General features: G+C 35.5%; 1 long non-coding RNA gene and 1 other non-coding gene across 4 annotated transcripts; both read left to right on the top strand.

Moving 5' to 3' along the window:
• Positions 1-12138: 12138 nt before the first annotated feature.
• Positions 12139-44038, top strand: LOC112784824 (uncharacterized). 3 transcript variants are annotated; one of them, XR_003194065.2, is made up of 15 exons: positions 12139-12318; positions 12431-12629; positions 39673-39714; positions 39833-40089; positions 40218-40709; positions 40791-41148; positions 41238-41303; positions 41381-41452; positions 41533-41614; positions 41689-41742; positions 41827-41916; positions 42389-42433; positions 42970-43052; positions 43156-43217; positions 43299-44038. It is a non-coding gene; the product is annotated as an uncharacterized lncRNA (long non-coding RNA). The 3 variants fall into 3 exon arrangements; XR_011878932.1 differs by having other exon boundaries at positions 41521-41614; XR_003194066.3 differs by having other exon boundaries at positions 43316-43456.
• Positions 27298-27405, top strand: LOC112787447 (small nucleolar RNA R71). Its single transcript, XR_003194861.1, has one exon. It is a non-coding gene; the product is annotated as a small nucleolar RNA R71 (small nucleolar RNA).
• Positions 44039-72089: the final 28051 nt, after the last annotated feature.

Here is a 72089-nt window from a genome sequence, read left to right as displayed (position 1 = left end):
TTACAGTTATTAATGAGGTCTGATCATCAATTTAGAAAACTGTTTGTGATGCTATTGATATCTATAGTGTTAACAAATCAAATCGTATTTAAAATGCAACTTAGACGTTATTGGCTGACAGGATACTATATATGAAGAGAAAGATATTGAAAAACTAAGGTATTTCACTATGTGGTAAAGTATTATCACATGTAGGACTTTACTTGCCAAAATCAGTGTTCACTAATGGCTAACTTTACATTGCTTTGTCAAGAGTTAAGAATCGCACTGGTCTGAACATTTTAATTCTAGATGAAGACAACAATCTAAACTCATCAACAACAAATGTCGTGTTCAACGAAGTTTTTAATTATATATATTTAGATAAGAAAATAGTATTTTCATTTTAGTAACATGTTATGATTTACACTTTTGTACAAATATTTATCGTAGATATAACTAATTTATTAACTATACTTTCAGACTTGAAATAAAATGTATATCATGAAACACAACATTATATGCCAATTGTTTTTCTAATGAGGTTAGTAAAATACTAGATTGTCTATAAATTTTTATTAGCCTTATAATATAAAGTTTAGTGTAAAATTGACATGCTACTATTACAGTTATATATGTTCTAATTTTTTTAGGTCTCTTTCTTTATGGCTCAAGAATATTATAGTCTTTAAACTGTTTCATTTATATTTTACTTTGAATAAAGATAAAATAACATATTAAGTACGTTTATTATATAATGACGATGATAGTGTTATACTAAACTTGAGAAATTTATAATTATTAAATATTATTTTTGATTTTCCATGTCAAATTAAAATGTAAAATTCGTACTCGCACGAGTTCAATACTAATATTTTTAAATATGAAGATGAAGTACTTTGATATATATTATTCAACGAGGAATTAATCCCTGTTTTGAACAACCATAATAATTTTGTTGAAAGTACATTAACTTTGATTTAAGCATTTTTGACAAAATAAAATATTTGAACAAAAATAAAATTAAAATAATATTTTATTATATAAAAAAATAGTACTAAAACAAGGGCGGCAATGACGTCAATGGGCCATTGATTTAAATAGCAAATTCATAGGCCTTAGATCTAACTATGGTTGCAAACAAAGTTATACATGCAAGCTTTGTTCAAATTTCATATCTAAATCATAACGGCAAATACAACATCTAAGGATGAGAAATATTTTTATACGGTCATGATAGGTACGTAGATAAAAAAAAATTATCGAAATTTGTCTTATTTAATATTTATTAATTATTGTTAAATAAGTTAAATTCGGATTAATTGTAGATAATTTTTTTAATTATTAAATATTTTTTATTTTTAAATATAAATTTTTTTGTGACATTTTAAATATGATTAAAGATAGAGTACTTTGATATTATTGAATAAGGAATTAATTCTCGTTTTAAACTACAGGTAATCTTCTTGAAAAATACAAAAATTTAATTTAATTTTATCAAACCATAATAAAAATATATTAGGATAAAGTATTATTTAGGGTAAATTATATTTTGATCTCTAATATTTTAATCGTCATATTTTATTCCGAAACGTTTAAAATGGCATCAATCTTATCTTATCGTCAAATCCTTCATTAATACTTAACGAAATTGATGTATTATTAATAATGTTTTTGTTAAAGCTACGTTTGTTAGTTGCGGGAGTAGTACTCCTCATCTAGCGCCCCATGAGTTCGTCCATGCTCTGCTAGGGTTTCACTGCGCTGCCTCCATGGTTACACCTTTCTTTGTCTTTTCTTCGTCAAAGTCTTTTCCATCTTATTCTACTTTCTTCTCTTAATTTCTTTCCCACTTAGTTCCCTAATTTTCGTTTCCTCTCCCAATTCATTCCTCTTTTAATTCATTCCGTTTTCTAATTCACTCATGCCATATATCTTATTTCTCTCTGGAATCATTAAATACCAATTCTGACTTTTTTACACCATGAGCAACAAATTTAAGACTCAAAACCCTCATATAATTGATAGTGATCAGGAGGATGATTTGATCGTTTTAGCTTATGAAGATGTTTCCGAAGGAATTTAAGCCTGTACATTGAACCTGTCCGAAAGGATGTTCTCAGATCGGATCTTTTTCATAGGTACCATATAAGGAGCTCTCTATGCAATATAGAATAAACCAGAAGGATTCAGAGTAGTAAAAAAATTCAGGAACCAGTTTTAATTTTTCTTTGAGAATAACTCTGATGTGACTCGAATTGAGAGGGGTTCGCCTTGGTTATTCCAAGAGTTTTGTTATTCATGTTCGCGGATGGAAGCAGTCAATAAACATGGAGGATAATCACATCTCTTCTTTTCCTGTATGGGCACAATTTTGGGGATTGCCTGAACAATACAAAACGCTTGAGGTTGGCCCAAAATTGGGTGGGAGACTTAGTCAAATTGAAGATATTGCTCTATTTGAAGTTAGAGGCAAAGATATACGCATAGTGAAGGTTAAAGTAAAACTGAACGGTGATAAAAGAGTGAGGGATACACTGAAATTGCTTGATCCTAATAAGAAAATATTGGAAATTGGAGTATGCTATGAAAGTATAGGTGTGTTCTGTACTTATTGTGCAAAATTGGGGCATGAATCTAAGAACTACCAATTTTTATTGATGATTCTGCCCAAAATAATATAAAAAAAGATAGAGTTGGTGAATGGCTTAAGGCAGATCAAATCGGTAGGTGTTTAATTGAAAAGAGAGCTTCCTTCAATCCTAACCAACCTTGGAATGGTACTATTCTAGTTCAACTGAAGAAAAAATCTCCACCTGCTTGGCTTTTTGATAGTTTTCCAAAATTGAGTGTGCAAGATGATCGGAAAAAATAGAATAATGAAAAAATTGCTGCTAATTCGAGTTCTAGAGCAAGAAATGAGGGTGAATCAGAAAACACAGGTACGACTGTTGATACTAATTCTTCTTCTAATGCTTTATTGGAGATATCCTATCCCATAAATAATGCCAACACAATAACAACGTCATATCCAAGCTTAGAAAGGAGAACAAAAAGCCAAACCTGAAACAACTTGCCAGAAAGTCTGTGATAGGTTTCAAACGGAGGAGTGGAGGTAATGGTACTGAAGATATTTCAAAGAAAATTTGTCTCAATAATATTGTCTCTGATGCCATGACGGTGGAGGGTGACAGCCTTCAAGTGGCACCCAAAGAAATATGAAACTGCTCTCGTGAAATTGTCGGGGTTTGGGGAGACCCCTGACAATCCACAATCTTAAAGGGATTTGCAAATCCTACTCCCCCGAGGTTGGTTTCATCTGTGAAACAAAAAATCAATCTCGATAAGTTGAAGGAAAACTAAGATCTTGTGGTTTCAAGGAATGGTTTATTATGGATTCGGATGGATTTTCAGGGGGTTTGGCAATGGCATGGAGGGATGGTTGCACTGTTCAGATTTTACAGCATGGTAGATTCTTCATTGCGGCATCAGTTCTGACAGCTGATTCTAATGATCCCTATAGTGTTCTAGGTGTTTATCTCAATTCAAATGATCAACATAGAATAACTCAGTTTACTGAATTAACTTCAGTCACTCAACAGTTCGATGGTAAGGTTGTGTTAATAAGTGATTTTAATGCTATTTCTAATCAATTGGAGAAAGCAGGCGGGGGTGCTAAATCTTCTTCTATTGAAACCTTTAACAATTTTATTGATGATAATTCCCTGATTGATATTGGTATGGTCGGAAGACCATTTACTTGGTCGAATAGATGGAATGGTGATGAGTTGATACAGGAAAGACTGGATCGATTCCTGGTAAGAGTTGATTGGCAGCAACTCTATCCCAATACAACGGTTCTTAGACTGTCAGAATCAGGGTCGGACCACTCCCCTCTTCTCTTAGACTCTAATATGAGAACTGAGAGATCTAAACGGCGATTCAAATTCCAAGATGGTGTTTCAATGATGAAATAAGGCAGATTGTTAGAGAGGTTTGGCACGAACAGATTGATAGTTCAGCCATGTATATCCTAGCTCAAAAAATAAAGCATTGTCGGCATAAGATTGTCAGATGGCAGCAAGAACACAGATCTAATTTGAAGGTGGAGATTGATTTACTACAGTCTAAATTAGAGGAACTTCGTTTAAGAGGAATTCATGGAGGCGACATCATTTCAGAAATAGAGGACAAACTTGAAAAAGCATTGCAAAATGAGGAATCTTATTGGAAAGATAAGTCTAGAGTCAAATGGCTCAAATCCGGCGATCAGAATACAGCTTTCTTCCATCATAAATTTAGAAATCGAACCCGAAGGAATAAAATTTGGCAACTAACTGGCAGTGATGGTGAAGTAGCTAGTTCAAATGCTGGTATTGCTTCTGTGGCTGAATCTTATTTCAAGAACATATTTTCCTCCACTTGTCATGAGAACACTGAACCTCTGTTTACTGATTTTGAACCTAAGGCTACAACTCATATGAACCGTAGGCTTCAAAGACCAGTGACTATGGAGGAAGTGAAATGTGCAACATTTAGCATTCATCCTCAAAGTGCTCCAGGAGATGATGGTATGACAACAAAATTTTTTCAAAGCTTTTGGAACATACTCAGTGGTGATGTGTTTTGAGGAGTTAAGAGCTTCTTTTCAGGGGGCAGAATTTTGAAGGGTTTTAACCATACTCAGATCTGTCTTATTCCTAAGATTTCTGATGCTAAAGATATGACTCAGGTAAGACCAATAAGCCTATCCTCAGTCTTTTACAAGATTATCTCTAATGTATTTGTACATAGACTTCAGGGTATAATGAATAGACTAATTAGCCCTACGCAGAGTACTTTTATTAAAGGCAGATTAATCTCTGATAATATCCTAATTGCTCACGAGTGTATGCATTACTTGAAGAACAAAAAATGGGGACTCGAAAATTAAATGGCGCTAAAATTAGATATGAGTAAGGCATATGACAGGATGGAATGACACTTTCTTTGGTTTATATTGGAGAAGTTTGGTTTTGACTTCCGGTGGATCATGTGGATTCGAGAATTAGTGACAACTGTTTCTTATTCTGTTATTGTGGAAGGACAACCCTATGGTTTCTTCAAACCAAATAGAGGTATTCGACAAGGAGATCTTCTATCTCGCAATCTTTTTCTTTTCTGTGCAGAAGGTCTCTCTTTCTCGCTACATAAGGCAGAACAAAACAGACTAATTCAGGGTCTTCAAATACATAGGCGATGTCCCAAGGTCAACCACATCCTCTTTGCTGATGATTCCATCTTATTTTGTAAGGCTAATCCTGAAGCATGTTTAAACATCCTGTATTTATTAAATTCTTATGAAAGCATCAGTGGCCAGAGGGTAAATCTTAATAAATATGCCGTATTCTTTAGCCACAACACTCCCTCCACTACTCGTACACTACTGGCTAACTCTATGAATATTAATCATATTGGGGCTCAGGATAAATACCTTGGTTTGCCTTCTACAGTGTCTAAATCAAAAAAGGCTTCTTTTAGTATGATTAAAGAGAAGGTTCGGAAAAGAATCTAAGGGTGGAAGTGCAATCTTCTATCGTCAGGTGGTAGACATGTATTGCTTAAGGTAGTAGGAGAAGCTATTCCTATTTATACATTGTCTTACTTCAAGTTGCCTGATGGTTTAATTTCGAAAATTCACTCTCTACTTTCTCAGTTCTAGTGGGGACAAAAAGGTTCTGAAAGGTGGATGGCTTGGATTAGCTGGGACACTATGACTCGCCCACGAAGAGAATGAGGCCTTGGATTTAAAGATCTCATAATCCAAAATCTAGCGCTTTTAGGCAAACAGTTTTGGCGACTCGTAACACAACCTACTTCTCTATTATCCAAAATCCTAAGAGGTAAATACTTTAGCAATGGCAATTCTATAATGGCAGAATTTGGAGTCTTACCTTCTTGGAGATGGAGGAGCATACCGAAAGGCCGAAAGATTGTTAAAAAAGGTTTTAATTGGGCTGTGGGTACTGCAGAGAATATCTGAACCTTTGAGAATCCTTGGCTGCCTCCTCCGTATCCTTTAATGATTTCTGACATGCCAAATAGACAGACTATTTCTGAGTTGGTTCCAAGAGTTAAAGATCTAATTATTGAAGATAGGAATTGGAATCAGAATCTCATTCAAGAATTATTTTTCCAAGACGTTGCAAACAGAATTTTGTCAGTTAAAATTCAACAGAGTAGGGACAAATTGCAATGGGATTTGAACAAATCGAAGCAATATGATACAGCTTCAGGTTACAGAATTAGCTATTTATTTTACCATCCGCCTCTGGAACTTTGCTCTAATTATATGCAGCAGAAAAAGCCATGGATTGATCTATAGAAGTTGAACTTGCCTCATAAAATTAAGCTATTTATCTGGAAAGCTCTCTATGGTCGGCTTCTGGTGCTTGCTCAGATTCATCACCGCATCCTATCTATATCACCAATATGCCCCTGCTGTCATGAAGCAACAGAAACAGTCACTCATTGTTTGATCGATTGCTCTAGAATTAAAGATGTATGGTCTCAGAGTTATCTTCGTGACTGTCTTTCCCTCAGAGTCCTAACGACTTTTGGACATGGTGGACTGCATCAACAGAGATGCTTAACCCATTGAAGAATGCTAACCGTAATCTTCAATTTCTTGCCATCATTTGCTGGAACTGCTGGAAAGCTCGCAACCAATTGATTTTTGAAGGTTCTACTTCAATGCCGTCTGCCATCTAGCAAGCTCTGTCAAGTTGCTCCGTGAAATCCAAAGAGCTTCCAGTTTAGGCCAAAAACTTGGTGTGAAATTTATAACCCACAAACTAACCGGCAAGTGCACCGGGTCGTACCAAGTAGTACCTCAGGTGAATGAGGGTCGATCCCACGAGAATTGATGGACTAAGCAACAAAGGTTAAGTGATTTACTTAGTCAGACAAACAGAAAATGGTGTTTGGGTCTCAATTGCATTACCAGTAAATTCAAAATATCAGAAAACAAGCTGTAAATAAGTTGTGAATAATATATGGAGAAACAGTTAAGGCTTCAGAGAAATATATTTTCTGGATTGACTTTTCTTACTAACTATTTTAATCATGCAAGATTTAATTCATGGCAAACTATATGTGACTAAACCCTAATTTCTTAGACCTTTTTAGTCTCCTCTAAAATTCATTAGCCGCCAATTCCTTGGTCACTTAATTCCAATTAGAGGGTGAAGTTCAATTCTAGTTTATATGCCACAAAAACCCTAATCACCCAAATATAAGAGAATTATATGTCACGTATCCCGTTAAGTCCAGATAATTAGTGATTTAGGAGAATATGTTCTCAAGCTGTTGTTCAAATAAAGAGCTTTTCCAAGTTATACAAGAACTCATCAATTAGAACAAGGGTCATACTTCCGTTCCACCCAAATTCATAAGATAAAAAACAAAAACAATTCTTGAAATATAAATTAGTACATGAATTAAAATAGAAAAATAATAGTATCAATTCATACAATAGACAGAGCTCTTAACCTTAACAGTGGAGATTTAGTTGCTCATGGTTCAGAGAGAAAACTAGGATTCTGTAAAACTGTAAAGTGCGGAATGAGGTCTGAGAAGAGATTCTAGCCCGAAGGGCTGATTCCTTTCCCTTTTATATCTAATACTAATTAATGTAAAATATATTTCCTAAAACTAAAATAATATCTTTTACTAATTATAAATAAAATTAAAGTTTAACTAAAATAAATTAATTGATTCTCGTAACCTTTGGAACGCATTGGGGACCACTCCTTCATTAAGGTCCACACTGAACTTGAGAATTCCCAAGTTCAGCGTGGAGGAGGCAGTGGCTAAACTCGTGCTTTTTCTTGAGTCCACGCTGAACTTGGATTAACCTAAGTTCAGCGTGGAGTGATGCGCACAAACTTTCTTTGGAGCTTTTGATATGGCACTGAACTTGGAGTTCCTCAAGTTCAGCATGGGGTTGTACGTACGAAATGTCAGAAAAGGGTATACTATTATATATCGTTGGAAAGCTCTTGAAGTTAGCTTTTCAATGCTGCTAGAATCACGTCAATTGGATCTCTGTAGCTCAAGTTATTCTTATTTGAGTGCAAGGAGGTTGGAGTTGACAACATCATTCGCTTTCTTCCTTTTCTGCTACAAAATTCCATCAAATCCATCCGAATGCTACCTGAAATAAACAGAAATTGAAAACAACTCAACAATTTGAATGCAAATTCACTAGGAAAAGATAGAAAGGATGCTCACGCATCAGTCGTCTTCTCCATGAGGCAAACTCTTAGTTTCATTCAATTTAATTTATCATTCTTTCTTCTTTAAGATTTTTCTTCGTTTTTCGACCACGCACCGTTGGATGAATACCTTCAGTGTAGTATTTTTGGGAAATCGCCACCTTTTATTATGCTGTCCTACTTTTAGACATCTTTGTATTTTATTTTTCAATAATTAATGAAATATAACCTACTATCTTTGGGGAAAAAAAGCTACGTTTCAACGCCTCTCTCCCACCTTCACCCTCTCGGCAAGTCCAAATCCTATTCTCCTACTCCTTTCTTCATTCTCCTCAAACTCTTCTTGGAGAATTAATAGTGTAAAAGAAAATAGGAGAATGAGATTTAGATTTGTTGAGAGGGTGAAAGTAGGAGAAGAAATAGTACATCAATTCCATTAATTGTTATTGACAGCGGGATAATATTAATACCATTTTAAATGTTTTGGAATAAAAATAGGACCATTAAAACGTTAAAAACCAAATAAAATTCACTCCAAACGGTAGAGACCAAAACATTACTTTATCCAATGTATTATTTTACATTCAACAAACAAATATCTCTAACCTGTCTAATAATACCTTATAAATAAAGTTGAGTTCATTTGTTTTTGTTCAGTTCTATAAATAATAAAGTAAAATGAAGGTGATCCTTTGTTTTTATTTCTGGTTAAACTATTATTCTATTAAATATTTTATTACATTTATTTATAGAATAAATACAGCATTACGTTTTTTCATATATTATATGTACATACATATATAATAACCATAACGATAATAATAATCTAAATTCCTTATAAGTTATAACCCAAATGAGACCTTTCTTAACCTTTCTTTACAACAATAAATAATAATAATAATAATAATAATAATAATAATAATAATAATAATAATAAGAGATAACTTCTAAAATACAAGAAAGAAACAAAAAACCTAAAAGAGAATAACATAGGTTTTAGGAAACAAATAGATGTGGCCACCAATGATTATCCAATGGAAAATTGGAAGAAGAGAGAAGTTGGAAAAAGAGAAACAGGGTGGATGATGAAACCTTTCACCTGAACAAAAAAACTTTTCACATGCTTCATCCTTTCTTCTCTTATTAATTATTAGCTTTTACTTTTGAACCAAATTTGATGAGTTGGTCAGACACATAAATACCCTAAATTTCTCACAACTACCCAAACTATTATTGCTCAAGTGATCTAGTATTTGTTTATGTAAACTTAGTTTGGATCAAATTACTTTTTTTTAAACCTTTTCCATTATAAATATAAAACGGTAATAAGTTAAATTTTTTTTAGCGACGGTGTTCCATGTATACTAAAATTAGCCACTAAAATTAGTCAATAGTATAAAATATATATTAAAATATAAATATATATTAAAAATAAATTAAACCACACATGTATTTATATACAAATATATTGATGACTGATTTTAGTGGCTAATTTTAGTTTACAAATAGCATTTTTACTTTTTTTAGTATGTATTATTGGTACAATTTATATGTTCAAACCTAAGTTATTTTTTACCTTTCAGTAGCAGATTTTATATAGAAAAATATTTAAGTATGACAGAATTTATTATTTTTGACAAATATTTATAATTAATTTAGTCTAATAATCTAACAACATATTTTTGTTTATACTCTTAAATTTTGTTAGTTAATTACTGATTTAAAATGATAAATTCTATTAGTTCTTTAGCATTGCTTTTTTATATCTTCAGTAAATATGTGTTTTTTCCTTCCGTTTATTTTCTCAAAGTATTTGTCTATTTTAATATGTATCTTTTCGTCAAAAAAGTATTTATTTTTTAAGGGTTTTCAAAATTTTTAAAAGTAACTAGTGTTTTAGGGTTTATTCTTAAGCGTTTTTTATTAAATAAAGAGTATTACATACACTCCTTATAAATTAGACAAATGTTAAATGTTCATTTTGTTATGTTTATATAAATGGTTCAAATCTAAAATGGGATGAAAAATGCTTATAGTTGCATCTTGCATGTAACATGATGATTTCGCTACTCCTTGGTGCAAAATGCAATTTAATTTTGCAAGGTAATATTTTATTGTGTACGTCTAGAAATAATTATTTTTTAAATTTGTTTAAATAAAAAATCCAAAATCTATTAGTTTAGATTGTAGATCTTATTTCTAATAAGAGTTTTTTTTAGTGAGCTGTGCGCTCCGCTCTTTTTTTTGGGAGCAAATTAACATACTCATTTAATTAATATTTAAATAAAAAATATTATATAATTACTGTATCATATATATATTAAACAGCTTTTAATTGATGTGTCATGCATGTATCAACCGAGAAAATGATTTAAGAATTAAACTACTGGAATTAAGAATTAAACTTCACATACACGTGACCAACAATAATTCTCCGTGACACCATGAGCATTATAATGTTGAGTGCAAATCCAGCGTTCCAAACATGTCCAACTTGACATTCAAATTGTTCGAGACAAAATGAACAAGAGGTTGTCACATGTAGTTCACATTGTAGTTTGAAGGAGTGTGTGAAGGATCAAGAAAACCAAGATTGATTTGTTGTTTTAGCTAGACAGTTATGTTAGTACAAATATATCTAATGGTGCAGTTCATACACACATCTCAGATTAATTCAATTAGTCTTCTTTATCAATAGCAGTGGCAAACAGAAAAGTTCGTTCTGCTCCATCTAGTGAGGTGGACTTGAATTTTTCTTCTGTTCTATCTATCAGCGGGTTAGCGAGTTGGCAGAACAAGTCCGCCAAATCATTTTTTTTAATAAACCATTAAATATTAAATAATATATATAATTATTTTTTTATTAAATCAATATATATAATTATTTCACAATCATTTCAATAAATTTATAATTTTATAGACATAAAAAAATTATAATTTCTAAATTCACAAACATTAAAGTCCTTATAATTATAAATATATAATAAACATAATCATAAATTAAGTTTTTTTAAATAAAATAATAAAACCAACATTATCCAAAGCAAAACTAATATTGTCCAAAATATATAATTAAACATCTTCAAGTTTATAATCAATCAAACATAAAACATAAAACATAATTCAAAATATAACTTAGAACATCTTCAATTATTATTTTCATCTTCTTGTAGATCAATAACATCATAGAAATTTGTAAAAAAATATAATGGTTCTGAACAAAAAAACACCTGGCCCTCCGAAGAAGTCCACTCTGCCTTGCTGAAGTCCACCAAAACCCACAAATTAGACGGTGCAGATTAAACGGACTTTTTAAATTTGGTGATTTCAAATTTTTAGTTCAACCCGTCTTTTTTGACGGATTATGCGGACCGATCCGACATATTTCAACCTGTTTGCCACCCCTATTCATCAATGCCTGTTCTTTTTTCAATTCTCTGTTCCTAAGCTTGCTTTTCTAAAACCTGTCAGTTTTCTTACTGCACAAGTAAAGATTCTTTCATACCTAATAATGTTCAATCTTTTATTAGGTAAATTTATTGGATCATTTTGTATACACTTTGAAGTTTCAAAAGTAACAGTAATCAAAGCTATAACTAACCCTAATAAGCGAACAAATTCTCACACCTTTGAAGGCTGATATATGCCTAAATTAACTAAAGTTGATAATTAAGCACTATAAAAAATCTGACCGATAGATAGTGGCGATTCTGAAACTAGATAGATATACTATATTGTAAGACCGAGACTTAAACACACATTTAAAATGTTTTTTAAACGTCTTTAAATAAAGGCGTTTGATCTCGCCCATTAAATAGATTTTTTTTAAAATCAAAGACAGGTAATTTTATTTCCAATAGAAAAAAAGGTTGGTCCAATACATGGACAACAATACATCAAAAGTGGGTTTTCCCAAATGCATAATCAAACATAGAATAGTCTAGAAAAAAAGCCTTCAAGGTTCAGAGGAAAAAAATTGAGTAGTTGAACGTAATGTTCAAAGAAAAGGAAGATCATCTTGGCAGAGAAGATAACATAGCAAACTCCATTGCAACATTTTCCGCCTGAGATAGAATTTTCTCAGGTGAAATTCTTTTCTCTTCAAATATCAGCAGATTTCTTGTCCTCTATATGCCCCAAAGTGTGGACATGAACTATAAAATTAGTTGTTTATTGTGGCTCTTTAATTGAATTAGGTTCAGACTCTCTTCCATCCATTGCCATGGAGCTTGGTGTTGGTGCTCTAACGAAACCAGATTCTGGCCTAGCTTGGACCAAACATCAGCTGAGACTGGCATGCAAATAAGCAATGGAATGCACTCTCCTCTTGACGATCGCACCAAGGACAAATTGGAGATATGTGAGACAATCTAGAGTCGATCTTTGACATGGTAGGTAAGCCATCATGACCTATCTTCCATAGAAAATACTCTAAGTTTTGGTTGGCATTTAATATTTCAAATTGCATTCCATAGCTTTGAAGCTCTGAATCTGTGATCTAACTGCTGCTCATGGCGATGGTAAAAGTAGAAAGCTAAGTCATACCCTGTAGACACTGAGTAGATGTCGTTCTTTTCCTTACTCCAAATTAACTTATCTATCTCATGTCCTTTGGGATACGGTAGATAATTTGAGCTTCTGATTGGTTGACATTGTTGTTGATACATTGCCGATTCTAGTTTCCATCCTCTATCAATAACTGTTTCACCCAAATTAGAGCTGGGTCTAGGTTATTGTCATGAGATACTCTAAATGGTGGTGCGTCACAGAACCAGGGCTCCTCCCTAATTTGAATAAGCGCCCCAGACCCAATCTGCCATTTAAGACTTTTTTCCAGAATCTTTCTTCCCTTTATGAGACTTCTCCAAGCCCAAAAAGGGTTGGAACCAATTTCTGCCTTTATAAAGGAGGAGAATTTGAAATATCTACCCTTGTATATCTTAAACATTAGTGAATGTTCTCTGGTGATCAAGCGCCACCCTTGCTTAGCAAGCATGGCAAAATTAAATGCTTTCAAATCTTTGAAACACATTCCACCTAATATTTTTGGCCTACACATCACATCCCAATCTATCCAGTGCTTCGTCTTTTATTGTTTCGTTGTCCCCACCGAAACCGCATCATAAGTCGATGAAGCTCATCAATCAACGTATTCGGAAGCTTGAAACAACCAAGAGTGTACATCGGAATCGCTGTACCAACAGCTTTAATAAGAATTTCTCGCCCGTTTGCCGACAATAGGGAACGTTTACAATGTTCTAACTTTTTAGAAACTTTTGCCTTAATATAGTCAAAGTTTTGTTTCTTTGATCTGTTGATGACTGTCGGCATCCCTAGGTATTTATTCTGTGCACCCACATGAGAAATACCCAATGTCTCTGCTAGTTGGTATTGAATTAATAAAGGAGTGTTTTTGCTGAAAAAAATTGAGAACTTGTTTAGATTCACTTGTTGGCCACTGACATTTTCGTAGTCTAATAATAGTCAGAGTAGGTTGTCACAACTAAGAGGATTAGTCTTACTGAATAAAATTGAATCATCAGCAAAGAGTAAATGGCTGATTGAGAGGCATCTAAAATTCAGCTTTAGACCATGAAACATGTTACTCTGTTTTTTCTTGTGGAGCAGATGGAAAAACCCTTCTGTACAAATGAGGAATATGTAGGGTGAAAGACAATCTCCTTGTCGGAGTCCTCTGTCGGGTCTAAAGAAATCCATTAATTAGCCTTCCACAATAACAGAATACGAAAATGTTGTTACACACTCCTAAATCCACTTTATTCATCTTCTTCCAAAGCCTAATCTCTCCAATATAAATCACAAGTAACTCCATTCCACTCGATCGTAGGCCTTACTCATATCAAGCTTCATTTCCATTTCAGAATCCCCAGTTTTGTTATTCTTTAGAAAGTGCATGCATTCATGAGCAACCAGCACATTGTCACTTGAGTCTTCTCCTGATAAAAGCACTTTGATTCTCACTTATAATTCTTATTGTAAAAGGTTGCATTCTATGCACAAGAATTTTTTAGATTATTTTGTAGAATGTAGTTCTTAAAGATATCAGTCTAATTTGTTGCATAGAGGAAGCATTGTTCACCTTTGGAATTAAGCAAATTTGGGTATGGTTGAAGCCTTTTAGAAGTCTTCCTCCTGAAAAGAAACTCTTAACTGCAGATTTCACATCCTGACCAATAATACCCCGAAAATGTTAAAAGAATTTAGCCGATAACCCATCATCCCCTGGGGCTGCTTTAGTAGAGATAGAGAAAACTGCCCTCTTGATTTCTAGATTAGTTAATGGCCCGTGGAGATTTCTATTTATACTAGCAGTGACTTTAGGCATCAAATCTTCCAAAAACATGTCAGGATTATTCAGATTACTTGAGGTAAAAAGGTTTTGGTAAAACTATTGTGCCTGTTCACCAATTTCCTGATCTTTATAAAGCCATCCTCTATGTCCATCTTCCAATCTTCGTATTTTATTATGTCGGTTTCTTATCTTAAATTTTGCATGAAAAAATAGTGTATTTTGGACTCCCATTGCAGCCAGTTAATCCTAGATTTTTCACGCCAGTATCTCTCTTCCTCTTCTACCGCATGAGCTAGTTGTTCTTCCAACTGTACTTTTTCTTCCTTGTTGTCCTCTGCAACAAATTATTTTTTTCTATGAGTTTTAGAGAAATCTCCTCTGTGAGCTTTCTGGAATTTGTGATTTTAATTTTCTAGCATTCTACTAGTCTGTGCCTACTTTAGCTTCTGAAACAGAATATACATAGCGAAACTTGTAATAGCTTCTTTCCAAACCTCATCAACAATATATTTATCTCAAAATTACTGCACCACTACTCCTAGAATCGGAACCTGCATTTATTTTTCACACTTTCAGAATCGGTTGAAAGCAAAATAGGTCGATGGTCCGACCCTATATCCTCCAAGTGAGTTATGGATGCCAGAGGAAACTCCATTCAGAATCTGTTTGATAAAAAACCTCTATCCAATCTCTCTCTTATTGCTCGAGTGCCATCACTTCGGTTCCACCAAGTGAATTTGTGGCAGTATAACCCATGTCACAAAGTTCAGCCACATTGATAAATTCCTAAAACTGTTGAATAGATGCTGGTGCTTTATCTCTTCCCTTTCCTTCTCAAGGTTTGACACAATAGCATTGAAATCTGCCATGACTACATATCTTTCATTTTTCCGTGGAAATATGTTGCATTATTGCCTCAAATTATTGCTATTGGGTTGACTCTTGGCTATGCAAATGAACCATAAAGGTATGTAATGGAATTGGGTCATTTGCATCTTCCGTGGTGAAATAGATAAAAAAACTCAGCATGTGTTTTGACAGTCAGCTTGACTCCCTCCTTCCACCAAACTGCCAAACCTCTCGCACTTCCATTTGGAGCCACACAAAATCCAAACTCATAGCCACATTTTCTTCTTTGCATCTCTACAAATAAAGTGATATTCTTAGTTTCACAAATGAAAATCACTTCAGGAGAATGAGATTTTTATTAAATAGATTGTTATGGGCTTTTTTACCTATATACGCAGGAAAAAAATATTTATTTCCAAAATACGCATCCATGGAAAGAGTTCTCAAATTACGCAGCTCCATTTCAACTGAGGCACCTACGAAATGGTTTAACCCACCATTTCCATCCTGCTCCATGCGAAATGGGGAGAAGCGGACTTGTGCATGTTAGAGGCTGTATATCAAGCCAGGCAATCACGAAATAGAGCACCTCAGACGGGGCACCCACGAAATGGCCCAATCCGTCCCTGACACCTGCGAAATGCAAACCTCCGAGGAACCAGCCACGAAATGGCCCAACAAGTGACTGGCTTCGTTCTTTTCCTTCTTCACAATTTGCTATACAAGATGGCAAAAATATTTTATCATTAAACAAGAGTGCTCAATGAGACAAGTTATGAAATATAGAAGAAGGATAAACAAAAAAGGTTAATTACCAACATAGTTCTAAGTTCTAAGTTCTAACATAGGAGAAAATATTCTTAGTGAATCTTTGCATAACTTTAGTGGGTGTATAGTTAATCAATACTTTTTCTTTGCATATTCTAACTGATTTAGGGTGTGTTTGTGAAATATATTGGAGAGGATAAAAGTGCAGTTAAGTGCTTTGAACGCTGTTCTTTGATGTTTGACAACTTTTCTTTTCTGAACACTAACGTAATGTTGCTAGTTATTATTTGTTTTTCATAATTTTTTCTAAATAAAAAATATTGAGAGTATTAAAATAATTATTCTAATTTTTGTGCACTGTTTACTATTTTAATTTTTGATAATATGTATTATTGTTCATATTAAAAATGATAAATTAAATAAAAAATTAATTATAAATAATAATAAAAATATAACAAATAAAAAATTAGAACCTAAAATAATAATAAAAATAAGATTATTAAGAGTACTTAAAAAAGTATTAAAATATGTTATTTTATATATTATTTTTAATTTAATAAATAAATATTAATTTTTAATAAATACTTAAAAAATTATCAATTTTTATATGTTATTTTTAATTTTATAAATAAATATTAATTTTATTATAATAATAAAAAATTATAATATACTAAAAAATAGAGTACTATAAAAAAATACTATATAAAAATACTAAAAAATATAAAAAAAGATTAAATATACTTAAAAAATAATATTATAATTTAATATTATATTTTTTAGTAATTAATTAATTATTTATCTAGGACTGATTTTAACTAATATTATTTAAACAATATTTATTTTATCAAAATCAATTTTGGTAAATATTGCCAAACATAAATTATGTTGGCACAAACTCACTTCTATCTAAAATCAATTCTACAAAATCACTTTTATTCAAACTCCAGTTTGACCAAACGTGAATCCAAACACACACTTGGTCTGTCTATTTCGCGTCTGTCGTCCCTGATTTGGTCTATCCATTTCGTTACTGCCATCCATGAAATGGGATCTCCATTTCGTGCCTACTGTACCTGACATGGTGCTCCCATTTCGTGGGCACCTAACCTGAAATGGTGTTGAAATCCATTTCGTGGCCGCCATATATGAAATAGAGCTGCCCATTTTGAGAATAGTTTTCACCTATGCACATTTTGGGAATAAATAAATTTTTCATGCGTATATGGGTAAAAAAGCCGATTGTTATGTATTAGATTTTTGACATGTTACATAAATTAAAAGTATTATCTTTATTAAAAAGTATTTCTATATCTTAAAATTGATAATTTGACTTTGATACCAATTTTTTAATTTGTTTAAAATTTGAATTTTGAACAAAAATTTTATTAGAGGATTGTTTTATTTTTTTATAAATTTTATAATATTATTTTTTATTTTTATTTTATTATTATTTTGATACTTTTTCTTATTTTACAAATTTAATAATTCTTTACGAGTTGAGTTTTTATTTATATTTTTATAATTATTTTACTAATTTTTTTCTAACTTTTAAAGATCTATATTTTAATCTACTAATTTTTATTGCTAATTGTTCTATTTTTAATCTAATAATTCTTATTTATTTTTGAATTTTTTGAATAAAACTTACCGTAAATTTGAGATTTTAAAAAATTAATTTGTATTTTATTTAAGAAGTGACGTTTGAATTAACATTAATTAGAATCATTAATATAATTGTGTTCTTTTAGATCTTTAATTTTATTCATAATTTATATTTTTATAGGTTTAGCTAACTGTGTCCTAGTTAAGGTTGCAAGTAGTGACGGATTCAAAAAATTTTAATAGTGGGAGCAAAATATATATAATATGACAATAATTTTTATAAAAAATATTATGTGTATATACAAAATAAATTAGCTACCAAATCATTTATTATGTATTCGTGTATAAATATATATGTTATTTAACTCATTTTTAATGTATATTTTCTATTTCAATATGTATTCTTACGAATAGTTATTTTTTATATAAACATAGCATAACTACTACTATTATAAAATATGATTAATCTTTAAAATGTCTAATTGTCAAATTAAAATACTAAAATCTAATTTAAATAATAACATATAATTTAAAATTTTATTTTTTTAAAGTTTTATATTTTAGAAAGATTATTGAATAATTTTTTCTTAACAATACAATTGAAATATCTCTTTTTCTATATATGTCACTAATTAATCATTTAAAAATTCACATCCCATACAATTAGCTCTTAATGATATTCATAGTTTATAAAGTTTTTTTAATTAATGCAGTTGTTACCTTAGTTGTCAAAACCGAACTGATGATCGAACTGGTCAGGTTATTGATTTATTGGTTCAACCGATGAGTTACTGGTTTAACCGGTAAAATCGCTCTCACATAAATAAAAAATAAAAAATAGTCAAAAACCTAAAAAATTTGAAATATATATTTTTACTAATATTTTAAGAACAATTAAGTCGAATTCTATAAATAACTAATACAAAGATAGACATATAATTAGTTCATACTACTATATAGTATCTTAATTAGACACAATAAGAATAACAATCTATGAATTATATCCAAAGAATAATTTCAAGGTCTAAATATTTTTATATAATTAAATAATTATATAAATTTATTTTTTTCAGAATAAGTAATTTTTATATTCATTATTAATTTTTTTATTAATTTGTACTTCAATTAAAAAATAATTAATTTAAAAAATATTGAGTTAAGTATTTCCATATATATGTGTGTGTGTGCGCGCACGCGCGTGCGTGTGTGCGTGTGTGCGTGCGTGCGTGTGTGCGTGTGTGTGCGCGCGCGTGCGTGCGTGCGTGCGTGTGTGTTAGTTAGAAAAAATTGAAATATATATTATAAAAGCATCTAAAGAAACGGGTTAGTGCAGTGGTTGTCAACTTGGTCTTTATTTCAGAAGAGCCAAGTTCGACTCCTACTCCCCGCATGCTGACGTCATCGGCACGCAGGTTGACCGTTGACTGCGTTGTTGACTGGACCGGTTCGGTTTTGGTTCGTGTCAGTTTTGACCGATTTGAGCCAGTTTGATCGGTTCATACCAGTTCATTTCCTTAAGCGATCAATATACTAAACCGAACCGGTATAAAATTCGGTTCACCGGTTTTTCGATCGAACCAGTCGGTCCCATTCGATTTTTATAACTATGGTTATTACAGGAGAAACTAAAATTAATTTCAAAAGAAGAAATATCAATGGATAAATAATATTATTTCGAGTCGATTTCTAAAAAAAAAAAAATAGTAATATCATTTAAATTTGAGAATTGATAATTATAACACTCATCTTAATATGAAATTTTCAAATTGAATTTCAAGTTCCAAAAGTTAAGTAAAATATTATTATGGGGTCGAAGTTAAATTATTATTATTATGTATTAAAAAAATTTTTAAATTATAGTGAAGACACTTACTCTCACACCAATGTAAATAGAACTCTCTCTAGTTGCTAGTGTAATAGAAAATTTTAAATAATTTACTTTAATAAATACACAACAAATATTAAAAATTAAATTTTATATCATTTTCTATAAAAACTTTTTTAATTGATAACTTAATCATGTGCTGTTAACTAAATCCTACTTTTATTATTAATTTATATATTTTAGAATGTATTTTTTAACTGTGGTAAAATAATTAAACAACTTTAAAAAAATTATTTTTGTCATCGTTATACGAGTAATGTTCATATTGTAATACAATTATATTAAGTTTATATTAAAATCAAAATTAACTATTAAGATATAATATATATTAAAATATAAAATACACATTAAAAATAAATTAAACAAAAAATATATTTATATATATATAAACACATGAAAGAGGAATCATATATAGATAGAATTATTAATTAAGTGGCGGGAACCCCGTGTATATAATATATACACCCCCCGTATCAGAAGCATTAAAGGAAGGCTATTTTTTTGGAATTACAAATTGTGTGTGTTGTGTCTCGTTCGTTATGAAGATTGGTGGTGCTAGATATGAATGTAGGATAACTTTTTTTTGAATTATAGGATAAAAAAATCAGATCGTTTAATTTTTTTGTTAAAAAAAATTAGGTATACAAATCGGACGGTTTAATTTGTGAGAGAGAAAAAATTTGAATTTTGGTGTATTTAATCGGACCGTTCGATTTCAATATAGTTTTAATTTTTTTAATTTTGAGAAGATCAAATCGGACCGTCTGATTTAATTATTATATATGTTATTTTAATGCGTCAATACAAATCGGTTGGTTCGATTTGTTATATATATGTGTGTGTGTAAGTCGCATACGAGTTTGCAGATCTCCTCTCCTTCTTTTTCTTCTTCTTCTTCCCTCAGCTCTTCCACCCAGATCTATCTCTATCATTTCGTATGAGTTCAAAAAAAATTGACAGTGAAGTTCATATTCATGTGAGTGAGAAAAATGGATGATAGAGTGGTGTACGAAATTGTGATGTCCAGGCTCGAACAATCCATGGCAACGTGAGCAACTTGGTACGCATAATCGTGATTACACTGCAATTATATAAAATTCATGGCTCTTTCTTTCCCTGGCAATGGCGCCAATATCATGGTGCCAATACCATGGTTCACAACTTCGATACAACTAACCAGCAAGTGCACTGGGTCGTCCAAGTAATACCTTACGTGAATAAGGGTCGAATCCCACGGAGATTGTTGGTATGAAGCAAGCTATGGTCACCTTGCAAATCTCAGTCAGGCAGATATAAATGGATAATGGTGTTTTCGAATTTAATACAATAAAATATGGATAGAAATACTTATGTAATTCATTGGTAGGAATTTCAGATAAGCGAATGGAGATGCTTTCGTTCCTCTGAACCTCTGCTTTTCTGCTATCTTCATCCAACCAGTCTTACTCCTTTCCATGGCTGGCTTTATGCAAGGGCATCACCGTTGTCAGTGGCTACATCCCCTCCTCTCAGTGAATAATATGCTCACGCACCCTGTCACGGCACGGCTATTCATCTGTCGGTTCTCGATCATGCTGGAATAGGATTCACCCTCCTTTTGCGTCTGTCACTAATGCCCAGCACTCGCGAGTTTGAAGCTCGTCACAGTCATTCAATCATTGAATCCTACTCAGAATACCACAGACAAGGTTTAGACCTTCCGGATTCTCTTGAATGCCGCCATCATTCTAGCTTACGCCACGAAGATTCTGGTTAGGAAATCTAAGAGATATTCATTCTAGCTTATTTCATGTAGAACGGAAGTATTTGTCAGGCACGTGTTCATAAGGGAGAATGGTGATGAGCGTCACACATAATCATCACCTTCATCACGTTCTTGGGTGCGAATGGATATCTTAGAAGCGAAATAAGATGAATTGAATAGAAAACAGTAGTAACTTGCATTAATCTTTGAGGAACAGCAGAGCTCCACACCTTAATCTATGGAGTGTAGAAACTCTACCGTTGAAAATACATAAGTGAAAGGTCCAGGCATGGCCGAGATGGCCAGCCCCCTAAAGCGTGATCAATAGTCTCCTAAGATGAACAATGGATTAAAACTGAGACCAAAGATGCCTAATACAATAGTAAGAGGTCCTATTTATAATAATCTAGCTACTAGGGTTTACAGAAGTAAGTAGTTGATGCATAAATCCACTTCCGGGGCCCACTTGGTGTGTGTTTGGGCTGAGCCTGAGTGTTGCACGTGCAGAGGCCATTTGTGGAGTTGAACGCCAGTATTTGTGCCAGTTTGGGCGTTCAACTCTGGTTTTGGATCCTTTTCCGGCGCTGGACGCCAGAATTGGGCAGAGAGCTGGCGTTGAACGCCAGTTTACGTCGTCTATTCTTGGCCAAAGTATGAACTATTATATATTGCTGGAAAGCCCTGGATGTCGACTTTCCAACGCAATTGGAAGCGTGCCATTTCGAGTTCTGTAGCTCCAGAAAATCCACTAAGAGTGCAGGGAGGTCAGAATCCAACAGCATCAGCAGTCCTTTTTCAACCTCTGAATCTGATTTCTGCTCAAGTCCCTCAATTTCAGCCAGAAAATACCTGAAATCACAGAAAAACACACAAACTCATAGTAAAGTCCAGAAATGTGAATTTAACATAAAAACTAATGAAAACATCCCTAAAAGTGACTAGATCCTACTAAAAACATACTAAAAACAATGCCAAAAAGCGTATAAATTATCCGCTCATCACAACACCAAACTTAAATTGTTGCTTGTCCCCAAGCAACTGAAAATCAAATAGGATAAAAAGAAGAGAATATACTATAAATTCCAAACTATCAATGAAACAGAGCTTCAATCATATGAGCGGGACTTATAGTTTTTTGCCTCTTGAATAGTTTTGGCATCTCACTTTATCCATTGAGGTTCAGAATGATTGGCATCTATAGGAACTTCAGATTTCGAATAGTGTTATTGACTCTCCTAGTTCAGTATGATGATTCTTGAACACAGCTTCTTTATGAGTCTTGGCCGTGGCCCTAAGCACTTTGTTTTCCAGTATTACCACCGGATACATAAATGCCACAGACACATAATTGAGTGAACCTTTTCAGATTGTGACTTAGCTTTGCTAGAGTCCCCAATTAGAGGTGTCCAGGGTTCTTAAGCACACTCTTTTTTTGCTTTGGACCTTGACTTTAACCGCTCAGTCTCAAGTTTTCACTTGACACCTACACGCCACAAGCACATGGTTAGGGACAGCTTGGTTTAGCCGCTTAGACCAGGATTTTATTCCTTTAGGCCCTCCTATCCACTGATGCTCAAAGCCTTGGGATCCTTTTTAATTGCCCTTGCCTTTTGGTTTTAAGGGTTATTGGCTTTTTCTGCTTGCTTTTTCTTTTTCTTTCTAATTTTTTTTTCTAATTTTTTTTTCCTGCAAGCTTTGTTCTTTGCTGCTTTTTCTTGCTTCAAGAATCATTTTTATGATTTTTCAGATTATCAAATAACATGTCTCCTATTCATCATTCTTTCAAGAGCCAACATATTTAACATTCTTAAACAACAACTTCAAAAGACATATGCACTGTTCAAGCATTCATTCAGAAAACAAGAAGCATTGTCACCACATCAATATAATTAAACTAAGTTCAAGGATAAATTCGAAACTCATGTACTTCTTGTTCTTTTGAATTAAAACATTTTTCATTTAAGAGAGGTGATGGATTCATAGGACATTCATAACTTTAAGACAAAGTTACTAACTACTAATGATCATGTAATGAAGACACAAACATAGATAAGCACATAACATAGAAAACGAAAAACAGAAGAAATAAGAACAAGGAATGAATCCACCTTAGTGATGGTGGCGTTTCCTTCTTGAGGAACCAATGATGTCCTTGAACTCTTCTATGTCTCTTCCTTGTCTTTGTTGCTCCTCCCTTATTGCTTTTTGATCTTCTCTTATTTCATGAAGCATGATGGAGTGCTCTTGATGTTCCACCCTTAGTTGTCCCATATTGGAACTCAATTCTTCTAGGGAGGTGTTGATTTGCTCCCAATAGTTTTGTGGAGGAAAGTGCATTTGAGGCATCTCCGGGATCTCATGGTGATGAGCTTCCTGCGCCTCTTGAGCTCCATGAATGGGCTCTCTTGCTTGCTCTATCTTTTTCTTAGTGATGGGCTTCTCTTCCTTAATAGGAATGTCTCCTTCTATGAAAGCTCCAGCTGAGTAACATAGATGGAAAATGAGGTGAGGGAAGGCTAACCTTTCCATAGTGGAGGACTTGTCAGCCACCTTGTAGAGTTCTTGAGGTATAATCTCATGAACTTCCACCTCTTCTCCAATCATGATGCTATGGATCATGATGGCCCGGTCTATAGTAACTTCAGACCGGTTGCTAGTGGGAATGATTGAGCATTGAATGAACTCCAACCATCCTCTAGCTATAGGCTTGAGGTCCAATCTTCTTAGTTGAACCGGCTTGCCTTTGGAGTCAATCTTCCATTGAGCTCCTTCCACGCATATGTCCATAAGGACTTGGTCCAACCTTTGATTAAAGTTGACCCTTCTAGTGTAGGGGCGTTCATCTCCTTACATCATGGGCAAGTTAAACGCCAACCTCACATTTTTCGGACTAAAATCTAAGTATTTCCCCCGAACCATTGTAACATAGTTCTTTGGATCCGGGTTCTTACTTTGATCATGGTTCTTGGTGATCCATGCATTAGCATAGAACTCTTGAACCATTAGGATGCCGACTTGTTGGATGGGATTTGTTAGAACTTCCCAACCTCTTCTTTGAATTTCATGTCGGATCTTCGGACACTCATTTCTTTTGAGTTTGAAAGGGACCTCAGGGATCACCTTCTTCTTGGCCACAACATCATAGAAGTGGTCTTGATGGGCTTTGGAGATGAATCTTTCTATCTCCCATGACTCGGATGTGGAAGCTTTTGTCTTCCCTTCCCCTCTTCTAGAGGATTCTCCGGTCTTGGGTGCCATCAATGGTAATGGAAAAACAAAAAAGCTATGCTTTTACCACACCAAACTTAGAATATTGCTCGCCCTCGAGCAATAAACAAAAGAATAGAAGAAGAAGAAGAAGAAATATGGAGAGGGAGAGGGAGATGTGGTTTCGGCCAAGAGGAGTGTAGAGGGGTGTGTTGTGTGAATTGATGAAGAATGGAGGTCTTTATATAGGGAAGGGAGGGGGGTTAAGGTTCGGCCATATGGGTGGGTTTGAGTGGGAAATTGGTTTTGAATTTTGAAGGTAGGTGGAGTTTATGAGGTAGGTTTATGGGGAAGAGTGGATGGATGTGAGTGGTGAAGAGGTGATGGGGAAGAGAGTTTGAGGTGATTGGTGAAGGGTTTTTGGGGAAGAGTGTTTATGGGGTTGTGTGAAAGAGAGTGGTGAGAAGGAGTGAGTGGAGGTAGGTGGGGATCCTGTGGGGTCCACAGATCCTTAGTGGATCCTGTGGGGTCCACAGATCCTGAGTAGATCCTGTGGGATCCACAGATCCTGAGGTGTTCAAGGATTTACATCCCTGCACCCATTAGGCATGTAAAAATGCCTTTGTACCCAACTCTGGGCGTTCAGCGCCAGGTTGGTGGCCATTTTGGGCGTTCAACGCCCATTTGTGTGCCATTTCTGGCGTTGAACGCCAGAACCATGCATGTTCTGGCGTTCAGCGCCCAGAAGCTGCCCATTTTGGGCGTTCAGCGCCAGAACCATGCTCTGTTCTGGCGCTGAACGCCAGACAGATGCTCCTCCAGGGTGTGATTTTTCTTCTGCTGTTTTTGATTCCGTTTTCAATTTTTATATTTATTTTGTGACTCCACATGATCATGAACCTAAGAAAACATGAGAAACAATAAAAATAAGAATTAGATAAACATTGGGTTGCCTCCCAACAAGCGCTTCTTTAATGTCAATAGCTTGACAGTGGGCTCTCATGGAGCCTCACAGATGTGCAGAGCTTTGTTGAGACTCTCCAACACCAAACTTAGAGTTTGGATATGGGAGTTCAACACCAAACTTAGAGTTTGGTTGTGGCCTCCCAACACCAAACTTAGAGTTTGACTGTGGGGGCTCTGGTTGACTCTGCTTTGAGAGAAGCTTTTCATGCTTCCTCTCCATGGTTGCAGAGGGAGATCCTTGAGTTTTAAACACAAGGGAGTCCTCATTCCATTGAAGGACTAGTTCACCTCTGTCAACATCAATCACAGCTCTTGCTGTGGCCAGGAAAGGTCTTCCTAGGATGATGGATTCATCCTCTTCCTTTCCAGTATCCAGGACTATGAAATCAGCAGGGATGTAAAGGCCTTCAACCTTTACTAACACGTCCTCTACTTGTCCATAAGCCTGTTTTCTCGAATTGTCTGCCATCTCTAATGAGATTTTAGCAGCTTGCACCCCATAGATTCCCAGTTTCTCTATTATAGAGAGGGGCATGAGGTTTATTCCTGAACCAAGGTCACACAGAGCCTTAAAGATCATGGTGCCTATGGTACAAGGTATTATGAACTTTCCAGGATCCTGTCTCTTCTGAGGCAATGTTAGTTGATCCAGATCACTTAGTTCATTGATGAACAAGGGAGGTTCAACTTCCCAAGTATCAATGCCAAATAATTTGGCATTCAGCTTCATGATTGCATCAAGAAACTTGACAGTTTGCTCTTCAGTAACATCCTCATTCTCTTCAGAAGAGGAATACTCATCAGAGCTCATGAAGGGCATAAGGAGGTTCAATGGGATCTCTATGGTCTCTAGATGAGCCCCAGAGTCCTTTGGTTCCTCAGAGGGAAGCTCTTTATTGACCACTGGACGTCCCAGGAGGTCTTCCTCCTTGGGATTCACGTCCTCTCCTCTCCTCACAGGTTCGGCCATGGCGCTTATGTCAATGGCCTTGCACTCTCCTTTTGGATTCTCTTCTGTATTGCTTGGGAGAGTACTAGGAGGGATTTCAGTGATCCTTTTACTCAGCTGGCCCACTTGTGCTTCCAAATTTCTAATGGAAGACCTTGTTTCATTCATGAAACTTACAGTGGCCTTAGATAGATCAGAGACTAGATTTGCTAAATTAGAAGCATTTTGTTCAGAGTTCTTTATCTGTTGCTGAGTGGATGATGGAAAAGGTTTATTATTGTTAAATCTGTTTCTTCCACCATTGTTAAAGCCTTGTTGAGGCTTTTGATCATTCCATGAGAAATTTGGATGATTTCTCCATGATGAGTTATAGGTGTTTCCATAAGGTTCACCTAAGTAATTTACCTCTGCTATTGCAGGGTTCTCAGGATCATAAGCTTCTTCTGCATAAGAAGCCTCTTGAGTACTGTTGGATGCAGCTTGCATTCCATGCAGACTCCGAGAGATCATATTGACTTGCTGAGTCAATATTTTATTCTGAGCCAATATGGCATTCAGAGTATCAACTTCAAGAACTCCCTTCTTCATAGGCATCCCATTACTCACAGGATTCCTTTCAGAAGTGTACATGAACTGGTTATTAGCAACCATGTCAATGAGTTCTTGAGCTTCTGCAGGCGTTTTCTTTAGGTGAATGGATCCACCTGCAGAAGTGTCCAGTGACATCTTTGATAGCTCAGATAAACCATCATAGAATATATCCAGGATGGTCCATTCTGAAAGCATGTCAGAAGGACACTTTTTGGTCAACTGTTTGTATCTTTCCCAAGCTTCATAGAGGGATTCACCTTCTTTCTGTCTGAAGGTTTGAACATCAGCTCTAAGCTTGCTCAGCTTTTGAGGAGGAAAGTACTTGGCTAAGAAAGCTGTGACCAGCTTATCCCAAGAGTTCAGGCTGTCTTTTGGTTGAGAATCCAACCATAATCTAGCTCTGTCTCTTACAGCAAAAGAGAAAAGCATGAGCCTGTAGACTTCATGATCTACTCCATTAGTCTTAACAGTATCACATATCTGCAAGAATTCAGTTAAGAACTGAAAAGGATCTTCAGATGGAAGTCCATGAAACTTGCAGTTCTGCTGCATCAGAGAAACTAATTGAGGTTTCAGCTCAAAGTTGTTTGCTCCAATGGCAGGAATGGAGATGCTTCTTCCATGTAAATTGGAATTAGATGCAGTAAAGTCATCAAGCATCTTCCTTACATTATTATTATTTTCGGCTGCCATCTCCTTCTCCTGTTCGAAAATTTCTGAAAGGTTATCTCTGGATTGTTGTATTTTAGCTTCTCTTAATTTTTTCTTCAGAGTCCTTTCAGGTTCTGGATCTGCTTCCACAAGAATGTTTTTATCCTTGCTCCTGCTCATATGACAAAGAAGAAGGCACAGAAAAATAATAATAATAATAGAGATCCTTTATACCACAGTATAGGGATCCCTGTGTGAGTAGAAGAAGAGGGGGAGACAAAGAATGTAATATAATGGAAGAAACACAACTGTGAGGATGGCAGAGATGTGAGATGAGATGTTAGGATATGAATGAATAAATAGAATAAGATGGGGGAGGGATAATTTTCGAAAATTATTTTGAAAAAGAGTTAGTGATTTTCGAAAATGGTTTTTTGAAAAATGTTAGTAATTTTTGAAAATTAAGATTTAAAAATTAAATTAATTAATAAATTAAAAAGAAATTTTGAAAAAGGGGGAAGATATTTTCGAAAAATGAGAGAGAGAGAGTTGGTTAGGTAGTTTTGAAAAAGTTAAGAAACAAACAAAATGTTAGTTAGTTAGTTGAAACAAATTTTGAAAAGATAAGAAGTTAGGAAGTTAGAAAAGATATTTTGAAAAGATATTTTTGAAAAAGATAAGATAAGAAGATATTTTTGAAAAGATATGATTGAAATTAGTTTTGAAAAAGATTTGATTTTTAAAATTTCAATTAATGACTTGATTCATAAGAAATCACAAGATATGATTCTAGAACTTAAAGTTTGAATCTTTCTTAACAAGCAAGTAACAAACTTCAAATTTTTGAATCAAAACATTAATTGTTTATGTTATTTTCGAAAATTTGATATAAAAATAAGAAAAAGATTTTTGAAAAATATTTTTGGAATTTTCGAAAATAACTAAGAATTTTGAAAAAGGTTTGATTTTTGAAAAAGATTTTGAAAAAGATAAGATTTTCAAATTGAAAATTTGATTTGACTAATATGAAACAACTTGATTTTTTAAAATTTTTTGAAATAGTCAACTCAGATTTTCGAATTTGATGAGAGAAAAAGGGAAAGATAATTTTTTTGATTTTTTGAATTTTTATGATGCAAGAGAAAAACACTAAAATGATGCAATGCATGAAATTTTTAGATCAAAACAATGAATGCATGCATGAATGATATGAATGTCAAGATGAACACCAAGAACACTTTGAATGTCAAGATGAACATCAAGAACATATTTTTGAAAAATTTTTGATGCAAAGAAAACATGCAAGACACCAAACTTAGAATTCTTTAATGCTTACGCACTAAGAATTCAAGAATGCATATGATAAACATGAAAAGACACAAAACAAAAAATCATCAAGATCAAACAAGAAGACTTACCAAGAACAACTTGAAGATCATGAAGAACACTATGAATGCATGATATTTTCGAAAAAATGCAAGATGCATATGCAATTGACACCAAACTTATAACATGACTCAAGACCCAAACAAGAAACAGAAAAATATTTTTGATTTTTATGATTTTCTAATTTTTTTGGATTTTTTTTTTCGAAAATTATATGAAAAAGAAAAAATAAGGATTCCAAAATTTTTAACATGAATTCCAGGAATCTTGCATTCTTAGTCTAAAGCTTCAGTCCAGGAATTAGACATGGCTCACTAGCCAGCCAAGCCTTCAATGAAAGCTCCAGTCCAAAACACTAGACATGGCCAATGGCCAGCCAAGCTTTAGCATGTAACACCAGAGTATATTGCTCTTGATAACAAATTGCTGCTCATCATTTATCAAGCATGTAACTTACCTCTGATGGTTTGGAAGCCTCAGTCCAAAAGAATTTAGACATGGCTTTACAGTCAGCCAGGCTTCACTTGCTTCATGAAACACTAGAATTCATTCTTAAAAATCTTGAATAAAATTTTTGAAAACATTTTTTTTTCGAAAACAGATGAGAAAATTTTAGAAATATTTTTGAAAAAATGTTGAAAATAAAATAAAAAAAAATTACCTAATCTGAGCAACAAGATGAACCGTCAGTTGTCCAAACTCAAACAATCCCCGGCAACGGCGCCAAAAACTTGGTGCACGAAATTGTGATGTCCAGGCTCGAACAATCCTTGGCAACGAGAGCAACTTGGTACGCGTAATCGTGATTACACTGCAATTATGTAAAATTCATGGCTCTTTCTTTCCCTGGCAATGGCGCCAATAACATGGTGCCAATACCATGGTTCACAACTTCGATACAACTAACCAGCAAGTGCACTGGGTCGTCCAAGTAATACCTTACGTGAGTAAGGGTCGAATCCCACGGAGATTGTTGGTATGAAGCAAGCTATGGTCACCTTGCAAATCTCAGTCAGGCAGATATAAATGGATAATGGTGTTTTCGAATTTAATACAATAAAATATGGATAGAAATACTTATGTAATTCATTGGTAGGAATTTCAGATAAGCGAATGGAGATGCTTTCGTTCCTCTGAACCTCTGCTTTCCTGCTATCTTCATCCAATCAGTCTTACTCCTTTCCATGGCTGGCTTTATGCAAGGGCATCACCGTTGTCAGTGGCTACATCCCCTCCTCTCAGTGAATAATATGCTCACGCACCTTGTCACGGCACGGCTATTCATCTGTCGGTTCTCGATCATGCTGGAATAGGATTCACCCTCCTTTTGCGTCTGTCACTAACGCCCAACACTCGCGAGTTTGAAGCTCGTCACAGTCATTCAATCATTGAATCCTACTCAGAATACCACAGACAAGGTTTAGACCTTCCAGATTCTCTTGAATGCCGCCATCATTCTAGCTTACGCCACGAAGATTCTGGTTAGGAGATCTAAGAGATATTCATTCTAGCTTATTTCATGTAGAACGGAAGTGTTTGTCAGGCACGTGTTCATAGGGGAGAATGGTGATGAGAGTCACACATAATCATCACCTTCATCACGTTCTTGGGTGCGAATGGATATCTTAGAAGCGAAATAAGATGAATTGAATAGAAAACAGTAGTAACTTGCATTAATCTTTGAGGAACAGCAGAGCTCCACACCTTAATCTATGGAGTGTAGAAACTCTACCATTGAAAATACATAAGTGAAAGGTCCAGGCATGGCCGAGATGGCCAGCCCCCTAAAGCGTGATCAATAGTCTCCTAAGATGAACAATGGATTAAAACTGAGACCAAATATGCCTAATACAATAGTAAGAGGTCCTATTTATAATAATCTAGCTACTAGGGTTTACAGAAGTAAGTAGTTGATGCATAAATCCACTTCCGGGGCCCACTTGGTGTGTGTTTGGGCTGAGACTGAGTGTTGCACGTGCAGAGGCCATTTGTGGAGTTGAACGCCAGTATTTGTGCCAGTTTGGGCGTTCAACTCTGGTTTTGGATCCTTTTCTGGCGCTGGACGCCAGAATTGGGCAGAGAGCTGGCGTTGAACGCCAGTTTACGTCGCCTATTCTTAGCCAAAGTATGGACTATTATATATTGCTGGAAAGCCCTGGATGTCTACTTTCCAACGCAATTGGAAGCGTGCCATTTCGAGTTCTGTAGCTCCAGAAAATCCACTTAGAGTGCAGGGAGGTCAGAATCCAACAGCATCAGCAGTCCTTTTTCAACCTCTGAATCTGATTTCTGCTCAAGTCCCTCAATTTCAGCCAGAAAATACCTGAAATCACAGAAAAACACACAAACTCATAGTAAAGTCCAGAAATGTGAATTTAACATAAAAACTAATGAAAACATCCCTAAAAGTGACTAGATCCTACTAAAAACATACTAAAAACAATGCCAAAAAGCGTATAAATTATCCGCTCATCATAGAGTTCTATTAAAAGTATATTATTTTGGTCAGATTTTGTTACAAACATCTAAAGGAGTGAAATTTGTTTGTGAAAATTCGTTAGATATTGTTATTCCATTCACAATCTCATTCGAAGAACTAAAAGGTAGGTTTTGTGAGAAGATAGATTCTGAAATGTCAAGGAAAATATCATATATTTTATACAGGTATCCTATACTGGTATTTGGTGGATTCGTTAAATTTTAAACCAAATATATAACTGATGAAGCGAGCATGCAAGAGATGTTTTCAATGTATATTGAAAGTTGCGCTCAGATGTCGTTCATTGAGTTGTATATTGAGTTCGAACAATCTGAAGCCAACCGAAATATTGAACGGGAAGATTACAATAGTGACAGTGAGGAAGAGTTTGAAAGCAATTACGAAGTTGTTGGTCCAGATGGAGATGAAGATCAAGGTGACGACACTATAGAGACAAATGTGACAGACGTGGCAAATACACTGGCAAACGAACATCCGTTTGATGAGCCATCTTTCATGCAAGCTTTGGATTTAGAGGCCATACATGCTCTGAAATTTTCTGAATATATGAATGCAGGTACGTAATTGCCTATATTTATAAGAAGGATTAGAATTTTGTTATAATTTATATTGATCGATGGACCAAATAGTTATAGATAGATTTTAGTTTTAGTTTCACTCATGAAATATTTGTTTATTAAATATTTATGATGTGGCTGTGTCGTGTAGAAATTCCTATTATGGTAGATGGTGAATTTGCCATGGGAATGGAATTCAGTTTCAAGGAAGCTGTTATTATGGCGATAAAAGATTATACCATCTAAAGAGGTGTAGACTACCGGGTCTATGAGTCGAAATCGTTGACATTTTATGCCAAGTGTACACCGTATGAGTCAGGTTGTGATTGGCTGATCAGGGTTACCATGATCCGCAGAAAATACTATTAGGTTATAAGGAGGTATAATAGTAGTCACACTTGTACCAGAGCTGCCATTTTTCAGGATCATTCGAAGCTGGATTCGAACACAATTGCAGAAGCAATAAAGCCATTGGTAGAGGCTGACCCATCGATAAAGGTGAAATCAGTTATTGCAGAAGTGCAGTCAAAGTTTAATTACACCATCAGCTATCGGAAAGCATGGTTGGCTAAGAAAATGTCACTAGAAAAAATATTTGGAGTTTGGAAAGCTTCGTACGAAACTTTGCCCATATGATTTGAGGCCATGTGTCATAAGGAGCCATCAGTAGTCGTCCATTTTGAAACTATTCCTGCATATCAAGGCGATGACTTAGTAACTAATATCCGGATATTACATCGAGTCTTCTAGAGTTATTACCCCTGCATTAGAGCATTTAGACATTGCAAACCAGTTATCCTGGTAGATGGGACCCACTTGTATAGAAAGTATAAGGGTTGTTTGTTGATTGCAGTTTCACAGGATGGTAACAACAATATCATCCCAATTGCATTTGCCATTGTGGAGGAAGAGACTTCTGATGCGTGACACTTTTTTCTTAGTAACTTGCGACAACATGTGGTGACTTAGGATGGTATAGGACTGATCTCTGACCGACACGAATTGATCAATGCAGCTGTTGCCCGTAGTAACGGAGCTTGGTTGTCTCCTAGAACTTTTCACATGTTTTGCATCAGGCATATAGAGTTAAATTTTTGAGAAAGTTCAAGATAGCGTACCTGCAAAAGCTTGTTGTCAATATAGGTAATGTTGAGTATGTCGAAGTTCATTATTGACAAAGTTCAACCCTAAATTGGTGCAAACACTCAGTCTCTAAAGTTTCATGACTACTCATAGTCACTCCTGTCACTAGAAGATCGTTTGTCGGAAGACCAAGAATAACAGCCACATCTTCCATTGTCACAGCACATTCACCAATTGGAAGGTAAAATGTGTGTGTCTGGGTGCGACCTCTCGACTAGAGCATTTACCAGTGCTTTCTGACATTGAACTGTTCCAATCTAAAAAAAATGATAAAAATCAGTAAACTGTAAATGCTCCTCCACATTTTGATTGTACAGATCCGAAAACAGTAGGTGGTTACATGTCAAATTCCATGAACTCTACAAAAACATAGCAAACTATTAGTCAAATAATTAATAATAACTAATTTACTACTAAAAGTTAATAATTTTATAATCATAGTAACTAATTTATTAAACTAATACTAAACTTACTATTAATTAGCTAATTTAGTAACTAGCATGTATGCATAAATACAACTAACCTACCAATTATTTAACTATCATTATTAAAAAATTTGTAAATTTAACTACATAAAATATATTAATTAAATATCTAACAATAATCATTAATTATTAAAAATACCAAAAAAATTTGATTTTACTAAATCCAATCTACTAAACTCCAGAATAATAATAATAATAATAATAATTTAACTTCTAAATTTTATTAATAGTACTAAAAATTATTTCAAATAGTTTTTAATTTTAAAAAAAAAATATTATTATTCATATTAAATATTTTAGTCAACTGTTTCCTAAATCTTTATTAAATTATTTTTTACATAATTATTTATTTATTTATTTATTCATAAATAAATCGAATAATAATTATTGTTATTTCACTAATAATAAATACTAACTTACTATTAATAATAGCTAACTTACCCTAAATCGTATGACAAATCTAATTCAACTACAATAATATTATTATAATATATTTATGTTAATTTAATATCTCACAATAAATAAATAATTATTACCCGATCAAAAATATAATCTTCTATAAATTCTACTTTACAAAAATTATACAATAATATCAATAATAATAGCGTAGCTCTAATAATAATTAATTATAATTTCTTAAATTATTACAAACAATTCTAAACATATATTTTTTATTAATCTACTACATTAGTCTAATCCAAATATTATCATTGATTAACATATTCACTAACTAAATTTAAATATATATATGTCTAACTATTACACTAACTATTATTAACAATCTTAATTTTTAACATTATTTATAATATTTCAGTTATATAAAAAAATTTAAAAACAAACTTACATAATCAAAATGGCAGAGATAATTGATAATATGAAGTTTAGGACGATCAACATCTTTATATTTCTGCTTCTTTATTTTTTTTCAAGAGAGCGGTATGTTGGTATAAGGGGATCACCGTTCCAGGGAGAGACGCATGCTCGACACGTGGCAGGGAGGACACAAATCGGACGGTCCGATTTGTGCACCTTAAATCAGACCGTCTGATTACTTACCTTGAATTCGGACCGTCCGATTTCTTCGATCCTGATACCACACCCGCGTAAAACACCCATACACTCCATAACTACGTTCTACCCATTTCCGCTTCCATATCTAAATTAAAAAGTGTCAAAGGAATACATTGCAATAATTTTTGGACAGATCCATGCATGTCTCTTAAGGAGTTAAAGTGATATATATATATATATATATATATAGACCGCTTATTCGCATTGTCCGTACTATGTACCTATAGTATCATTATCACATTTTTCTTTAGTTTTTAGAGTAAATAGTCAAAATGGTCCCTAAAAGATCACGCGATTTTCAATTTGCTCCCCAAAAGATTTTTTTAATCAAAATTATCTCGGAAAGATTTGGTTAGTCACGTTAGTCCTTCCGTCAACTCTTTCGCTAGCGCCGTTAAAGGAAGCTGACATGGCAAGTTAGGAATACATGTCAGCTATAAAAATGACGCCGTTTTAAGTGTGTAAGGAGCCAGAGGAGAAACGATGCCGTTTTAAGTGTGTGAGAAACCAAAGGAGAAACGACGTTGTATAGAGTGGGTAGGAAGCCAAAACGCGTAACTCCTCCCACTTCAAACACACTCCTATTCACATTAAGTAAAAAGAAACTCCTTGTTCGTCATTGCTCTGTGAACATAGCAACAAAGCTCCATGGAAGACGACTGAGACTGGAATCCGAAGCACGATCATACGGCCGGTGTCGCTTGTGTTCTCTAGCGACAGTATGTTTGGATTTTGCAAGCAAGATAGGAAGGAAGGCAGCATTGTCGACGCTACTACAAGATATGAAAAATGTTTTTTTTTGTAACATATATGCTATATTTGATTGCAAAAGAGAGAATCAGATCCTGATAGTGTTATTTTACTTGGATGAAATGTTGTTCGATTTTGCCTGGGTGTTATTTGTGCCCTAGTGATTTGGTTTGCAATGATGCAGGTATCTCTATTTTTTTTTCATTTTTATGGAGATGGGTTTGTTGTGGTTAATAAACTCATTTTGAATGTGTTTAAGCTCGAATTTATAGGTGGTTTATAGTTTAGCATTATTATTTTTGAAATTTGGTTAGGGTTTGCGAACTGTGATCGGTGGAGATAAACATGCATTAGGCTACATTTTTAAAAACAGAGTAAACAAAATGAATTGTTTCCAAATACGTACTCCAAATATGTATTCCAAATACGTACTCTAAATTATAAATGTTAATTTTTCTGAATTTAAAATTACGTTTACAAAAGATCATGCAATTTTTCTCCAATTACCTGTATTGGTCTGCTTCCCAAGAATAAGATCATGCATTGTCATGAGATAAAAAAATGGAGATAAAAAATTGTTCACATTCTAAGTAGCATGAAAAACAAACCTTGGCTAATAAGTTTACTTGTATGATATTACTTGTCTGATATTACTTAGATAATACTCTTAGAGGATATGAATGCTAATTTTCCTTGTATGCTATTACTAATGAGTTAAACTTTTTTTTGTTGTTGTGAAAACTCTTGTAATAAGATAATGTACATTATATAGTTATTTGTCATTTTGGGATTAGGTTGAGTTTTATCTATATTTCTTTGTAGATAGAAGGACCTCCAATGACATTTGTATTTCACCACGGTGGAAAGTTTAAAACCGACATAAGGGGAAGAATGATTTATGAACCAGATCACACGGAAGTGTTAATGGATATATATTGAGGCAGATACAGTAGATATTTTTTTTGTGAAGGGGTATTATAAGGAGTTAGGGTATGAGGCGAACAACTGCGTTTGGAAGGTTCTCTGATTGTCTCTAGAGTTTCGCTTAAAGAAGTTAGACGTTGATGCTGATTTGATTGCGATGATCAAGTCTTGTAGGAGGAATAACAATGTTATTAACATATACTTTGAGCATGGGGTTTCAGAACCACAACTGGTGGAGGGCGTGTGTAAGAAGTAGCTGTACTTGCAGATTTTATGACGTTTGTTCCTACTCCAGGATTCAAACCTCCTAGGAAAAAGGATAAGCTTACTTGATGCTGATATCTGAACATTATGTGATTAGGACTAGTGATATATTTTTTGTATAGGGCTCTCTTATTTCCATTAAAAACATTGTGGGTGGTTTCAATGTTAAGTCCCTTATGTTTTGGTTTAGCCCTTTGATTACATTAATATGGTTAGTTTTTTGGATATCGATCAGAAAATTATGATCAAACAATGTTGCTATTTCAGTTTCAATATATGGAAATATTTTGTTTTTCTACATATCATTATAATCTTGTGTCATTAGGTACAATTGTGTAATGTGTTTACTGATTTCATAAAGTGTTAAGTTCAACCATTATTTTGAAGTTCAATTAACCAGGTTACAATTTAAAGGATAACATTGCTAAAATAAAATTTAGAAAAACAAGTTGCTCAATTAAAGGCTAAATTGAATACGATAAGACATATCTTCTAGTTCTTGTTCATACCAAATTACATGCCTAAATACAAATTAATTACACTATCACTTGAAATAAAAAATGTGCAAATTAATCCCACAACTAAAATCACAATTATCAATCCAATGAACATAAATGTCATTAGCATTCTTGCAAATCTCACTTTTGCTTCCAAACTCTCCATTCTCCATGAATTGTTTACTTTTCACTCATCATGATTGCTCTCTACTTCCACATTAATTTTTGCATCTCCATTTTCTCTGTCATATTCATCTTCATCAATCCACTTGAAGAAGTTGCAATGGCTGCCCTTCTACAGAAATTTAAGGAATCTTATAATTGAAAACCCCCACAACTAGTAAGGATGTTAAAGATAAAGGAATTTATGAGAACAACTCACTTGGTATCTTGGACATGTATGAAACAATCTATCTAGGTTCTCTGAAGTTTCAGATTTCTTAATCAATGTCTTCAACCCACAATGACATATCAGGTCTTCATTCTTCCTCTTTCTTCGCATAAACGAGCTAGACCCATAGCTACCAACTGATTGACAGGAGACCCTTCCATGATGACCTCCGTTTCCACCACCCATCATGCTGGTGAGCTCCAATATTGGTCTTTGAACCTCTGCAGCTGCACTCAACGTAAGGGGACATATGTACACTATGATAGGATTAGGGTTTATTAGTTAGGGAGTAATATGATGAAATTTCGAGAAGTAGTCGTGCTGGCAGACAACCAGGATGGATGGGGGTGTGCTGACATTGATCCTAATGTGCCACGTCAGCTTCCGTTAACGGTGTTAGCGAGAGAGTTAACAGAAGGACTAATGTGACTAACTAAAAATCTTTCGGGGATGATTTTGATTAAAAAAATCTTTCGGGGACCAAATTAAAAATTGCGTGATCTTTTAGAGACCATTTTGACTATTTACTCTTAGTTTTTAACATATATATAATTTAGCCATACTTTAATTAATTTATTATTTCCTGTGCTGATAATCAAATATATTTGAACAAATAACAAGTTAATTAATTAGGGAGTGCCATGTTCCTGCTTTTAATTAGGTCTAGGATGAGTTAATTCTGTCCTATGGATTTGTGATAGGGTTGTTTGAGTTAAAGGCACCACGGATCCATTCCAAAATTTCAAGCAATTGTTGTTAAATATATAATTATTTTTACATTTTTATCTAATAACTTATAAGTTTTTAAAATAGAGTTTATAAAAATATCAACTGTTATTAAATATATAATTATTTATGTATTCTTATTTAATATAATTTGAGAGCACATATATTTTTATATCAGTTATACTACACATACAAGCCTTTTTGGCTTACAAGTCTTGGGCCAAGCCCACCAAAAAATACTCTCTCCCAACTCAAGCGTTTTAAACACGTGCGTTACTGAACCGTTTACAAAGCGCGCTACTCACCATTATGAACGACTCTTCTTCTTCTTCCTCGATCAAAACCACAACCATCGAGATTCAAGGCACATTCGAAAAACTCTAAAGAAAATTTCAAACTCCTTGCCAACACTCGACAAATCAACAAGAAAACATCAAAATCTCCATAAAAAATCAAAGAAAAGAAAGAAGAAACATTATTCAAGGTACTATTTCACTAATCTTCGAGGTTTTTCAGATTTCTCTTTTTGATTTCGAAGGCGAAGCATTATATTGTCGTATTTCTCTTTTATTAAGTAGATTCATTATATGTTCTTGGTTTAAAGTAGATATTACTATTCTGGTGAAACTGTTAAGTCGGTTATACTGTTTTATGTACTTTTAGTGAATGGTTTAATGTATTTTTTCATCTGTTTTTGTGCATGTTTGCATGTTTGGAAGTGAGTTTGTATACATATATACTTTGTACTGTATTTCAAGTGAACTCATATTTGGGTGTATATGACCGATTTTTGGGTGTATATCACCCGAATTCAAATGTGACTGGTGCTTCTAGTGACATTTTGAACTTAAATATCATTTTGAACTCATATAATGTTATGTAATCTAAAAAAAAATACAGGTGTCTGTGACTGGTATATATATCAAGAGTATTCAAGTGTAACTGGTGCTATTGTACTTGTGCTTGAGCTTGTAATGTCATTGTATGCATGTTTGATTGACTTGAATATCATTTTGAACTTATATAATGTCATGTAATCAAAAAAAAAAAAAAAATAAATGTCTGAATTTGGGTATATGTAGCTGGTATTTGGGTGTATCTGGCAGTTATTTGGGTGTATGTTGCTGGTATTTGCGTGTATGTGGCTGGTATTTGGGTGTATATGACTGTTATTTGGCTGGTATTTTTATCTATTAATAATATTTTTTATTTCTTACAGTAAAAATGACAAGCAAGAGCCAAGGTGGAAAAAAAATACAATGTAAGCGCGTGCGCGCCCACACACACACACACACACACACACATATCTTAGACTAAGTCAATTTTTCCTAGTATAAATATAGCTTATTTAAATGACTCTCTTTTTGCTTTGTTTATAGCAAACCAAGAATTTGAGATGCTCCACACGACTATTGAAGGAACAGTTTGAAAAAATGAGCGAGGCAAAGAAGGGCATCGTTCAGGAATTAGGATTTGGTGGTCTGATGCATATTCCGCCGATGAATGTGCCACACAAACTGTTGAAGGATTTGGCTAATTCCTTTAATTTGGAAAAAAATAAATTGGGAAACAAGGCACGGTTCGTTGAAAATTAAACCCAAAAAAATAGGAGCTGCCCTTGGTCTCAATGCATCAGGTAACTCATTACAGAAAATCTTTATAGTCTTCTAATATCATGTAATCAAGAAATAAATTTAGGTGTATATGGCTGCTATTTGGGTTTATTTCAAGTGATTTGGAGTGTAATTGGTGTTTTTTTTGTAGGAGACCTATTTCCAGAAAAATGTGAGTTTTAAAGACCTTTCTGAGGAGAACAAACAAATTTTTAGAAGGTTCCAGGGGCAAACACTAAAGAATCTGACCAATCAGATGATGGATATTAGTGTTGACAATGATCAAGATCACCTCATGTTCAAGAGGATTTTCATCCTCTATATTCAAATGGCGTTCTTGTTTCCAACTACGATAAACAAAGTATCTCCTGTCCACATCCCTCTAATTTTTCGATTGGACAACATAACGGAATGGAACTAGGACAGCCATGTCCTTGATTTCATCATCAAGGGCATAACTAATTACTGTTTGAAAAAGAAAAAATTGATTGATAGCTACCTCTATGCCTTGATGATAGTATATTTTCATCTAACAAAACACACAAACAAGAAAGGAGAAGCAATCCCTGGACTGCTCTCGGTCATCCATTGGAATAGGGAGTTACTGGTTTAGAGGATCAGAGCAGAAATTGACGGTCATATGGTAACTGAACATAATAATTTCTCTAATTTGGTTGTATTTGATTTATGTAGATGGTATAAACTAACGTTTCAACTATTTCAGGGCATCGTCAAGAGGGCGGAAGTGAAAAAGAAAATGAAGAAAATGAAAGAGAAAGAAAAGAAAGAAAAAAAAGAAAAAGACAAAAAAGAAGAAGGTCAGTTCATCCGAGAGTGCTTCATCGCAGAGTGAATTTGCTTTTTCTTCTGAGTCTGAGTCTGAACAAGACTCAGTAGAACCAACAGAAATAAGGAAACAACCCACGAGGATAGTTAAAAGTTAAGTAATATTTTTTGGTGTATTTTGTTATTTTTAAGGTATTTTTTGCTAATAATTGTTTGCTCACCAGAATGGTATCCAGATAAAGGAAACAGATTGTGGAGGATTCCTCTTCAGAAAGTGAAAGTGAATTCGATGATGAGTAAGATTCTGAAATTGTCATTGAATTTCTTTCTTTTCTATTTATTATCAAAATTTGATGCATTAACCGTGTTTCTCATTTAATTTCAGAAATGAAGAATCGTCACTAATAATAAAACAAAAATAAAAGAAAAAAATTCAGACTCCACCCAAAAAGTATGCACTACTTTCGGAGGGTATTTTATCATCAATTTTGTTGTGTTTGTCTCATTCATACTTTTTTTTATTTTCAGGACGCAATCCAAAAAAAGAAAGCACATTGTTGAGGATTCGTCTTCTGAACAAGAAATTGAATCCTATGATGTGTAAGATACGTTGTAAAGCTATCTTACTTTTTATCATCAAAATTTTATTTGTTAACATATTCTTTTAGATGTACTGTCAGAACTGATGTAAGAACTGAAGAAATAGAAGAATTCTTCAGAGAATCAAAAAAGAAAAAAAAACAATGAAAAGGCTGCACAGGGGTATGTTGAATTTGGGTGTATATTGCCAATTTTAAGGTATTTTTTGTTGCTGATAATTGTTTTTTCTTTCCCAGGATGAAGGAAGCTGGGCTCCCATCGACGGAAGCTCATTATGATTCATCCGAAATGTAAGATCCTTTATTTGATAGAATTTCGAGATCCTCATTTAATTAAATAGTATTTTTACTGAATGATGTTTATTCTATGCTTAGAATGCCGGAGGTGAACTTAGAAAGCAAAAATGATCCTATGTTTCAAACACAAACAGATCAAAGCAGCGTAAACAAACCCACAGATAGCATGTAATTTCTGTTTCTAATGCCATTGGCTTAATTCTTTTGTTACCATCTGCTTCTAATTTTGTATATATTGTTCCTAGAAAAAAAGTCCTTTAATATTTTATTCAAGAAAAAAAGGCAGGAAAAAAAGAAAAATTTGCAACTACGTAAGTTCTTAAAAAACAGAGCCAGTGTTTCTTTTAAATGCTTTAGGTGTATTTGACATTATTTTGGTGGATTTCAAGTTGGGTCTAGAAGAAGAATCAGTCAGTGACCCAACTCAACAAAAGATGACCCAACTCAGTTACATTTGATGAGTATAATGAGGGCAATTTAGCCTTTAGTTTATGAACAGTAATTTTTATTTTTGAAAAACTGATATTTGAATTCGTAGACATTTTTTTCTGGGAAAGCTACATTATTTTCTAACACTAGTTTTCCATTTCTGAGAAGCACAATAAAAGATTTCTAAGCAGTTTTGCCATGTTTTTTTTAGGTTGTTTGGCAAGACAGTATTGATCCTGACAACATGACCTACGAGGTTGGATTGAGATTCTCATATTATGATCTTTATTGGCTTAATTTACTTCTTAAAACACAGCTACTATATCTCTGGTTTTCTTAGGGTCAATGTTCTTGATACGTATAATAGTTAATCTTGCAATTATTTTATTAGGAGGCCCTACTTTGTTAACTTAGTTGTTTCTGTGGCTTTTGTTGTTGTAAGATTAGCTACTCCATAAAATAGTTTGGGTAAATCATTACATAATATTCTTACAGCATATTGTATGTTTAACCTGAATTGCATTTGAAATTTTGATTGCAGTTAGAAAATTGTGTCGAGAACAACTAAAGTAAAGGAACATTAGTTTAGAAAATGATATTAACAGGGATTAATTTTTATCCTCCCAAATGGGTCACTAATATGGATCAAATGATTCCAGTGTCCTATCATGAATCATGTTTCCATTTAAGCCATATTTGAAAATCATGTCCTTCGTATTTTGACATTATTTTTAACTTTTTATTTTTGTCTTGTTTAGAGTTCTGATTCAAGTATGCATGCCTTTGTCGCAGACAATAGCAGCAAGCCCTATGCAAATTGAACCATCCCCCCCAAAGTCTCTGAGGAAGAAAATTAGCGAAGAAACAATTAAGGGGTAAGGAATAATATTCGGGTATATTTGGTTATTATTCGGGTGTATTTTTTTCTTATTTGGGTATATCTTTTTATAATTTAAATCCTTATCTCTAACCTTGCAGCACTCCACAACCCTAGCAACCTACTGTCGCACACCCACAGTGCCAGCAGCTCCTTCTAAAGTGTAAATTCTACACAATATAACTCTCTTTTGATATCATTCGTCTATTCTTATTCTTATAGTATCTTATATGTTAACACTCAGTAATCTACCTCGTGAAGCCATTGCTGCATTGATGATGATTGCCAACACAGCATCCTATGTACCAAAATAATTTCTGGCGGCATCATTCAGCCTTGGCTTTACTGATTTGAGTCAGGAAGAAACGCTGACTCAGGAGGGGCGACCGGGATCTGAGAAGGGAAAAAGTCCTGAGACACCAATACTAATTGAAGAATTAGAGGATCTGGTGGAGCAAATTACAAACACTGGGGTTGCGGCAACATTGAATTTTGCAGAGGATAAAATTCCCCCGATCGAAAAGCAGCCTGCCGACCAATTTTTTGAAAAGTTTGAAACTCCTGCAAGGAGGACAAAATTGTCGGCCGACCTAAAAGAAAAGTGATACCTTTGGGCCACACATGTAAAGACCTACGAGGATGGATGTACTAATGAGTGGGAGCCAATGTGAATCCTCAATGCCCAACAACCAATGCAATTGTCAAAAATCCACTTCGTGTCTTTAAAAGCTAGTACATATATCGAAGCTGAAGTAATATTAGAATAAGATTAATGAATTTATTATGAGCTATGACTATAATGTTGATTGATGTAATTAATTTGGGTTTTTTATTTTTCTAGATTGTCACTGTTATGTGTCTAATTCTGAACAAACAAAATATTAGAAGATTTGAAGAACAAATTTACTGTCTCCCCCTACTATTGTGGTAATGTGTATTGAACTCAATTTTGGGTGTATTTATGTAATGTATTGGGTGTAGTAACTATTTCTTTCGGTGTTACACAAATGTTGCAGAACATGGCTATTGGGAATCATAACGGTGGCGAGTTCTTACATGTAAAAAGTAAAAAGCCGTTTGACATTGAAGACTACAAAATGTTCATACCTTTTTTGGACCTGAAAAAATTGGCATCCCATCCATATGTAAATTTTCGTTTCTAAAGCTTCTTATCACAATTCTTTCGTTATTGTGCCAATTAAACTAAAATATTGTTCAATGTGGCCATACTTAAGATATTTGCACCTGTTTGCTACGGGGAGCATTGGTGGATATGGATGGCTGATGTTAGAAAGAAAAAATTTTGTATCCTTGACCCATATCACAAGAAGTGTCCCTCCCCAGATAGATTGAAGCTTAATAAATTTGTTGTAAGTTAATTCTGTTGTTTGCATTTTAATATTTGGGTGTAGTTTTGTTCAAAATAAGGTGTACTATGGGATACTTTGTGTGTAATCAGGTATTAAATTTAGTCTTTCTTATATTTTGCTTTGTTTTTTTTTTATTTTAGGGGTATGTGATTTCCAGAATGAGGGTATATTCCGCGGGGGCGATGGGGCGGAGGGCACCTCTCAGGAAAGACGATCATGAAATTCAACCGCCATACATCGACATTGCAGGCCAAAAAACAGAGTATAAATCTTTCTCTCTAAAAATTTTGTGTTTTCTCTTGCTGTCCTATTTTAATTTGCTAATTTATTTTTGGTTTTCAACTATGATTGTGCAGTTTATGTAATAAAATGGCTTGAAATAATTGAGCCTCTAAACATTAAAAAGGGGAAATATAACTGGGAGAATTGGACACAGGTAATTGTGTTTAAAAGTATATAACTCTCTATTACTTTACTAAATTAAAAGAGTTCAGTAAAAGAATATTCTTTAAACTGTAGGCGGAGGTGGACCACTTTAGAGTTGAATATGCTTTGCAGATTCCGTTTCATGAGATGAATCAAGACAGAGATACAACCATTAAGCCATCCACAGTGTTATTGAGTCCATATTGTCAAATAGATTCAGATGATATTGACAGTGATTAGTTTGAGTGTTGTGTAGTCTCGGAATAGTTTGAACACTTTTTGTAAAGTTTGTGAATATTTAATCCAATTTTATTATATTTTTTTTTGCATAAATAAACTGTTTGTGCTGTATTCAAAAGCTGTCAATTACAGGTTCAAAAAAAATCAAGGAAAACAATACCAAACGTACTAATACGCCCAATTACTTTCATAATACACCAAAAAATAACTGGAATACACCCAAATTGAGTGCTTACATATTTTCATGGAAAAACTAACCAAGAGTTATGGGAATTTAGAAATTTGAATTGTTAACCTCTTTAGGAATTGAATTGTATATGTATTGTAAATTTAAAACAAGCAAATATTAACAAGAGACTAATTTTTAACACAAACAGCAGCATCTCAAAAAATATAAAAAAGAAAAATGTCAAAAACAAGAGAATGCAGAAATACACCCAAAAAATTCATCGGTACACCAAAATACTGTCACTATACACCCAAAACCTATCCCCTGCTGTTGGATCTCTAAACTGAGAATTCATAATATGTCCATGGTATTGGATGGAATTTGGTTGCACCACTGATGCACCATAAAAAAGGTTCAACTGGAAAAGATAAACTCACATATTAGCAAAACTATTAAAAAAAATAAACGCAATTACTCATTGTTTAAAGAACATCACTTTTACCTCACTTAGAGATTTCATTTTCTTTTTCTTTGAGGCATTTGCAATCTGTTTGTCCAACTTTGAACCTAGTATATTTTTGGGACGTCCTCTTGTTCTCACCCTTGGAAGGCTTTGAAGCTCGTTAACGGATTCCAAGTTAGCATTTTCCTGAGATAACGAACATGTCCCCTTCCATTTGGATTTCAGTTCTTGCATTTCAACCACAATGTTATCGTAGGTGCGGTGCAGTATGGCAGTGATCTGCTCGGATTCTGTTGCAAATTCGTATACATTTTGTGAACAAAATACCAATTCATCAAACCTCTTGCTTCTTGGCTCCAACAGTGGCTCGTCGTGGCTACTCTTGATGTATGTGTGTCTCCTCTTTACGTTCTTGCTCCATCGTTCCAATATGTATCTCGGTGACACTTTGTTTACTCGTTCAAAGCTTAACACGCTTAGGGTGTGACGGAACAATATCCTTCTTGACTCGAATAATAAGCACTGGCATTTCACTTGGGCTGCTACCGAGTCATATGTAACCGCAAACTTGTTGAATATTGAGTTGAAAACTTGTTCTATAACTTCGTATACCGAATAGCTTATAGCGGAGTTCGTTGATCTTGTGATACAATTTACCTTCCCTCTAAATTGTGCTTAGACTTCCCTAAACTTCTGGTGAGTGTACACCTGTTGAACTGAGCTTCTATTGAGGATTTTGTTGCATACGGTATGACGGTGTGAAAATCTGCAGCATCCGATTCTCTTTCTCTTTGCTCCCTGCTTCCGAGGCAATTATCGTATTATTTGACGAATTGGATAAGTGAGCTGTTCCGCGTAATGAACTTGTTAAAAAAGGCATGCTTGCTCTCGCTCCTTTGTGTGCTTCTCATCCCGGCCCAGAAGTGATGATCGAGATAAATTGGAATTCATATATGACGGTTTTCATAAAGCTCTGAAAAAAACAACTAAATCAGAACTATAATATACCCGAAAATATGCAATTTACACCTCTGCTATAGATTTTAAAAGACATTACCTGAAAGCCACTTGTTGTCAACAAGACCATACTTCATCAATAAATCATTCCAATTCCTATCAAATGATTCTTTGGTATGAGAGTTCTAAACAACATGGCTCATGTCTTGTTCGATTTCTAGGTGTCTCTTGTAGCCATTTAATTTGCTTGGAATCTTCTTCATGATGTGCCAAATGCACCAACCTTAAATTGTTGTGGGCATACAAGCCTCGATAGCCCTTTGCATCGATGCGCATTGATAGGTAAAAATTTCTTTCGGAGTATTTTCTCCCATGCAACGAAGCCAACATTCAAATAACCATTTGAATGATTGAATATCTTCGTTTTTCATCAAAGTGCATGCCAGAAGTGTTGACTGACAGTGGTGATTTACCCCAACAAAAGAACTAAAAACCAGATTATACCTGAAACAGATTATGACAAAACATAATTAAAGTCGTTAAATAAACCCAAATAATAATTGTCTACACCCAAAAAATCCAATATACACCTCTGCTGCAGATTTATAAAAAAATTAATTCAACACCATAAACCAGAACAACATATTACCTGTCTGTATTGTAGGTGGTGCCGAATAAAATAACGTCTTCAAAATACTCACAGGCAGCCCTGCTCCTTGCGTCCGCCGAAAAAACAAGCTTAATCGACTGATCGTCCTCGAGTTTGAGCTCGAAAAAGAAATTCTAATTCTTCTCTTTCATTCTTAATAAGTATTTTCCGAATTCTTTTGCATCCTCTAGTTTCGAAACATTCCGCACTCCTCTCGTGATGTAATTTCTCACGTCTTTTTTTTTAATAAAATTTACTCGCGGTGACTCCCGGCTGCTACCATATATGATTGGTAAGTTTTGCTTGGTTTGATTTTGGCTTCCTCGTTATTCTCTATTGTACGATGCACAGACATGCTTAGTTCCCTGTGCTGTTTAAGTATCTCTGCTTGATTTGCACAGCAAGGATGTGAATGATGCAATACGACCTTGGAAATGATCCAAACACCGATGTCCTTTAATATGTGTATATAAATTCCTGTGGGACAATTTAATCCTGCTGAGGGATTTGTCTTCTTCGTCGGAGATATTTTCGATTTTCATTTTCCCTTTCTGCTACATGTAATCAATTGATTTTTAATTTCGTTTCCCTTCTTGTTTGTGCTCTGAACTCTTGTAGAAAAACCTGCAGCTTTCGAATAATCCTTGTAGAATTTTGCAATATCTTCAAGGGTGTTAAAAGTCATCCCAACTTTGGGAACAAACTGCTCATCAACATCACAGAGGAACTGCAAAATACACCAAAATAGTCCACAATAGACCATATTAAAACAAGCATAAGATATAGAATGCAAATACAACTATAAAACCATCATAAAAAATAACAAAAATCAGATTCATGAATCATCATCAAACAGAAACTAAACCAATTCAACTAAAACAATAAGACAATTCACCCTCAGTCAAATGAAAAGTCAAAACCTGCAAATACACCCAAACTTTCGCACGTTACACCCAAATATTTCTCATTTAGACCCGAAAGTCTGATGTAAAATGTAGAAAATTCATCAGAACTAGTACATTACATTCAATTCAAACAATGCACAATGAACAGCAAATTTTACAGGCAAGGTTCACAACATTATTTAGCTTCATAATCATAAACTACTAACAAAAATATTAACTGGAATTAAACCACACCTCAGGAACTTCATTAGATTCAAATTCAAAATCCACTTCACTCTGGTTCAGCTGACAATTTGAAGTTGAATCATCCATTATCTTCAAAATAATTTCAGAACTTGATTTCATAAACAATGGAAATCGAGAAAAATGAACAAATAGAACGCAAAGAGAAACGCACGTAAACACCGAAGGAGAATGCAGAGAGAAACGCATGAAAGAGATCGCAGAGAGAAGGCACAAAAACGCAGAAAAAATTTGAAAAAGGAAAAGGAATCCTTTCGAAAAAGGCAGTTATATATTCACGCATTGATTGAAAAATATGGTAAGAAGTGTGAGGACCAGACGTGCCAGAAGAGGCGCATTTTAGCTATAAGTGAGTATATAGACTTGTATAGAAAAAATACTTGTATGTGGAGAATAATTATTTTTACATATCTAACTATCGTAAAAAGATACTAAGAATATATAGAAAAATATATTTTGATTGGATGCTTCTAATCTTAGCTTATATTCGTTTAAGATATGATTAATTTTCAAAATTTTGAATAATTTGTCGGTTTTTTTTATTAATAAGAGTTATATTAAATCTTTTTATCACTGATTACTTAAAAAAAGTCAAGAAATTAGTATATTTTTTTAGCTATTGGTCATGTAGTTTTTAGTCAAGATCATATTGATGTAATCTATGAAGGTCTTTTAGAAGATTTCTCTTCTGTTATTTCAACTGTAAAAGTTACGAAGTTAAAGCTATTCTAATTTCACATAAAAAAATACTTGAAAAATACAAGAATGCAAATCTTGATTTTGCTCAAGAAAATTATGCTCAATCTTTTTTTCAGAATTCATCTTTTTAGAATAGAGATGGCTTTGGAGGTCGAAAAGGAAGAGGTGGAAGATTTGACTGTGGTGGTCGCAATGCTGGGCAACTAGACCCTAAAGCACAGTGTCAATTATGCCAAAGAATTGGTTACACAGTTCTTTAATGCTTCCTTAAATTTGATTAGAATTATCATGGTCTAACTCTAAATGCTGCTAATTCTTCTACCTCATCAGTTTAGAATTTCATTCCACTCCTCCTTTTTCATCTTTTCATCAACCCTTCTCGCCAAGAACTTACCTTGCTACACCATCTTGCATCCTATATTCTTCTTAGTACTCTGACTCGGGTGCTATTGATGAGCGAATAATTTATACGCTTTTTGGCATTATTTTTAGTATGTTTTTAGTATATTTTAGTTAGTTTTTATTATGTTTTTATTAGTTTTTAAATAAAAATTATATTTCTGGACTTTACTATGAGTTTGTGTGTTTTTCTGTGATTTCAGGTATTTTCTGGCTGAAATTGAGGGACCTGAGCAAAATCTGATTCAGAGGCTGAAAAAGGACTGCAGATGCTGTTGGATTCTGACCTCCCTAAACTCAAAGTGGATTTTCTGGAGCTACAGAAGCCCAATTGGCGTGATCTCAATTGTGTTGGAAAGTAGACATCCTGGGCTTTCCAGAAATATATAATAGTCCATACTTTTTCTAAGATTTGATGGCCCAAACCGGCGTTTCAAGTTAGCTTAAGAATTCTGGCGTCAAAACGCCAGAACTGGCACAAAAGCTGGAGTTAAACGCCCAAACTTGCACAAAATCTGGCGTTTAACTCCAAGAAAAGTCTCTACATATGGAAGCTTCAATGCTCAGCCCAAGCACACACCAAGTGGGCCCGGAAGAAGATTTCTGTATTAATTACTTATTTCTGTAAACCCTACGCTACTAGTTCTCTATAAATAAGACCTTTTACTATTGTATTTTCATCTTTGATAAGTCTTATGCTATCTTAGACGCTTTTGGAGGCTAGCCTCACGGCCATGCCTAGACCTTGTTCTTATGTATTTTCAACAGTGGAGTTTCTACACACCATAGATTAAGGTGTGGAGCTCTGCTGTTCTTCATGAATTAATGCAAAGTACTGTTGTTTTTCTATTCAACTCAAGTCTATTTCTTCTCCAAGATATTCATAAGCACCCAAGAACATGATGAATGTGATGATTATGTGACACTCATCACCATTCTCACCTATGAACGCGGGCCTGACAACCACTTCCGTTCTACATGCAAACAAGCTTGAATGTGTATCTCTTGGGTTTCTAATCAAAGATTAGAACCTTCGTGGTATAGGCTAGAATTATTGGCGGCCATTCCTGAGATCTGGAACATCTAAACCTTGTCTGTGGTATTCTGAGTAGGATCTGGGAAGGGATGACTATGACGAGCTTCAAACTCGCGAGTGTTGGGCATATGACAGACGTAAAAGGATCAATGGATCCTATTCCAACATGATCGAGAACCGACAGATGATTAGCCATGCGGTGACAGCGTGCGTAGAACATTTTCACTGAGAGGACGGGAAGTAGCCATTAACAACGGTGATGCCCAACATAAAGCTTGCCATGGAAAGGAGTATGAATGATTAGAAGAAGGCAATAGGAAAGCAGAGGTTCAGGAGGAACAAAGCATCTTCATACGCTTATCTGAAATTTCTACCAATGAATTACATAAGTATCTCTATCTCTATCTTTATTTTATGTTTTATTTATCTTTAATTATCAATCCTCCATAACCGTTTGAATCTGCTTGATTGAGATTTACAAGATGACCATAGCTTGCTTCAAGCCGACAGTCTCCGTGGGATCGACCCTTACTCACGTAAGGTATTACTTGGACGACCCAGTGCACTTGCTGGTTAGTTGTGCGGAATTGTGACAAAGTGTGATTCACGTTTGAGAGCTCCAAGTCTTTGGCGCCATTGTTGATGATCACAATTTCGTGCACCAGCTATACATCATTTTATACATGATGCATCCAATTTATTCTCTGCTATTAATTATCCTAACTTTGACCAGTTATATGTTGCAAATGGATCATGTATTCCAATCTCTAGTTCTGATAACTCTCTCTTGTCTAATTCTGTTACTCATAATACCTTTGCTTTAAAGAATCTTTTGCATGTTCCAAAAATTATCAAAAATCCCATTAGTGTTTCTAAATTTTGCATTGTCTTTTTTTAGTTTTACCTTGTTACGAGTCGGGTCCCACACCAAAACGGCTTTCGACCCGGATACCCGAGGTCGGCCACCCTTTTTCCTCTAACAAGACCAAAACGCTCCCACATCCTCTAACCGATATTTGAATTCAAATACCTTCCTTATCTTAGCAAAATAAGATAAGATGAGATAACTACCACTAGCTATATAAAGGGGAGCCGGAGGCCCTTTTAGGTACGTCATTATTCTACAAACCTTATACCTCTCATATCCATTCTGACTTGGGTGTCAGAGTGTCTTTGTAGGTACCACCACCCATTTCTCCAGTCAGATAATCTGGCGACTTCCTCGACCCACAAGTTCCCAACTATCTCACAACCCGTACTAGAGACTTTTAGTACACACATTTTTTACTATTTTACAAAATCTTAGGTCAACAGAGATATATTTCTTTAGAGCTTGCTTAAACAAGGCTTATATGTGTTTGATTATTTGAGAACTACTGCATCTACTCCACATGTTACACCTAGTGCTTTTATTTCTGCTTTGAGTCCTAATTTTATTTAGACTTTGACATCTTAGATTAGGTCATCCATCTATTACAATAGTTAAAAATGTTTTGAAGACTTGTAATATACCTTGTGATACTCAATTCAATGATAATGATAATGATAATGATAATAATAATACTTCTTTTATTAATGCATCGTGTGAATCCTGCTGCCTTGCCAAAATGCATACTCTTCCTTTCTCAAATTCCATTACTACATATTCTACACCTCTTGAGTTAATTTTTATTGATATTTAGGGACATGACTCTTTTACATCTAGACCAGGTTTTAATATTATCTTAGCATAGTTGATGCTTTTACAAAGTATACCTGTTTGTATTTACTTTACTCAAAATCTCAGTTCTTATAAATCTTGATACGGTATAAGAATCTCATGGAAACTAAAACCGGCTGTAAACTAAAGAAAATCCAACCAGATAATGCTAAAGAATTTACCTTTATTGTTGTTAAAGAATTTTTGTACCTCAATGGTATTAATCATAGGTTTTCTTGCCTTTATATACATCAACAACAATGTATTGTTGAAAGAAAATATCATCATATAACTAAAACTGACCTTGCTACTATTGGTTTACCAATACATTTTTGGGAGATGCCATCCTTACTGCCACATTTCTAATTAATAGGTTACTGACTCCTACCTTAAACATGAAGTCACCTTTTGAAATACTAAACAATGTTAAACTAGACTATACTATTCTTAGGACTTTTGGTTGTACATACTTTCCACATACTAGACCTTATAACTCTAACAAACTAGAATTTAGATTCGAGAAATATATTTTCCTTGGCTATGCACCACAGTCAAAGGATACAAGTGCTTAAATGCCAATGAAAAAGTGTATATTGCAATAAATGTACTCTTTGATGAATCTTTATTCCCGTATTCTAGCAATCTAGCATGTTATCTTCTTTGAACACTGATTCTTCTAATGTAGCACCATCATTTAGTGTACCTTCCATTCCTCAAATTCCTCAGGTAACTTCTATATCCTCTATTGATTTATCCAATTCTGTTAATTTCACTTCAAGCATTAATCACACTTCATCTACATTACCATCTACTAATACTATTAATAATTCATCACATCAGATTACTCCTAGATAATCTCATCCAACTGCATCTACAATAATTTCAATTTTTGGAATTGAAATTCAATTACCATCTATTACTTTTTCATCATCCTCATCTAACCACTACAAGAAAACCAAGCTTTTGCTATGCTTTTAAAGCGTGGTAAAAAGTTGAAAAAAGTGTAGCGATAGCTTTTCGCCATGCTTTTTGAGCTACCGGTATGATTTTGAAAGGGTCACATCTGCGTGTTGATTGCACTATCGCCACACTGGTGCACGAATCCCCACACCTTCGTACAGTTGTACCAGCAAGTACACTGGGTCATCCAAGTAATACCTGAGCGAGTCAGGGTTGATCCCACGAGGATTGTGATTTGAAGCAAGCTATGGTTATCCTGTAGGTCTTAGTCAGGCATATGAAAGAGTAGGAGATGTTGGTATGTTATTTTTAATTGCATAAAAAGGAATAAATAAAAAGAGTAATCAGAACTTAGAAGTTGTGTAAACTATGAAAAGAGAATAGTTAAGGTTTGGAGTTGCTTTGTCTTTCTGAATTAACTCTGGCATCGCTGTCTTCTTTGCTTGTGAATGATCTCTTCTATGACAGGCTGTATGTGATCAATGCCATGGGCCATGGTCATCAATCTCCTCTGCTCTTGATTAAACGCCATTGACCGTGGTTATCCATTCTGACGGAGGGTGAAGCTCTAGCAGTTCATTCTCTTGGCGATCCTACTCAAAACGCCACAGACAAGGTCAGATCTTCTGGATCAGAGAATGCTGCTTCTTTGGGTTCTAGCCTCTACTATAGAAACCATAATTTCCCCAAAAATCGGCTGAACTGGTGTCTTGAGAAGTCCCCAATGAAGTCGTGGATTAGCCGTTTGAGAGATGTATAAACATAGCTGGTGGTTTGTGCTTTCCAGTCACGTATTCACACAAACCCAAGTAGATGCGGGTGTTTGTTAAGCACATTCGTCTTAGTATGATGAACAGAGCTGATTGTCACTGATCATCTTATTCACCATGTTGAAGAACGAGTATATATCTTAGAAATAAATCAAACACGGATTGAAGAAGAAATAGTAATACTTTTATTAATTCATAGGACTCAGCAGGGCTCCTCCCCTCAACCTAGGAGGTTTAGAAACTCATATTGAAAGGAAATACAATGTGTAAAATGAAAATGTTCTGAATGATGGTAAAAGATGTTTGAATAACATAAATCAAATCCCTTAAATACTAAACAAATGACTAGTAAGTGTAAAACAGTCTTTTTAGTCCTAATTAAAATCCACTTCTGGGGCCCACTTGGTGAGTGTTTAGGCTGAGTTTTGATGAGATCCACGTGCTAGGAGGCCTCTAGGGCATTGAACGCTGGGTAGGGGGTCCTCTCTGGGCGTTTGGACGCTGGGTTCTGCTCTTTGGGCGCTGGACGCCTGGAAGGGGGCATGAAGCTGGCGTTGGACGCTAGTTTTGGGCCTTCTAATCCGAAGCAAAGTATGGACTATTATACATTTCTGGAAAGCTCTGAAAGTGAGCTTTCTATAGCCATTAAGAAAGCTCCATTTGGACTCTTGTAGCTCCAGAAAATCTCTTCTGAGTGCAAAGAGGTCAGATTTGGACAACATCTGCAGTGCTTTCTCTGTCTCTGAATCAGACTTCTGCTCCAACTCCTAAATTCCAGCCAGAAATTACCTGAAATTACACAAAAACACAAAAACTCATATTAGAATCCAAAAATGTGAATTTAACACTAAAACCTATAAAAACTAGATAAAAACTGAATAAAACATGGTAAAAACTACATGAAAATAACACTAAAAAGTGTATAAAATATATGCTCATTACAACACCAAACTTAAACTGTTGCTTGTCCCCAAGCAACTAAAAATAAAATAGGATGAAAAGAAGAGTAGGATGCAATAATTCTCTAAATTTCCAATGAAGCTCAGTTTCAATTAGATGAGCGGGACTTGGTAGCTTTTTGTTTCTGAATAGTCTTGGCATCTCACTATCCATTGAAAATCAGAATGGCTGGCATCTTTAGGAACTTAGAGTCCAGATGATATTATTGATTCTCCTAGTTCAGCTCTTTTTGATTCTTGAACACAGCTTTTTAGAGTCTTGGTCGTGGCCCTAAGCACTTTGTTTTCCAGTATTACCACCAGATACATAAATGCCACAAACACTTTACCTGGGTGAACCCTTCTGGATTGTGATTCAGCTTTGCTAGAATCCCCGGATAGAGGTGTCCAGAGTTCTTAAGCACACTCTTTTTGCTTTGGATCACGACTTTAACCGCTCAGTCTCAAGCTTTTCACTTGACACCTTCACGCCACAAGCATATGGTTAGGGACAGCTTGGTTGAGCCGCTTAGGCCACAATTTTGTTTCCTTTAGGCCCTCCTATCCATTAATGCTGAAATCCATTAATGCTGAAAGCCTTAGATCCTTTCACCCTTGCCTTTTGGTTTAAAGGATTACTGGCTTTTTGCTCTTGCCTTTTGGTTTAAAGAGCTAATGGCTTTTTCTTTCTTTTGCTTTTTTCTTTTCTTTTTTTCTCCTTTTTTTTTGAAAAATGCTTTTTCTTTTTCTTTTGTTGCTTTTTCTTACTTCATGAATCATATTTTGGATTTTTTAGATCATCAATAATACTTTTCTTTTTTTTTCTTCATTCTTTCAAGAGTCAGCATCCTAAAATTCCAACTTCAAATATGCACCGTTTATTCAATCATTCAGAAAACTAAAGCAATGACATCACATCAAAATAATTAACTATTCTTTATTGGAAAACTCAAAAATTTATGCATCTTTAATTCTTTTAAAAAAAATCTACTATTTTATTCATGTTTAATGATGATAAGAGGAATAATTTATAGCTAATTGGAAAATAAAAATTAATTAATTACTACTAATGCTTATGTAATCCTAAAGATTAAAAGACATAAAATAAAAATAAAAATAAAGACTTAAATACTACTAGTGATCATGTAACTTTAAATTATGATGGAAATACGTGAGGCAAGAATAGGAATAGTCACAGGGTTGAAACTCAACAACCTTCAACTTGAGGGGCGCTGGGGCCTTTAGCTTGAGAGACTCTGAGCTCTTCAAGTTGAGGGACGCATGGCTCTTCAGGGGAGAGCTTCTGGCACTTCAACTCCTCCAGCTCATGCCCTTGCTTCTCTTGCTCCTTGATCAGTTTGTAAATCATGCTAGTCTGATCTTTCTGTTCCTCTCTAAGCTGATCTAAAATGCTCTGTAAGTGTATTACAGACGCCTTCAGCTGGTCCAAATACTCAATTGGAGGGATCTCTTGGGGAGGCTCAGGTGTCTTCCTTTTGGGGTGATCCTCTTGTATCTTGGTACTCTCCATCACCTGCTTGGTGATTGAGCTTTCCACTGGAATGAAATCGTCCACTTGGATCATTACCTTAGCCTCTTGGCATAGGCGAAAGATGAGATTTGGATAGGCAAGCATGGCTTTAGTAGACACCCTATTTGCCAGCTTGTAAATCTCACAGGGGATTATTTGGTGGACTTCCACCTCATTCCCCATCATGATGCAGTGAATCATCACAGCTCTTGGAATAGTGACTTCAGAGCGGTTACTTGTGGGGAGTATAGAATACCCAATGAAGTCTAGCCATCCTCTAGCAACTGGCTTGAGGTTCGCCCTTTTTAGCTGGCATGGTTGCCCTTTTGCGTTCTCAATCCATTGAGTTCCAGGCAGGCATATGTCCTCTAGGATTTGATTTAGTTTTTGGTTGGCTACAACCTTTCTATTGTATGATTCAGAGTCATCCTTTTGCAAAGGTAATTTGAAGATCTCTCTCACCTTATCCAGATGAAAGTACATGATCTTCCCTCTGACCATAGTGCGAAAAGTATGAAAGGCTATTCCATCTTTCTTTTACTTATCTGTCATCCACAGATTTGCATAGAATTCTCGGATCATGGTGTATCCGACTTTAGACTAAGGATTAGCTAGAATCTCCCAGCTTTTCCTTCAAATTTGCTCTTGGATCTCCGGATATTCTTCTTCTCGTAAATTGAATCCCACCTCAGGGATTACTGACCTTTTACTCATTATCTTGTGATAATGTTCTTCATGTTGCTTGGTAAGGAATCGAACAGGTTTAAAAATAACTTTTGAGTTGTCTTCTTTCTTGATCATTGGGGCGGTCTTGCTGTAACACCCTACCATACTTAATCTTATGCTTAAGTCATAAGACTAAGATAGTAAGGTATTACGACCTCTAAAAATAAAAATATACATAATAATAGAGAAAGAGATACTTAACTAGGAGCCTTAAAAAAATGGGTGAAACAAAACCACAAAATTCAAAAACGCAACTCTCAGAAAAACGTGGTTACTTGCGTGAGAAGAAACTAAAGTTCAATAACATACATGTAGAGATGATACGAGTAGAGGGCCAAAAACACAACATAACTAGCTCCTGACTCAGCCTGCGAAGCTAAGGCTGGCCAGAGAACATATACGTACATATATACATAATAATAACCCAAAAGGACATGTTCAAAAATCTAGTTTTCCATAAAACCTCTAAGAGGTGCATAAACAAAGAATACTTACAAACAAGAGGAGAAACTATACATATATATATACATCAAAGTAACAAAAGGGAATCCCAAAGTAAACCACTTCGCCGCAGAAACTTCAGACGCCCACCGAGGTGTCGCTCGACCTGCATCTGAAAACAACAACACAGTATGGAATGAGAACCGGAGGTTCTAAGCATGGTAAAGGTGCCACGTGTTTAATAAATAAGGTCCTAGAAATGCCAGAGGCGATCCTAGAACTCCGTCATACAATTGTAAAACTTAATTGCTAAACAGAAGCCATAAATAGGGGTAGGTAATCTAAACCTACCTAAACTTACTCAATTTTAAACCTAACATAACACCAAACCATTTCACCCTATCCTCTGTCCCTCCATCATCCATGATTCAGCAAAGATAAGCAACCAAACAAGTTCATGCACAAGTAATAAGCAGATAGTGCAAGTAGCAAGTATAACAGGAAGCAGGAGGTATATAATCAATTAGGCATTCCCAATTAAGGCATAGAAAACAAATCACACATATGCAGATAATGAATGTCTATCCTACTGGCCGTGAGCTCACGTGTCAGTTATTTTGCCAGAACCCGACACATCTGGTAGCTAACTCAGACATTGGTCTCTAGGTTGCGCATCTCCAGGAGGATCATAAACGAATGAGAGTGCCTTTCCACCTTCTCCTGGAGGATATACGAAATAGAGTGCCTTTCCACATCGAAGGAGTGTGCCTTTCCACCTTGCAACCAGAGAAGAACGTGGGGGATACGATACGAAAGAGAGTGCCTTTCCACCTTTTCCACATCCACATCACGACAAGAGAGGAACTTCCACCCTCAACTTGCCATCCAAACACATGTTCAAATTAATTACGCAAGCGGGATTATACCCAGACCTTGCCATTTCAACCATCTCGGCCACACACAGTCATCTTAAATCTCATCATGTTATTACATTCATTCTTTATAACCATAGCGACGTATATTCATTCAGCTTCACACTACTTCCCTCACAATTCATCTTGTTCACCCCTTTTCTTCATTCCCAAGTTATCTCATGTTCCTAGCTTCAACTAGCTACTGGGTGTAGTACCATACCTTAAGTCTAAAAGAGAGAAAATGGAGGTTTAGAAGTGGCAAATTGGTTCAAAACAGTCAAAATTGGTTTTTGCAGCAGGCAGCAACCACGCGTACGCGTGGGCCACGCGCACGCGTGGAGTGTACAGCAAGTCACGCGTACGCGTGAGTCATGCGTACGCGTGAAGATGCACGCACGCGTACGCATGCTTCTCGCGCATGCGTCATCAAAATACCATGCCACGCGTACGCGCACGCGTGGATGGGCGTTTTTACAAAAATTGGCAGAGTGCCTTGAAAGCTTGCTGCAACCAGTTTTTGAACTTCCTGCTTCACAGTTTTATGTATCAATTTTCCAATGTCCATAACTTTCTCCATAAAATTCCGTTTTTCACAAAATTGATATCGTTTAAAAGCTTACAAAACCATCTTTCATTTTCAATAAATCATAACTCAATCCAAAATTTGAGGAGTAAATTATAGACTTCCAAAGTTCACCAAAAATCAAGTTTCACTAAATTATACCAAACCTCCATTTTTACCCAAAATCACATTTCCTTACCAAAACCCAATTCCACTCAACCCAACATACCACAACCATCAACACAACTTATCCTCAACAATAGCATAACAATTCCTGCAACCCTATCATTTTCTTAGCTCAATAACATCTTATTTCAATCCTACTTACAAATCTTAATCACAACTACAATTATTCTATAAACACATATTGTCATCTTCATAAAATCCTCCTACCCTCATCATATTATTATACACCATTTTAATACCAACAATGTCAAACAAACACCACCAAATCTCAACCAAATCATTATACTAGCATATGCATATATACATTCAACTCACATTGTTAATTGCTCAATTATAACCAAGCACCAAGAAACATCATAAATTCACCATATTCCTCAACACATGCCCAACATCAAATTATCCATCAATATTATGAAGACTAATCATTTAACTCATTTAACCATTTTAACTTATTCTATAGTTCTCTAGCCTAAGTTTTTCACAGGGCATTACATATTAAATACGCAAAACCTAAACTATACCTTAGCCAATTTCTACGTGTTATCCAAGGCGAAACACCAACCAACACAGCCCCTCAAATTCCCAAAATTATCAAAGACCAAATATCCAACTTCCACAGGGTTCCAATGCTCATAATTCAAGCTCCAACATGTACACTTATACACCTAATTTCACATATATCATCATACATACTCAAAATTCACAATCTAACATACTAAAACTGAAATTGGCTAGGGTTGGCAAACTTACCTTGTATGTGTCTCAATTAAATCAAAGCCCACCAATTTCTCAAGTCAATTTGATCCTATAACATCAATTTAACCAACATCTTACCACACCAAAAATTCTAACATTTCAGATTTGAAGAAGAGAGAATCGGGACTCCGGATCAAAAGTTATTGAGAAATCAAAATTGAGTGAGGGTTTTGGAAGTGCTACATGCTCTCACCCTTCATGCTGCTTCCCAGCATATTTTTCAGGCCAAGATTGGACCGAACGGGCCGAACCGGGCCCGTATTAGGCCCAAGCCCAACTTAACAACCCTTAATCAAATGAGCACAGCTCATTCTTCTCCCCCATTTGGCCTGAAAAACACGCTGGGAAGCAGCATGAAGGGTGAGAGCATGTAGCACTTCCAAAACCCTCACTCAAATTTGATTTCTCAATAACTTTTGATCCGGAGCTCCGATTGACGAACCGTTTGCGACTACACGTTTACCGTGACGAGCTCTAAGAAACCCATGGAACAATTTAGTAGGTAACTCACTATTTCTTTCTCAGCCAGCTTCCCCTAATTTCAAAAATTCATGAACAATTATGTTGAAAATTGTTCAATTTTGGTGTTCTAGGTTCGATTTAGCTTGCAGAGCTTATTGGGTTTGAGTTGCTACACGTGTGGGTGCAGTAAGGATCACCTAAATCTTAATCCAATTTTAATTTTATTAGGTAAAATCTGATTTGGAACATATATGTGTATTAGGTGAGAATTAAGTTCATATATATATATGCATTGGAAGTAAAAAGTGACTATTCGGAGGTTTATTGGTGATTGAGCCTTGGAAATCGGTAAAGGTTAGGTGCTCTCTTCATCACGTTGTGACTCTCAAGCTTAATTAAAACTTACTTGATTCAGTATGTTCTATCCATACTATTAAATGTTGTTGGTCCGATTTCCTTTCTTGAGATGTACATAAATTTCTCTTCTCGTGCGTTCCATTATTTTGATACAACTCTGATCGACCGTATATAAAACTCTTTCTGATTTCTCACGAACAATGTTCAGACTATTTATTCGTCTTTCAAGCTTAATATCTCTTTGAAAATCAACTCGAGCCTATATTAGTATCGCGTATGAATCTTAGCTGTAATTAGAGAGACGTTAATTTCTTAGAGCAAGACATTTGGACGCAAAACGAACCTGTGATATTACTAGGGAAATTAGAGCCTTAATCCTCGCCGATCATAGCTCTTGTGATTAAATAGACGCGATAAGGTACACCGTGTGGATGAAATACCAGGATACGATGGAAGCATTCGAGCCATAGGAAGAAGATTGATCTTTCTATCAATACTTGTATCGCTTAAGCCTAATGAACTATTTAGGAAAGAATTACGATGTATTATTGGAGGACTTAAGATGCGTGCTGATATAACACTGTGAAGTTGTAGTAGACACCCTAGGCAAAAAGTTTCTAAGGGATTCTTGGACGTTAAATTCAAAGGAGGAAACGTTAGATGAGTTGAAGTTTTAAGTTAGAGAACGAGGGTATGGCTGGAAGTGTCGGACTAAATCCATTGCCAGGTTACAACGTGGAATCGATGAGGCACGGAACGCGTAACGAGATAATAAGGAGCCGCCAAAGATGTTAAAGTCTGGTAAACAAAAGGGAACTAATAAGAGATTTATATGCCTAATGCCGAAATAGAGATCATAGAGTCAAGGACTTAGGGAGTGCAATAATGGTAATAAGGAGCCACTAAGAGTACTGGAGTCGGTTGAATCAAGAAGGTACCAAGAGAGGATTATGTGTCAAAATCGGAAGATGAAATGAGAAACTATTGCCCGAAATTTACAAGAGAGGATTTTTTAATTTACCTTGAGATTTCTAAAACGTATCACGAATCCAAGAAGATATTTTGAGCAGGCAAAAGTGAAGAACGAAGTGACAATCTATGTGATTACATGTTCGACGCATGAGAAAGAAAAGGGAGGCCACTAGAAGCCGTGCGAAATGCTACAACCATCGAAGGGTCTACATTAAAGGTAAAAGAGAGTAGCCATCGATTTCATAGTAGGTTGCCCAGGTCTAGGACAAAAGGTGATACTGTTAGGGACTCGTGGACCAAGTGACCAACTCCATTTTGCCATCGGAGCAAACTACATAGTGGAGATATCAAAGAGACAATACATCAGGGAGAATGTGAGACTTCACAAGTACACTAAACACCTTTGAATTAATCGAAAACCGGAACGTCGAACATCTTAGTTCTTGAATTTGATAGCCAAGACAATGGAGAAAAAGTTACATAAATTGAGTTAGGATTCTCATGATGAAAGCCGACAAGAGAGTTAGGCAGATCTAAGAAGAAGACTCCTCAAGTTGGAAGAAAAAGGACACCTATCTCTGAAAATTGCTTCAATGACTAGAATCGGATGAGCAATCAAAAACAAGAAAGTTAAACCCGCTAAATTAGCTCATTTCAATTTTTCGAAAGTGTTGATAGCCAGTGGCGTACCAAATAGTTTTCTGCCGTAACTTTCAAACCTAATTGACGTACTCCATATTTTGTAACTTTTGAAACACGCTTCTAAAACAAATTTATGTCTTACAACCTAAGCCAGTTAAATGAAAGGAGATGGACATTTCGAGTAACGAGGTTAGCTTCAAGAAACTCTGAATATATTGAGGGACTACCCACACCTCTTTTCAGGTAACTCACTCTGAATTTTGAGAACAAAATTCCTAATTAGGTGGGTAGGATGTAAATAATTAGTCAATAAATTGAATTTTAATTAGAAAAGTTAAAATGCAAAACTAATATCAAAATAGGATAGATCTCTTTAAAACGAGAATTTTGATACCAATTTCGAAGAATTTGGCCCAAGATTGGATCGAACGCGCCGAATCGGTCGAACCGGGCCCGTATTGGGCCCAAGCCCAACTTAACAACCCTTAATCAAATGAGCACAGCTCATTCTTCTCCCCCCATTTGGCCTGAAAAACACGCTGGGAAGCAGCATGAAGGGTGAGAGCATGTAGCACTTCCAAAACCCTCACTCAAATTTGATTTCTCAATAACTTTTGATCCGGAGCTCTGATTGACAAACCGTTTGCGACTACACGTTCACCGTGACGAGCTCTAAGAAACCCATGGAACAATTTGGTAGGTAACGCACTATTTCCTTCTCAGCCATATTCCCCCATTTTCGGAAATTCATGAACAATTATGTTAAAAATTGTTCAATTTTGGTGTTCTAGGTTCGATTTAGCTTACAGAGCTTATTGGGTTTGAGTTGCTACGCGTGTGGGTGTGGTAAGAATCACCTAAATCTTAATCCAATTTTAATTTTATTAGGTAAAATCTGATTTGGAACATATATGTGTATTAGGTGAGAATTAAGTTCATATATATATGCATTGGAAGTAAAAAGTAACTATTTGGAGGTTTATTGGTGATTGAGGCTTAGTTTGTGGCTGTTTCTTTGTGCTTGGAGGGCTGTGTTCTTGCTTGTGAGGCTGCCTTGGATTGAATAAAGTGATCGGCCAAGGTATGGTTTAGGTTTCGCACATTTACATATAAGGTTTTGTGAAAATTTAGGCTAGCGCACTATAGGATAAGTTGAAATAGATAAATGTGTTAAGTGATTAGTGTTTGTGATGATTGATTGATAAATTGATGTAGTGCTTGTGTTGAGTAATTGATAGTGGGGGTTAAGTGTATGTGTGTATATATATATGCTAATGTGATAGTGTTGAAGGAAGGGCTTGTGGTCATGACAAAGTAATGGTATGGATGAGATTGTGGTTGGTGTTTAATTGAATGGTGCTTATTTGGAATTGTTGGTTTTGTTATAATGAATAATGTTGTGCTAATGTTTAAGGAATTTTAAGAAGATGATAAATAATGGAATTGGTTTAAGATGTTAGTCGTGATTAACATGTGTAAAGTTAGGGAAATATGATACGCTTGAGTTAAGATTGCAAGAATGGTTGTGTGACGGTGAAGAGTGAATTGTATTGATGGTTATGGTATATTGGGTTGAATAAGAATGAGCTTTGAAAGGAAAAATGTGGTTTTTGGAAGAAAATGAGGTTTAGTGTAATTTGGTAAAAATGGTTTTTGATGAACTTTGGAAGTCTATAAGTTGCTCCTCAAATTTTGGATACAAATGAGGTTGGTTTAAATTAAAGAATATTTGATAAGCTTGAGATTGATATAAGGTTTACGGAAATCTGATTTTTGTAGAGGAAGTTATGGATAATGGAAGTTGGTATGAAAACTATTATGCAGGTAGCTGATTTTGGTTCTGCAGCTTTCAAGCAATCTGTTATTTTTCTTTGAAGAACATACATCCACGCGTACGCGTGGCGTGACATTCAAAATATGCATGCGCGAGTAGCCATGCGTGCGCATGATGAGCTAATCTGCATGACCACGCGTACGCATGACCCACGCATACGCGTGACATGCTGTTCTCATCCACCCGTACACATGGAAGAAAATTGTGCACACGTGCTATTTTTCGCTTCCATACGTGCGCGTGAACCACGCGTACGCCTAACCCCTATTGCTGCAAAACTGGATTTTGGCATTTTAAAACAAATTTTCACTTCTAAACCTCCATTTTTCTTCCTTTTAGACTGAAAGTATAGTGCTAAGTCCAGTAGCTAGTTGAAACTAGGAAATTAAGGTAACTTGAGGGTGAAGTAAGGGTTAAAATGATGGATTATGAATAAGAAGGGTGAAAACGTTATGAAAATGATGAACATTTGTGATAATGATATGTTGATGGATGATTGAACTCATCTGAAATAAACGAATATATGTTTGAGATGCCTGGACAATAGCAAGGATGGTGGTTCATCTCGCTTGCTCCAGGTCAATGTTTGAGAATTGATAATGATTATGCTTGACTTGGATTGAATAACTGTATGTTGTGATGCCTAGGTAGTAGCAGCAGTAGTGGGTTTCCCACTTGCTCCAGGTTGAGATTTTAAACACCCGCCTAGGTAGTAGCCGCAGTAGTGGTTACTCCACTGGCTCTGGGTTAAGCAGGTAGTAGCAAGGGGGTTGTAGCTCAAAGCCACTTGCTCTGCATGGGTGTTTCAGTCTATGGTTAGCTACCAGGACATGTCGGGTTGGCTATATTACTGACAGATGATATCATCAACCATAGGACGGCATGCATCATGTGTATTTGTTTGCTTTGACTGCTATGCATTATTTGAGATTGCCTAAGTTAATATTTATCCTGCTACATGCTGTTCTTGCTATTTGCACTAGCTGTTTCTTACTTGTGAGTGAACTTTTTTGTTTGCTTGTCTCTGCATGATTTATGAATGACGGATGAACGGAGGAAGGGTGAAAAGGGTTGGTGGTTATGTTAGGTTTGAATTTAAGTAAGTATAGGAATAGCTTAGAGTACCTACCCCTTATTATGGCTTTTATTTAGAAACTAAGTTTTGTAATTTTATGACGAAGTTTTAGGATTGCCTCTGGTATTCCCAGGATATTATTTATTATACGTGTGGCACCTTTACCATGCTGAGAACCCCCGGTTCTCACCCCATACTGTGTTGTTATTTTCAGATGCAGGTCGAGAGGCTCCTCGCTAGGCGTCTAGATCCTGAAGCGGAATAGTACCTGGGTTCATTTTGGGTTTTGTTTGTATATATGTAAATATGTATCTAGCTTGCTCTCCAAGAAAACTTGTTTATTTTGTTTCTCTTAGAGGCTGAGGGAGAGCTAGGACCTTATTTTGTATTTTGAGTATTTTGGGATACCTATATATGAATGTATATATATATTCTCCGGCCAACCTTAGCTTCGCAGGCTGAGTCAGGAGCTAGTTATGATGTATTCTTGGCCTTCTTTTCTACGTTGCTTATCCTTATCCTTATCTCCTAGGCTTCTTAGCGCGCAATAATCCTAATCCTCGAGCGTTGTGATTTTCATTTTGCGATTTGTTCCACCTATTTTTCAAGGCTCCTAGTATACTGTCTCTTTTTATATATATATATATATATATATATATATATATATATATATATGTATATATATCTTACTTTTAGAGGTCGTAATACCTTGCCACCTCAGCTTTATGACTTAAGCATAAGACTCTGTGTGGTAGGGTGTTACACTTGCCACTTTTTGGAGCCATGGGATTGAATTCTTGATGAGAGAACAGGGCTCCTGCCATACCAAACTTAGAAGATTTGCTTGTCCTCGAGCAAAAGGTAAGAAAGAAAGAAGAAGAAAAGTGAAGTAGAGCAAGTAAAAGAGGAGAGAATTCAAATGAGAGGCGGTGAGTGAGGGAGAGGAGCATGGACATGCATATATATAGGGAGGGGGGAAGGGATTTTCGAAAATAATCATACTAGAAAGATAAAGATTTTTGAAAAAGATAGAAAAAGATAAGTTGTTAAACTTGAAAGATAAGAAAAGATTTTAAAAAGATATAAAAGATTTTAAAGATAAGATAAGAAATATGAAAAAGATTTGAAAGTTTAATAAAAGATATGAATAAGATAAGAAAAGATTTTGAAAGAATTTGAAACCAGGTTGAAAAAGATATGAAATTTTAAGAAAGATTTTAAAAGAATTGAAAATATGTTTAATTTGAAATTAAATTGAAATTGAGGTATTTGAACAAAATTTGATTAAAAAATCAAAGAATATTTGAAATTGAATTGGAAAAAGATGAGTTGAATCAAGAGAAGATGAGAATTTTGAACTTACCTCCATGCTGCCTTGCTGGCGTTTAAACACCCAGAATGCTGGCATTCTGGCATTTAACGCCAGATGGTTCCTCCCTCTTGGGCGTTAAACGCCCAGCCAGGGCCTCCTGGATGGCGTTTAATGCCAGGCTTGTGCTCCCCATTGGGCATTAAACACCCAACCAGTGCACCCTGGCTAGCGTTTAACGCCAGGTTGACTGCCTCCATGGGCGTTTGAACGCCCAATTGCCTACCCTTTCTGGCGTTTAACGCCAGGAAGCTTCCTTCTCTAGGGTATTTTGTTTGCTGTTCCGCATCATTCTATCTTAGTTTAAGCACTGTTCATGATCACTAACATGAAAATTAACCAAATTTAAACATAATCAAAAATTAAAAAGAAAACTAATTAAAACAGAGATAATTAGAAGATTAATAATATATGAGGAATCATTGGGTTGCTTCCTAACAAGCGCTTCTTTAATGTCTTTAGCTGGACTTCACTGTACTTAATGCAGTAACAGTGTTGAGCCTCTTGGCTCTATATCTCCTTCAAGGTAGTGTTTGACCTTCTGTCCTTTGACAGTGAACCTTTTTTCTTTACCTTGAAGTTTTATGTGCCCGTAAGGTGATACACTAGTAATTACAAACGGTCCTATCCAATGGGATTTGAGTTTTCCAAGAAACAATTTGAATCTTGAGTTGAAGAGCAGGACCTTCTGTCCTGGTTCAAAGACTCTGGAAGATAACTTCCTGTCATGCCACCTCTTTGTTTTTTCCTTATAGATCTTTGCATTTTCAAATGCATCTAAGCGGAATTCGTCTAACTCATTTAGTTGGAGAAGTCATTTTACTCATACTGCTTTAGCATCAAGGTTAAAGAATCTAGTAGCCCAATAGGCTTTGTGTTCTAGCTCCACTGACAAATGACAGGATTTTCCATATACTAATTGATATGGTGAGGTTCCAATGGGGGTTTTGAAACCTATTCTGTATGCCTACAGAGCATCATCAGGCTTTCTAGCCCAATCCTTTCTAGAGGCACTCACTGTTCTCTCTAGGATTCACTTTAGTTCTCTATTTGAGACTTCAGCTTGCCCATTTATTTGAGGATGATATGGTGTTGCTACCTTATAGCAAACTCCGTAACGGTTTAAGACAGAATCCAACTGTCTGTTGCAGAAATGAGTACCTCCATCACTAATTAGTGTCCTAGGGACACCAAATCTGCTGAAAATATTTTTTTGGAGGAACTTCATTACTACTCTGGTGTCATTGGTAGGTGTTGCTATTGCTTCAACCTATTTAGACACATAATCTACTGCCACAAGGATATAGGTGTTTGAGTATGAAGGCGGGAATGGTCCCATGAAATCTATGCCCCATACGTCAAACAACTCAATCTCTAGAATTCCTTGCTAAGGTATGTTGTGACCATGAGGAAGATTGCCAGCCCTTTGGTAACTATCACAATTACGGACGAACTCTCTAGAATCCTTAAAGAGAGTAGGCTAGTAAAAGCCACTTTGGAGAACCTTGGTGGCTGTCTGCTCACCTCCAAAGTGTCCTCCATAGTCTGAGCTATGGCAATGCCATAGAATTCTCTGTGCTTCTTCTTCAGATACACAGCATCAGATTATTCTGTCCGAGCATCTCTTAAAGAGATATGGCTTATCCCATAGGTAATATTTTGCATCATGCATGAGCCTTTGGGCTTGCTGTCTGGTGAATTCCATGGGAATGAACCTTAGCCTTGTAATTTGCAATGTCTGTAAACCAAGGAACTGTCCGGATGGCATAGAGTTGTTCATCTGGAAAGGATTCGGATATGTCAGTGGAGGGAGAGGAAGTCCCTGCTACTGGTTCAATCCTAGACAAGTGGTCAGACACTTGATTTTCTGTGCCTTTTCTGTCTCTAATTTTTATATCAAACTCTTGCAGGAGTAATACCCATCTTATAAATCTGGGTTTAGAGTCCTGCTTAGTGAGTAGATACTTTAGAGCGGCATGGTCAGTATAGATAATGACCTTAGATCCTACTAAGTAGGATCTGAACTTGTCAATGGCATAGACCACTGCAAGTAGCTCCTTTTTTTGTAGTAGTGTAGTTTTTCTGCACGTCATTTAGTACACAGTTAGCATAGTAAATGACATGTAGAAGCTTGTCATGTTTCTGCCCTAGCACTGCGCCAATTGCATGATCATTGGCATCACACATTACCAAATGGTAAGTCCCAGTTGGGTGCAGAGATGATAGGAGCAGTGACAAGCTTGGCTTTCAGAGTTTCAAAGGCATGCAGGCATTCTTGGTCAAAGATGAATGGAACATCAGTAGCCAAGAGATTGCACAAGGGTTTTGCGATTTTAGAAAAATCTTTTATGAACTGCCTGTAAAATCCTGCATGTCCTAGGAAACTTCTGATTGCCTTGACATTAGTAGGTGGAGGCAAGCGTTCTATCACTTCCACCTTAGCTTGATCCACTTCTATCCCCTTATTTGAGATTCGATGACCAAGAACAATGCCATTAGTTACCATGAAGTGGCATTTCTCCCAGTTTAGAACTAGGTTTGTTTCTTGGTATCTTTTCAGAACTAGGGTCAGATGATCAAGACAGGAGTCAAATGAGTCTCCGAAAATAGAGAAGTCATCCATGAACACTTCAAGGAACTTCTCTACCATATCAGAGAATATGGATAACATATATCTCTGAAAGGTGGCAGGTGCATTGCACATGCCAAATGCATTTGCCTGTAGGCGAACACGCCAGATGGGCATGTGAATGCTATTTTCTCTTGATCCTGTGGATCCACTGCTATTTGATTGTACCCGGAATATCTATCCAGGAATCAATAAAAAGCATGACCTGCTAGTCTTTCTAGCATTTGGTCAATAAATGGTAAAGGAAAATGATCCTTTCTGGTGGCGTCATTGAGTCTTCTATAATCAATGCACATACGCCACCCTGTAACTGTCCTTTTAGGGATCAGCTCATTCTTTTCATTATGAACCACTGTCATGCCTCACTTCTTGGGAACAACTTGGACAGGGCTCATCCAGGGGCTGTCAAAAATGGGATAAATGATCCCAGCCTTCCAGAGCTTAGTGACTTCCTTCTACATTACTTCCTTCATAGTTGGATTCAATCGCCTTTGTGGTTGCACCACTGGTTTGGCATTATCCTTCACCAGGATTTTATGCATGCATCTGGCTGGGCTAATGCCCTTAAGGTCACTTCTAGTCCACCCAAGGGCGGTCCTATGTGTCTTAAGCACTTGAATTAGTACTTCTTCTTCCTGTGGCTCTAAGGCAGAGCTTATGATGACAAGATAAGTATCTCCATCTCCCATAAATATTTATTTCAGGGAGGATGGTAATGGCTTGAGCTCAAGCTTTGGAGGCTTTTCCTTTTCCTCAGAGGTTTCCAAAGGTTCCTCTGAATCAAGCTAGATATAATCAAGGATATCATTCAGCCCTTCCTTGAGACTTTTGGCCATGTTGACTTCTTCCACCAGGGAATCAATGAGGTCAATGCTCATGCATTCCTCAGGGATGTCTGGATGCTGCAAAGCTTTGACAGCATTCAGTACGAACTTTTCCTTATTGACTCTCAGGGTTACTTCCCCTTTTTCAACATCAATGAGGGTCCGTCCTGTAACTAGGAATGGACTCCCTAGGATAAGGTATGCACTCTTGTGCCCTTCCATGTCCAACACCACAAAGTCAATGGAAAAAGCAAAGGGTCCCACCCTAACAATCATGTCTTCGATTACTCCTGATGGTATCTTAATAGAACCATCAGCAAGTTGAAGGCATTTGCGGGTTGGTTTGACTTTATCAGTCAAGCAAAGCTTCTTTATTAATGAAGCAGGTATTAGGTTGATGCTTGCTCCAAGGTCACATAGAGCTGTCCTTGTACAAGCATCACCTAGAGTACATGGTATCATAAAGCTTCCAGGATCCTTAAGCTTCTTTGGTAAGCTGTTTTGAATTATTGCACTGCACTCTTCAGTGAGGAGGACTATTTTTGCCTCTCTCCAATCTTTCTTATAACTTAAAATTTCTTTCATGAACTTAGCATAAGAAGGTATCTATTCAAGAGCCTCTGCAAAAGGGATCTTGATCTCTAATGTTCTGAGATAATCCGCAAAGCGGGCAAATTGTTTATCTTTTTCCTCTTGACAGAGTTTCTGAGGAAATGACATCTTAGCCTTGTACTCATCAACCTTGGTTGATGAAGGCCGAATGCCATGTGAGTTAGAAGGGGGGTTACTAGCTTGCTTAGGAGGGTTATTATCAATGAGTGACTAACCTTCCTTGCTTGGGCGTTCAACGCCCATGCTGCTGCCCCCTTCCTGGCGTTTGACGCCAGGGGCATCAACCCCTTGTGGGCGTTCAACGCCAAGAGTGTTGCCTCCTTGGGCGTTTAAACGCCCAGTCTCTGCTCTTTCCTAGTGTTCAACGCCAAGAGTGATACCTCCTTGGGCGTTTGAACGCCCAGAGTTATCCTGTGCAGAGACCTGGTTATCCTCTGTCAATTGTTCTTTTCCTTTCTTATTGTATTGAGGTTGGGTGTTTAAGGATTTTCCACTCCTCAGTTGGATAGCATGACATTCTTCTGTTATATGCTTAGATAACTGCTGCCTTGTTTGACTCAGTTGGGCTTCTACATTCCTGTTAGAAGCCTGAGTTTCTCATAAAGCCTCTTGCAGTTTCAGTAGTTGTTGGGCAAGGGCGTGCAGTTGCTGAGTCAATGGGCCATCTTGTTCTGGAGGGTTAGGTTCAGTAGTCACTGCCTTAACCTCTCCTTTTATAGAAGTCTTAGCAGATGAGTACAGATGCTAATTAGTAGAAACTGTCTCAATAAGCTCTTAAGCTTCTCCTATGGTCTTTCTCATGTGTATAGAACCACCAGCAGATTGGTCCAAAGTCATTCTAGCCATGTCTGAAAGTCCATAGTAGAAGATATCTAACTGTACCCATTCTGAAAATATTTCAGTGGGACATTTTCTTAGCATCCTTTTATATCTCTCCCAAGCATCATAAAGAGATTCACTATCTCCTTGTCTGAAGCCTTGGATGTCCAGCCTCAGTTGGGTCATCTTTCTTGGAGGGAAGTATTGGTTTAAAAACTTGTTTACTAACTGTTTCCAAGTTTTCAAGCTAGCTTTAGGCTGGTTATCCAACCACCTTTTTGCTTGATCCTTTACAGCAAAAGGAAAGAGCAATAATCTGTAGACATCTTGGTCTACTCCCTCACTGTGTACTGTGTCAGCAATCTTTAAGAAATCTACCAGGAACTCTGTAGGTTCTTCTT

The sequence above is a fragment of the Arachis hypogaea genome, chromosome 20 (genome assembly GCF_003086295.3).
Source record: "Arachis hypogaea cultivar Tifrunner chromosome 20, arahy.Tifrunner.gnm2.J5K5, whole genome shotgun sequence".
Taxonomy (NCBI): Eukaryota; Viridiplantae; Streptophyta; class Magnoliopsida; order Fabales; family Fabaceae; genus Arachis; species Arachis hypogaea.
The sequence above is the reverse complement of the archived record's forward strand: the minus strand, read 5'-3'. Positions and strand labels throughout refer to the sequence as shown.